This window comes from Salmo salar, unplaced genomic scaffold (assembly GCF_905237065.1).
Source record: "Salmo salar unplaced genomic scaffold, Ssal_v3.1, whole genome shotgun sequence".
Classification (NCBI taxonomy): domain Eukaryota; kingdom Metazoa; phylum Chordata; class Actinopteri; order Salmoniformes; family Salmonidae; genus Salmo; species Salmo salar.
In genome coordinates, this window is record NW_025547453.1 from 110943 (window position 1) to 183031 (window position 72089).

Below are 72089 nucleotides of genomic sequence, written 5' to 3' on the forward strand. Positions count from 1 at the left end.
GAGGGAGAGATGAGGAGAGGAGAGGAGAGACGAGGAGAGGGGGAGAAGGGGAGAAGACAGGGTGAGAAGAGGAGAGGGAGAGAAGAGGAGTAGAGAGGGGAGAGGAGGATAGGAGGAGAGGGGGAGAAGAGGAGAAGAGTAGAGGAGAGGGGAGGAGAGGAGAGGGGGAGAAGAGGGGAGAAGAGGAGGAGAGAGGGGAGAAGAGATTGAGAGAAAAGGAGAGGGGGAGAAGAGAGTGGTAGAAGATGGGTGGGAGAAGAGAGGGGGAGAAGAGAGGAGGAGAAGAGGAGAGGAGTGTGGGGAGAAGAGGAAAAGAGAGGGGGAAGAGAAGAGGAGAGGAGAGGGGGAGAAGAAAGGGGGAGAAGAGGAAAGAGAGGGGGAAGAGAAGGAGAGGGGGAGAAGAGGAGAGGGGAGAAATAGAGAAGAGAGGGTGAGAATAGAAGGAGAGGGGGAGATGAGGAGAAGAGAGGGGGAGAAAAGAGAGAAGATGAGAGGGGGAGAAGAGAGGAGAGAAGAGAAGTGGAGAGGGGGAGAAGAGGAAAAGAGAGGGGGAGAAGAGGGAGAGAATACGAGAGGGGGAGTAGAAGAGAGGGGAGAAGAGGAGAGGAGAGGGGGAAGGGGAGAAGAGGAGAAGAGAGGAGGGAAGAGGAGAGGGGGAGAAGAGGGGTTGGAAGAGAGGGGTGAAAAGAAGAGAGGAGAGGGGGGGAGAAGAGAGGGGAGAAGAAGTGGAGAAGAGAGGGGAGAAGAGAAGAGGAGAAGGGGAAAAGAGAGTTGGAGAAGAGGAGAGGAAGGATGGGAGGGGAAGAATAGGGAGAGGGGGGAGAATAGGAGAGGGGGATAAGAGAGGGAGTAGAAAGATAGAAGAGAGGGGGAGAAGAGGAGAGGGTGAGAGGGGGGAGAAGAGGGGGAGAAGAGGAGTGGAGAGGGGGAGAAGAGATTGAGAGAAAATGAGAGGGGGAGAAGAGAGGGGGAGAAGAGGGGTGGGAGAAGAGAGGGAGAGAAGAGGAAAAGAGGGGGGAAGAGAAGAGGAGAGGGGGAGAAGGAGAGAAGAGAGGGTGAGAATAGAAGGAGAGGGGGAGATGAGGAGAAGAGAGGGAGAGAAGAGAGAGGAGAAGAGAAGATGAGAGGGAGAATAGAAGAGGAGTGGGGGAGAAGAGGGATAGGAGAAGAAAAAGGGAGAAGAAAAGAGGAGAGGTGGGAAGGGGAGAAGAGGAGAAGAGAGGGAGGGAAGAGGAGAGGGGGAGAAGAAGGGGCTGAAGAGAGGGGTGAAAAGAGGAGAGTGGGAGAAGGGGAGAAGAGGAGAGAGGGGGAGAAGATGAGAAGAGAGGGGGAGAAGAGGAGAAGAGAGGGGGAGAGGAGAAGAGAGGGGGGAAGAGGAGAGGGGGAGAAGAGGAGAGGGGGAGAAGAGGAGAAGAGAGGGGAGAAGAGGAGAGGGGAGAGGTGGGGAAGAGAGGGGAGAAAAGTAGGGGGAGAGGGGGAGAAGAGGAGAGTGGCAGAAGGGGAGAAGAGTAGAGGAGATGGGGAGGAGAGGAGAGGGAGAGAAGCGGAGAGGAGGAGAAGAGGGTTGGGAGAAGAGGAGAGGGGGAGATGAGGAGAGGGGGAGAAGAGGAGAGGGAGAGAAGAGGAAGAGAGGGAGAGAAGAAGAGAGGGGGAGAAGAGGGATAGGAGAAGAAAGAGGAGAAGAAAAGAGGAGAGGGGGAAGGGGAGAAGAGGAGAAGAGAGGGAGGGAAGAGGAGAGGGGGAGAAGAGAGGGGGAGAAGAGGAGAGGGGAGAAGAGGGTGGGAGAAGAGAGGGGGAGAAGAGAGGGGGAGAAGAGGAGAGGGGAGAAGCGGAGAGGGAGAGAAGAGGAGAAGAGAGGGGGAGAAGAGGAGAGGGGAGAAGAGGAGTGGGAGAAGAGAGGGGGAGAAGAGAGGGGGAGAAGAGGAGAGGGAGAAGCGGAGAGGGAGAGAAGAGGAGAAGAGAGGGAGAGAAGAGGAGAGGGGGAGAAGAGAGGGGGAGAAGAAGTGGAGAAGGAGGGGAGGAGAGGAGAGGAGAGGAAGGATGGGAGGGGAAGAAAAGGAGAGGGGGGAGAAGAGAGGGAGTAGAAAGATAGAAGAGAGGGGGAGAAGTGGAGAAGAGAGGGGGAGAAGAGGAGAGGGGGAGAATGGGAGAAGAGGGGGAGAAGAGGAGAGGAGAGGGGGGAGAAGAGGAAAATAGAGGGGGAAGAGAAGCGGATAGGGGGAGAAGAGGAGAGTGGCAGAAGGGGAGAAGAGGGGTGAGAATAGAAGGAGAGGGGAGATGAGGAGAAGAGAGGGGAGAAGAGAGAGGACAAGAGAATATGGAGAGGGGGAGAAGAGAGGGGAGAAGAGGAGAGGGGAGAAGAGGAAAGAGAGGGGGAGAAGACGAAAAGAGAGGGAGAGAAGAAGAGAGGGGGAGAAGAGGGTAGGAGAAGAAAGGGGGAGAAGAGAAGAGGAGAGGGGGAAGGGGAGAAGAGGAGAAGAGAGGGAGGTAAGAGGTTAGGGAGAGAAGAAGGAAGAGGGGGAGAAGAGGAGAGTGGCAGAAGGGGAGGAGAGGAGAGGGAGAGAAGAGGAGAGGGGGAGAAGAGAGGCTGAGAAGAGGAGAGGAGAGGGAGAGAAGAGGAGAAGAGAGAGAGGGAGGGAGAGAAGTGGAGAGGAGGAGAAGGGGAGAAGAGAGGGTGAAAAGAGGAGAGGGGGAGAGGAGGAGAAGAGAGGTGGAGAAGAGGAGGGGAGAGGGGGAGAAGAGGAGAGTAGCAGAAGGGGAGAAGAGTAGACAGGGGGAGGAGAGGAGAGGGGAGAAGAGTAGACAGGGGAGGAGAGGAGAGGGAGAGAAGGGGGAAGAGGAGTGTAGAGGGGGAGAACAGGAGAGGGGGAAGGGGAGAAGAGTAGAGGAGAGGGGGGAGAAGAGATTGAGAGAAGAGGAGAGGGGGAGAAGAGAGGGGAGAAGAAGGGGAGAAGAGAGGGGAGAAGAGGAGAGGAGAGGGGAGAAGAGGAGAAGAGAGGGGGAGAAGAGGAGAGGGGGAGAGGGGGAGAAGAGGAGAGGAGAGGGAGAGAAGAGGAGAATAGAGGGGAGAAGAGGGGAGAGGGAGAGAAGAGGGGAGGGGGAGAAGAAGGTGAGAAGAGGAGAGGAGAGGGGAGAAGAGTGAGAGGAGAGGGGTAGAAGAGGAAAGGGGGAGAAGAAGAGAGGGAAGAAGGGGAGAAGAGTAGAGGAGAGGGGGAGAAGAGGAGAAGAGAGGGGAGAAGAGGAGAGGGGGAGAAGGGGAGAAGAGGGGGAGAAGGGGGAAGAGGAGTGGAGAGGGGAGAACAGGAGAGGGAGAAGGGGAGAAGGTAGAGGAGAGGGGGAGAAGAGATGAGAGAAGAGGAGAGGGGGAGAAGAGAGGGGAGAAGAAGGGGAGAAGAGAGGGGAGAAGAGGAGAGGAGAGGGGAGAAGAGGAGAGGAGAGGAGAGGGGGAGAAGAGGAGAGGAGAGGAAGAAGAGAGGGAAGAGAGGAGAAGAGAGGGAGAAGAGGAGAGGAGAGGGAGAGGAGAGGAAGGAGAAGAGAAGAGGAGAGGAGAGGAGAGGGGAGAAGAAGGGTGGAAGTAGAGAGGGGGAGAAGAGGGTGAGAAGAGGAGAGGAGAGGAGAGGAGGAGAGGAGAGGTGGAGAAGAGGAGAAGAGAGGGGGAGAAGAGGAGAGGAGCAGAAGTGGAGAAGAGTAGAGGAGAGGGGAGGAGAGGAGAGGGAGAGAAGAGGAGAGGGGGAGAATGGGAGAAGAGAGGGGGAGAAGAGGGGGAGAACAGTAGAGGGGCAGAAGGGGAGAAGAGTAGAGGAGAGGGGGAGGAGAGGAGAGGGAGAGAAGAGGACAGGAGAGGAGAGGGGGAGAAGAGGAGAGGAGAGGGAGAGAAGAAGAGAGGGGGAGAGGGGGAGAAGAGGAGAGGTGAGGGAGAGAAGAGGAGAATAGAGGGGGAGATGAGGGGGAGAGGGGAAGAAGAGGAGGGGAGAAGGGGAGAAGAGTAGAGGAGAAGGGTAGGAGAGGAGAGGGAGAGAAGAGGAGAGGGGGAGAAGATGGGTGGGAGTAGAGAGGGGGAGAAGAGGGTGAGAAGAGGAGAGGAGAGGAGAGGAGGAGAAGAGGAGAAGAGAGGTGGAGAAGAGGAGAGGAGAGGGGAGAAGAGTAGAGGAGAGAGGGGGAGAAGAGGAGAGGGGAGAAGGGGAGAAGAGAGGGGAGAAGACGGGGGAAGAGGAGGGAGAGGGGGAGAACAGGAGAGGGAGGAAAGGGAGAAGAGTAGAGGAGAGGGGGGGAAGAGATTGAGAGAAGAGGAGAGGGGAGAAGAGAGGGGAGAAGAAGGGGAGAAGAGAGGGGGAGAAGAGGAGAGAGAGGGGAGAAGAGAAGAGGAGAGGGAGAGAAGAAGAGAGGGGGAGGAGGGGAGAAGAGAGGGTGAGAAGAGGAGAGGAGAGGTGAGAGAGGGCGGAAGACGGGAGGGGAGAAGGGGAGAAGAGTAGAGGAGAAGGGTAGAAGAAGTGTTTGAGAAGAGAGGGGGAGAAGAGGGTGAGAAGAGGGGAGGAGAGGGGGAGAAGAGTAGAGGAGAGGGGTAGAAGTGGAAAGGGGGAGAAGAGGAGAGGGAAGAAGGGGAGAAGAGTAGAGGAGAGGGGGAGAAGAGGAGAAGAGAGGGGGAGAAGAGGAGAGGGGAGATGGGGAGAAGAGAGGGGGAGAAGAGGGGGAGGAGGAGGGAGAGGGGGAGAACAGGAGAGGGGCAGAAGGGGAGAAGGGAGAGGAGAGGAGGGAGAAGAGATTGAGAGAAGAGGAGAGGGGGAGAAAAGAGGGGAGAAGAAGGAGAAGAGGAGAGGAGAGGGGAGAAGAGGAGAGGAGAGGAGAGGGGGAGAAGAGGAGAGGAGAGGAGAGAAGAAGAGAGGGGAGAAGGGGAGAAGAGAGGAGAGGAGAGGAGAGGAGAAGGAGAAGAGAAGAGGAGAAGGGTAGGAGAGGAGAGGGAGAGAAGAGGAGAGGAGAAGAAGAGTGGGAGAAGAGAGGGGAGAAGAGGGTGAGAAGAGGAGAGGAGAGGTGGAGAAGAGAGAAGAGAGGGGGAGAAGAGGAGAGGGGAAGATGGGAGAAGAGAGAGGGGAGGGGAGGAGAGGAGAGGGAGAGAAGAGGAGAGGGGGAGAAGAAGGTGGGAGAAGAGAGGGGAGAAGAGGGTGAGAAGAGGAGAGGAGAGGGGAGAAGAGGAGAAGAGAGGGGGAGAAGAGGAGAGGAGGGGGAGAAGGAGGGGGAGAAGAGGAGAGGAGAGGGGAGAAGAGGAGAGGGGGAGAAGGGAGAAGATGAGAAGGAAGAGGAGAAGAGAGGGGGAGAAGAGGAGAGGGGAGCAGGAGAGAAGAGGGGAGAAGAGGGGATAAGAGGAGAGGGGAGAACAGGAGAGGGGAGAAGGGAGAAGAGTAGAGGAGAGGGGAAGGAGAGGAGAGGGAGGATGGGAGGGGGAGAAGGAGGGGAGAAGAAAGGGAGAAGAGAGGGGAGAAGAGGAGAGAGAGGAGAGGGGAGAAGAGGAGAGGAGAGGGAGAGAAGAGGAGAGGGGAGAAGGGGAGAAGAGGGGTGAGAAGGGAGAGAGAGGGGGAGAAGAGGAGAAGAGAGGGGAGAAGAGGAGGGGGAGAGGAGAGAAGAGGGGAGAAGAGGGAGAAGAGAGAGGGGAGAACAGGAGGCAGAAGGGGAGAAGAGAGAGGAGAGGTAGAAATAGAGAGGTAGAAACTAGAAGAGAGGGGAGAGAGGGGAGGAGAGGAGAGGGAGAGAAGAGAGGGGGATGAGAGGGGGAGAAGAGAGGGGAGAAAGGAGAGGGAGAAGAGAGGGGAGAAGAGAAGAGGAGAGGGGGAGAAGAGGAGAGGGGAGAAGGGAGATGAGAGGGGGAGAAGAGGAGAGGAGAGGAGAGGAAGGGGGAGAAGAGAGAAGGGGAGAAGAGGAGAAATGGAGAAGAGGAGAGGAGAGGGGAGAAGAGGGGAGAAGAGGAGAGGGGAGAAGGAGATGGGGAGAAGAGGAGAGGGAGAAGAGGAGAGGTGGAGAAGAGGAGAAGGGAGAAGAGGAGGGGAGAAGAGGAAAGGGGAGAAGGGGAAGAGAGGGGGAGATGGGGAGAAGAGAGGGGAGAAGAGGAGAGGAGAGGAGAAGAGGAGAGGAGAAGGGAGAAGACGAGAGTAGAGGGGGGAGAGAAGAGGAGAAGAGAGGGGGAGAAGAGAGGGGAGAAGAGGATAGGGGGTGAAGGGGAGAGAAGAGGAGAGGGGAGAAGAGAAGAGGAGATGGGAGGAGAGGAGAGTGAAAGAACAGAGAGGAGAGGAGAGGGGAAAAAGGAGAAGAGTAGAGGGGGAGAAGAGGAGAGGTAGAGAAGAGGACAGGAGAGGGTGAGAAGAGGAGAAATGGAGAAGAGGAGAGGAGAGGGGGAGAAGAGAGGGACAGAAGAGGAGAGGGAGAGAAGTGGGGAGTAGAGGGGGAGAAGAGGAGAGGGGGAGAATGGGAGAGGGGAGAAGAGGAGAGGAGAGGGGAGAAGAAGAGAGGGGGAGAAGGGGGAGAAGAGAGGGTGAGGAGAGGAGAGGAGAAGGGGAGAAGAGAAGAGGAGAAGGGTAGGAGAGGAGAGGGAGAGAAGAGGAGAGGGGGAGAAGAAGTGTGGGAGAAGAGAGGGGGAGAAGAGGGTGAGAAGAGGAGAGGAGAGGTGGAGAAGAGGAGAAGAGAGGGGGAGAAGAGGAGAGGGGCAGATGTGGAGAAGAGTAGAGGGAGGGGAGGAGAGGAGAGTGAGAGAAGAGGAGAGGGGAGAAGAAGTGTGGGAGAAGAGAGGGGAGAAGAGGGTGAGAAGAGGAGAGGAGAGGGGGAGAAGAGGAGAAGAGAGGGGAGAAGAGGAGAGGAGGGGGGAGAAGGAGGGGAGAAGAAAGGAGAAGAGAGGGGAGAAGAGGAGAGGAGAGGGGGAGAAGAGGAGAGGGGAGAAGGGGAGAAGAGTGGGCGAGAAGTGAAGAGGAGAAGAGAGGGGGAGAAGAGGAGAGGGGGAGCAGGAGAGAAGAGAGGGGAGAAGAGGGGGATAAGAGGAGAGGGGGAGAAGAGGAGAGGGCAGAAGGGAGAAGAGTAGAGGAGAGGGGAGGAGAGGAGAGGGAGGATGGGAGGGGAGAAGGAGGGGAGAAGAAAAGGAGAAGAGAGGGGAGAAGAGGAGAGGAGAGGAGAGGGGGGAGAAGAGGAGAGGAGAGGGAGAGAAGAGGAGAGGGGGAGAAGGGGAGAAGAGTGGGTGAGAAGTGGAGAGGAGAGGGGGAGAAGAGGAGAAGAGAGGGGGAGAAGAGGAGAGGGGGAGCAGGAGAGAAGCGAGGGGGAGAAGAGGGGAGAAGAGGAGAGGGGGAGAACAGGAGAGGGGCAGAAGGGGGAGAAGAGTAGAGGAGAGGTAGAGAATAGAGAGGTAGAAACTAGAAGAGAGGGGGAGGAGAGGAGAGGGAGAGAAGAGAGGGGGGGATGAGAGGGGAGAAGAGAGGGGAGAAGAGGAGAGGGGGAGAAGAGAGGGGGAGAAGAGAAGAGGAGAGGGGGAGAAGAGGAGAGGGGGGAGAAGGGGAGATGAGAGGGGAGAAGAGGAGAGGGGGAGAATAGGAGAAAGGAGAAGAGGAGAGGAGGGGGGAGAAGAGGAGAGGGGAGAAGAGGAAAAAAGGGGGAGAAGGGGAAGAGAGGGGAGATGGGGAGAAGAGAGGGGGAGAAGAGGAGAGGAGAGGGGGAAGAGGAGAGGAAAAGGAGAAGACGAGAGTAGAGCGGGAGAGAAGAGGAGAAGAGAGGGGAGAAGAGAGGGGAGAAGAGGATAGGGGGTGAAGGGGAGAGAAGAGGAGAGGGGGAGAAGAGAAGAGGAGATGGGAGGAGAGGAGAGGAAAGAACATGAGAGGAGAGGAGAGGGAAAGGGGAGAAGAGTAGAGGGGGAGAAGAGGAGAGGTAGAGAAGAGGAGAGGAGAGGGTGAGAAGAGGAGAAATGGAGAAGAGGAGAGGAGGAGGGAGAGGAGAGGGAGAGAAGAGGAGAGGAGAAAAGTGGAGTAGTAGAGAGGAGAAGAGGAGAGGGGAGAATGGGAGAGGGGAGAAGAGGAGAGGAGGGAGAAGAGGAGAGGCTGAGAAGAGGAGAAGAGATGGGGAGAAGAGGAGAGGAGAGGGGGAGAAGAGAAGAGAGGGGGAGAAGAGGAGAGGGTGAGAAGAGGAGAGGGGGAGGAGGGGAGAAGAGGAGAAGAGAGGGGGAGAAGAGGAGAGGAGAGGGAGGATGGGAGGAGAAGAAGAAGAGAGGGGGAGAAGGAGAGGAGAAGAAAGGAGAAGAGAGGGGAGAAGAGGAGAGGAGTTGGGGAGAAGAGGAGAGGGGGAGAAGGGGAGAAGAGGGTAAGAGAAGTGAAGAGGAGAAGAGAGGGGAGAAGAGGAGAGGGGAGCAGGAGAGAAGAGGGGAGAAGAGGGGAGAAGAGGAGAGGGGAGAACAGGAGAGGGGCAGAAGGGGAGAAGAGTAGAGGAGAGGGAAGGAGAGGAGAGAGAGGATGAGGGGGAGAAGAAAGGAGAAGAGGAGAGGAGAGGAGAGGAGAGGAGAGAAGAGGAGAGGGAGAGAAGAGGAGAGGGAGAGAAGGGGAGAAGAGGAGTGAGAAGTGGAGAGAGAGATGGAGAAGAGGAGAAGAGAGGGGAGAAGAGGAGAGGGGAGCAGGAGAGAAGCGAGGGGAGAAGAGGGGAGAAGAGGAGAGGGGGAGAACAGGAGAGGGGCAGAAGGGGAGAAGAGTAGAGGAGAGGGGAAGGAGAGGAGAGGGAGGATGGGAGGGGAAGAAAAGGAGAGGGGGAGAAGAGGAGAAGGGGAGAAGAGGAGAGGGGCAGAAGGGGAGAAGAGGAGAGGAGAGGTGAGAGAACAGAGAGGTAGAAAACTAGAAGAGAGGGGGAGAGGGGAGGAGAGGGAGAGAAGAGAGGGGAGAGGAGAGGGGAGAAGAGAGGGAGAAGAGGAGAGGGGGAGAAGAGGAGAGGGGAGAAGAGGAGAGAGAGGGGAGAAGAGGAGAGGAGAGGGGGAGAAGAGGAGAGGGGAGAAGAGGAGAGAGGGGAGAAGAGGAGAGGAGAGGGAGGATGGGAGGGGAAGAAAAGGAGAGGGGGAGAAGAGGAGAGGGGAGAAGAGAAGAAGAGAGAAGGAGAAGAGGAGAGGGGAGAAGAGGAGAGGAGGAAGGATGGGAGGGAAGAAAAGGAGAGGGGGAGAAGAGGAGAGGGGGAGAAGGGGAAGAGAGGGGGAGATGGGGAGAAGAGAGGGGGAGAAGAGGAGAGGAGAGGGGAGAAGAGGAGAGGGGAAAGAGAGGGGGAGATGGGGAGAATAGAGGGGAGAAGAGGAGAGGAGAGGGGAGAAGAGGAGAGGAAAGGAGAGGAGGAGAAGAGGAGAGGAGAGGAGAGGGGGGGAAGAGGAGAGGAGAGGAGAGGAGGAGAAGAGGAGAGGGGAGAGAGGAGAGATGGGGAGAAGAGAGGGAGAAGAGGAGAGGAGAGGGGAGAAGAGGAGAAGAGAGGAGGAGAGGAGAGGAGAAGGGGAGAGGGGGAGAAGGGAGGGGAGAAGAAAGGAGAAGAGAGGGGGAGAAGAGGAGAGGAGAGGAGAGGGGGAGAAGAGGAGAGGAGAGGGAGAGAAGAGGAGAGGGGAGAGGGAGAAGAGGAGAGAGAGGAGAGGAGAGGGGGAGAAGAGGAGAAGAGAGGGGAGAAGAGGAGAGGGGGAGCAGGAGAGAAGAGGGGAGAAGAGGGGGAGAAGAGGAGAGGGGGAGAACAGGAGAGGGAGAAGGGGAGAAGAGTAGAGGAGAGGAGAGAAGAGAGAGGAGAAACTAGAAGAGAGGGGAGGAGAGGAGAGGGAGAGAAGAGAGGGGGATGAGAAGGGGAGAAGAGAGGGGAGAAGAGGAGAGGGGGAGAAGAGAGGGGGAGAAGAGAAGAGGAGAGGGGGAGAAGAGGAGAGGGGAGAAGGGGAGATGAGAGGGGAGAAGAGGAGAGGGGGAGAATAGGAGAAACGGAGAAGAGGAGAGGAGAGGGGAGAAGAGGAAGGGAGAAGAGAAAGGGGAGAAGGGGAAGAGAGGGGAGATGGGGAGAAGAGAGGGGGAGAAGAGGAGAGGAGAGGGGGAAGAGGAGAGGAAAGGAGAAGACGAGAGGAGAGGGGAGAGAAGAGGAGAAGAGAGGGGGAGAAGAGAGGGGAGAAGAGGATAGGGGTGAGAAGGGGAGAGAAGAGGAGAGGGGGAGAAGAGAAAGAGGAGATGGGAGGAGAGGAGAGGAAAGAACAGAGGAGAGGAGAGGAGAGGGAGAAGAGGAGAGGGGAGAAGAGGAGAGGTAGAGAAGAGGAGAGGAGAGGGGAGAAGAGGAGAAATGGAGAAGAGGAGAGGAGAGGGGGAGAGGAGAGGGACAGAAGAGGAGAGGGAGAGAAGTTGGGAGTAGAGGGGAGAAGAGGAGAGGGGGAGAATGGGAGAGGGGGAGAAGAGGAGAGGAGAGGGGAGAAGAGGAGAGGTTGAGAAGAGGAGAAGAGATGGGGAGAAGAGGAGAGGAGAGGGGAGAAGAGAAGAGAGGGGGAGAAGAGGAGAGGGGGAGAGAAGAGGAGAGGGAGGAGGGGAGAAGAGGAGAAGAGAGGGGGAGAAGAGGAGAGGAGAGGAGGATGGGAGGAGAAGAAGAAGAGAGGGGAGAAGGAGGGGAGAAGAAAGGAGAAGAGAGGGGGAGAAGAGGAGAGGAGTGGGGGAGAAGAGGAGAGGGGAGAAGGGGAGAAGAGTGGGTGGAGAAGTGAAGAGGAGAAGAGAGGGGGGAGAAGAGGAGAGGGGGAGCAGGAGAGAAGCGAGGGGGAGAAGAGGGGGATAAGAGGAGAGGGGGAGAACAGGAGAGGGGCAGAAGGGGAGAAGAGTAGAGGAGAGGGGAAGGAGAGGAGAGGGAGGATGGGAGGGGAGAAGAAAGGAGAAGAGGAGAGGAGAGGAGAGAGGAGAGGAGAGGAGAGGGGAGAAGAGGAGAGGGAGAGAAGAGGAGAGGGGGAGAAGGGGAGAAGAGGGAGAGAGAGAGGAGAGGAGAGGAGAGAAGAGGAGAAAGAGGGGAGAAGAGGAGAGGAGAGGGGAGAAGAGGAGAGGAGAGGGGAGAAGAGGAGAGGGCAGAAGAGGAGAAGAGGAGAGGGGAGAGGAGAGGAGAGGAGAGGGAGGAGAGGAGAGGAGGAGGGGAGAAGAGGAGAGGGAGAAAGGAGAGGGGCAGAAGAGGAGAGAGGAGAGTAGAGGTAGAGAACAGAGAGGAACGAGAAATTAGAGGAGAGGGGAGAGGGGAGGAGAGGGAGAGAAGAGAGGGGGAAGAGAGGGGAGAAGAGAGGGAGAAGAGGAGAGGGGAGAAGAGGAGAGGGGAGAAGGGAGAGGAGAGGGGGAGAAGAGGAGAGGAGAGGGGGAGAAGAGGAGAGGGGGAGAAGAGGACAGGAGAGGGGAGAAGAGGAGAGGAGAGGGAGGAGAGGGAGAAAAGGAGAGGGGAGAAGAGGAGAGGGGAGAAGGGGAGAGAGGAGAAGAGGAGAAGGGGAGAAGGAGAGGGGAGAAGAGGAGAGGAGAGGGAGGATGGGAGGGGAAGAAAAGAGAGGGGGAGAAGAGGAGAGGGGAGAAGAGGAGAGGAGAAGAGGAGATGGAGAGAAGAGAGGGGAGAAGAGGAGAGGAGAGGGGGAGAAGAGGAGAGGGGGAAGAGAGGGGAGAAGGGGAGAAGAGAGGGGAGAAGAGGAGAGGAGAGGGGGAGAAGAGGAGGGAAGAGGAGAGGAGAGAAGAGGAGAGGAGAGGAGAGGGGAAAGAGGAGAGGAGAGGAGAGAGGAGAAGAGAGAGGGGGAGAGAGGGGAGAGGGGAGAAGAGAGGGGAGAAGAGGAGAGGAGAGGGGAGAAGAGGAGAGGAAAGGAGAAGACGAGAGGAGAGGAGAGAAGAGGAGAAGAGAGGGGGAGAAGAGAGGGGAGAAGAGGAGGGGGAGAAGGGGAGAGAAGAGGAGAGGGGAGAAGAGAAGAGGAGATGGGAGGAGAGGAGAGAGAAAGAAGAGAGGAGAGGAGAAGAGAAGAGGAGAGGGGGAGAAGAGGAGAGGAGAGAAGAGGAGAGGAGAGGAGAAGAGGAGAAATGGAGAAGAGGAGAGGAGAGGAGGAGAGGAGAGGGAGAGAAGAGGAGAGGGAGAGAAGGGGGAGAAGAGGAGAGAAGAGGAGAGGGGAGAAGGGAGAGGGGGAGAAGAGGAGAGGAGAGGGGGAGAAGAGGAGAGGTTGAGAAGAGGAGAAGAGATGGGGAGAAGAGGAGAGGAGAGGGGAGAAGAGAAGAGAGGGGAGAAGAGGAGAGGGTGAGAAGAGGAGAGGGAGGAGGGGAGAAGAGGAGAAGAGAGGGAGAGAGGAGAGGAGAAGGGAGAGAGGAGGAGAAGAGAGGGGAGAAGAAAGGGAGAAGAGAGGGGGAGAAGAGGAGAGGAGAGGGGGAGAAGAGGAGAGGGAGAGAGGGAGAAGAGTGGGAGAGAAGTGAAGAGGAGAAGAGAGGGGGAGAAGAGGAGAGGGGAGCAGGAGAGAAGCGAGGGGAAAAGAGGGGACAAGAGGAGAGGGGGAGAACAGGAGAGGGGCAGAAGGGAGAAGAGTGAGAGGAGAGGAAGGAGAGGAGAGGGAGGAGGGGAGGGGAGAAGGAGGGGAGAAGAAAGGAGAAGAGAGGGGGGAGAAGAGGAGAGGAGAGGAGAGGGGGAGAAGAGGAGAGGGAGAGAAGAGGAGAGGGGAGAAGGGGAGAAGAGAGTGAGAAGTGGAGAGGAGAGGGGGGAGAAGAGGAGAGGAGAGGGGAGAAGAGAAGGAGGGGAGAAGAGGGGATAAGAGGAGAGGGGGAGAACAGGAGAGGGCAGAAGAGGAGAAGAGTAGAGGAGAGGGGAAGGAGAGGAGAGGAGGAGGAGGGGAGAAGGAGGGGAGAAGAAAGGGAGAAGAGAGGGGAGAAGAGGAGAGGAGGGGGGAGAAGAGGAGAGGGAGAGAAGAGGAGAGAGAGGAGAAGGAGAGGGTGAGAAGTGAGAGGAGAGGGGGAGAAGAGGAGAGGAGAGAGGGAGAAGAGAAGAGAGGGGGAGAAGAGGAGAGGGTGAGAAGAGGAGAGGGGAGGAGGGGAGAAGAGGAGAAGAGAGGGGAGGAGAGGAGAGGAGAAGGGGAGAGGAGAGAAGAGGAGAGGAGGAGAAGAGGAGAGGAGAAGGAGAAGACGAGAGTAGAGGGGGAGAGAAGAGGAGAAGAGAGGGGAGAAGAGAGGGGGAGAAGAGGAGAAGAGGGGAGAAGAGAGGGGAGAAGAGAAGAGGAGATGGGAGGAGAGGAGAGTGAAAGGACAGGAGAGGAGAGGGAGGAGAAGAGAGAAGGGGAGAAGAGGAGAGGAGAGGGAGGATGGAGGAAGAAGAGGAGAGGGGGAGAAGAGGAGAGGAGGAGAGAGGAGAGAAGGAAGAGGGGAGAGGGGAGAAGAGAGGGGGAGAAGAGGAGATGCGCAGAAGGGGAGAAGAGGAGAGGAGAGGAGGAGAGGAGGGGGAGAGAAGAGAGCTAGTTTGGGGAGAAGAAGGGTGGGAGAAGAAAGGGTGAGAAGAGGAGAGGAGAAGAGAGGGGGAGAAGAAGGAGAAGAGGAGAAGAGGAGAGGAAAGGAGAGGGGAGAAGAGGAGAGGGGGAGAGGGGGAGAAGAGGAGAGGAGAGGGGAGAAGAGGAGAGGGGAGGGGAGAAGAGGAGAGGAGAGGGGGAGAAGAGGAGAGGGGGAGAAGAGGAGAGGAGAGGGAGGATGGGAGGTGAAGAAGAGGAGAGGGGGAGAAGGGAGGGGAGAAGAAAGGGAGAAGAGAGGGGAGAAGAGGAGAGGAGAGGAGAGGGGGAGAAGAGGAGAGGGGGAGAAGAGGAGAGGAGAGGGGGAGAAGAGGAGAGGTTGAGAAGAGGAGAAGAGATGGGGAGAAGAGGAGAGGAGAGGGGGAGAAGAGAAGAGAGGGTGAGAAGAGGAGAGGGGGAGGAGGGGGAGAAGAGGAGAAGAGAGGGAGGAGAGGAGAGGAGAAGGGGGGGGAGAAGAGAGGAGAGGGGAGAAGGGGAGAGTGGAGAAGGAGAAGACGAGAGAGAGAGGGAGAGAAGAGGAGAAGAGAGGGGGAGAAGAGAGGGGTGAAGAGGAGAAGAGAGGGGGAGAAGAGAGGGAGAAGAGAAGAGGAGATGGGAGGAGAGGAGAGTGAAAGGACATGAGAGGGGAGAAGAGGAGAGGGGGAGAAGAGGAGAAGGGAGAGGAGAGGGGAGAAGAGGAGAGCGGCAGAAGGAGAAGAGGAGAGGAGAGGAGGGGAGAGAAGAGGAGAGGGGGAGAAGAAGTGGGAGAAGAGAGGGGAGAAGAGGAGAGGAGAAGAGAGGGGGAGAAGAAGGAGAAGAGAGGGGGAGAAGAGGAGAGGGGAAGAGAAGAGGATAGGGGAGAAGAGGAGAGGGGGACAAGAGGAGAGGAGAGGAGAGGAGAAGAGAAGAAGAGAGGAGAGGGGAAGAGAGGGGAGAAGAGATGGGAGAAGGAAGAGAGGGGAGAAGGGGAGAAGAGAGGGAGAGAAGAGGAGAGGGGCAGAAGGGGAGAAGAGGAGAGGAGAGGAGAGGAGAGGAGGGGAGAGAAGAGGAGAGGGGGAGAAGAAGGTGAGAAGAGAGGGGGAGAAGAGAGGGGAGAAGAGGAGAAGAGAGGGGGAGAGGTGGAGAGGAGAAGAAGGGGGAGAATGCGGAGGGGGAGAAGAGGAGAGGAGAGAAGAGGAGAGGGGAGAAGGGGGAGAGAGGAGAGGGAGAAAAGAGAGGGAGGGAGAGGAGAGGAGAGGAGAGGAGAAGAGAGGGGAGAAGAGGAGAGGAGAGGGGGAGAAGAGGAGAAGAGAGGGGGAGAGGAGAGGGGAGAAGAGGAGAGGGGAGAAGAGGAGAGGAGAGGGGAGAAGAGGAGAGGGGGAGAAGAGGAGAGGGGAGAAGAGAGAGAGGAGGAGAAGAGAAGAGAGGGAGAGAAGAGGAGAGGGGAGAAGGGGAGAAGAGGAGAGGAGAGGGGAGGAGAGGAGGGGGAGAAGAGGAGAGGAGAGGAGGATGGGAGGGTAAGAAGAAGAGAGGGGGAGAAGAGGAGAAGCGAGGGGAGAAGAGGAGAGGAAGAGGGAGAAGAGGAGAGGGGGAGAAGAGGAGAGGGAAGGAGAGGAGAGGAGAGGGGAGAAGAGAAGAAGAGAGGGGGAAAAGAGGAGTGGTAGAAGAGATGGGAGAAGAGGAGAGGGGAGAAGGAGAAGAGAGGGGGAGAAGGAGAGAAGAGAGGGGAGAAGAGGAGAGGGGCAGAAGAGGAGAAGAGGAGAGGAGAGGAGAGAGAGGAGGGGAGAGAAGAGGAGAGAGGGGAGAAGAAGGTGAGAAGAGAGGGGGAGAAGAGAGGGGAGAAGATGAGAAGAGAGGGGGAGAGGTTGAGAGGAGAAGAAGGGGGAGAATGCGGGGGAGGGGAGAAGAGGAGAGGGAGAGAAGAGGAGAGGGGGAGAAGGGGGAGAGAGGAGAGGGGAGAAAAGGGAGGAGAGGGAGAGGAGAGGGGGAGGAGAGGAGAAGAGAGGGGAGAAGAGGAGAGGAGAGGGGGAGAAGGGGAGAAGAGAGGGGGCAGAGAGGAGAGGGGAGAAGAGAGGGGAAAGTCACTGAGCTCTTCATTAAGGCCATTCTACTGCCAATGTTTGTCTATGGAGATTGCATGGCTGAGTACTTGATTTATCCATCTGTCAGGAAGGGGAGTGGCTGAAATAGAATCCACTAATTTGAAGGGGTGTCCACATACTTTTGTATATATAGTGTATGTACACATGGGTGTTGTTGCACCATACCAACGATAAGCCTGTCTTCCCCATCACATCATGAAAGGTCATGTTGATGTTCATTTAACCTCTGTCTCTCTCTTCCTCTGACTCCTCCCTTTCTCCTTTGTTTCTCTCTATCTCTCTGTCTCTTTCTCTCTCTTTCTCCTCTGTCTCTCTCTTTCTCCTCAGATCTCCAGGCTCAAAGCGTCAGTCCACCAGGTAGGTAGAGTATAAATCTACAGTGATTATAGCAGTTCAATATTAGTCAACTTTATTATCCCACATGGAGAAATTCATGTGTCCATACAAACCATTGTAAACCCCAATAACAAGTAGTGTTTTATGGAACTACTAATACTTGTCAACCACAAAGCACTACTGCTGTTAGAATAACAGAATCACTGTCATCATCTGTCCTCACCACTGTGTTTTCCTCTCTGCTGTTTACAGCTGAACTCTCAGTCAGACTGGTGGATGGGACCACTTCCTGTTCTGGGACAGTGGAAGTCTTCTACAGAGGAGAGTGGTTAGGTCTATGTTCTAGGTGGTGGGGCATGAAAGAGATCAAGATTTTGTGTAGAGAGCTGGGATGTGGGAATGTTGTAGCTAAATCTAGAGGACCACCGTTTGAAGATGGAAGAAGAGGAATCAGCATATGGCTTTGTAGTGGAGATGAGTCTTCTATTACAGAGTGTAAAAAAAATAGAAGGAGGAGCTGGTGTCTGTAATGCTACATATGAGTATCATCTTCATGTGACCTGTTCAGGTAAGAGACTGGTCATATTGAGAGATTTATTTATACATTATACAATATTACCATGTATCATGTTTTATGTGTTTTTATTTCATTTAAATAGAGGGAGAGATGTCAGATGTATTTAAACATTATATTTGTGTTTGTCATATTGGTTTATGGGAGATGTTCATGGGCAGATCATTGTAGTTCAGATGGTACTGAAGTGAAGCTGCCTGATGGATGTCCAGCTGTTTATTTTCTATAAAGTGAAGTGAACTTATTCCTGTCTCCTGCCTGCATTATTCCCAACCCTATCCTGAGTGACTAAGAACCCATTTCTACCTCTTACAGTATCAAACATAGCAAACTACAATCTTTTATCCAACATATTTGTGTTTAGTCCTTGACAGTGTCATCAACAAAACTGATTGAATGTTCAACCAAGTCTTCTTCTCCAGAGTCTGTGCGGCTTGTGGATGGAGCTGGTCTCTGCTCTGGGAGAGTGGAGGTGAAGTCCAATCAGTCCTGGGCCTCAGTGTGTGAAGCTGACTTTGACCGGCAGGATGCAGAGGTAGTCTGTGGGGAGCTTGGCTGTGGGGCTCCTGCAGCTCTACAGGGGGGCTCTATGGAGAAGGTGAGGGTCAGACCTGGGATAAAGAGTTCCAGTGTAAAGGCAAAGAGTCCCTTCTCCTGGACTGTGACACCTCAGACAGAGAAAACAACACCTGTCTACCTGGTAATGCTGTTGGACTCACCTGCTCAGGTAAGAAACAGTTTGTCACTCAATCAACATTGTTTCTCACCTGGAGTGAAGAATATGAGAGACAATATAGGTGTGTTTTAGTGAGAAAATAGTAAGATTACAGTCTCTCTCTTTCTTTTCTCAGAGCCTGATGATGTGAGGCTGGTGGGAGGAGGCAGTCGCTGTGCTGGTGGAGTGGAGCGGTACTACCAGGGAGAGTGGAGAATTGTGGGAGCTTCCTGGGGAGACACATGGGAGTGCAACACAGGAGGAATTTAGCTGTAGTAGTGTGTAGACAGCTGGGTTGTGGCTCCACTGTTTCAGTACTACCTGGAAAACCACTGAGGGTTTGGAGTTCACTGTGATGAAGGTTTTGAGCCTTCACTGAGGGAGTGTTTGTCAATTTATGATCTCCTTCCTGGACTCACAGTGATCTGCTCAGGTAATAACAAGATATTATAATTATATTCAACTGATTTCCTTCATTCATACAACTTCCTCTGCACCTCTCATGATGACTGTTTAGCTTGTAAGTCTGCTTTACTAAATAGATCACTCAGTCAAGTAGGAATCAAATGCAACTTAAATATCCCAGAATGCTTTTGTATTTGAGTGTTATCTCAGTGAACGTCTCTACTCACTACCACTGTCACATGTCATGTTATTGTCATATCTAAATGAGGAAAGTAGTTGAGGAGCTACGTTTTCTTTTTCTCTCCTCTTGTTCCAGATGTCCTGCTGAAGCCTGATATCAACATATGTTGTCTCAGTGACTGTAGGCCCACTACTCATGTTGCCCTGTGAGGGAGGGTGGCTAGCACTGTTACATGCTGATGTTATTGTCATATCTATAGGAAACTAGTTGAAGAGGTTTTTCTTGTTCTCTTTTATTGTTACAGATCTCCTGGTCCAGCCTGATATCTCCCTGACTGACTCAATGGGAGGGGTCTCCAGGGGCCACCAGGGGCCTGAGGTGTTCAGGGGCTACAGCTTCACCATCACCTGCTCCACTCAGCCACAGTACCCAGGAGGCTTCTTCCTCCTCACGTTCACCGGCTCCAACAGAACCCAGACCCAGCCAGCTCTCAATCACTCTGCTGCCTTCCTCTTCCCTGCTGCAGATGACTCCCACCAAGGGAACTACAGCTGTGTTTATGACAATCATGTTTTCTCTCATGACTTCTCCTCTGAGAGTGAGCTCCTCTCCCTCACCATCACAGGTAACTGAACATGAACCAGACTTATAACTTTGTCATTGACAGATTTCCCACAGATCTATGTGATGATGATCAGTCCCCTCATCAAAGGTGTTTCTGTTTGCAGCCTCTCCTCTGCCAGCCTTCGTCATCAGACACGTTGTAGTGCTGCTGATCCTACTGACAGGCATCACCACCTCCTACCTGTACTACAAGGTAAAGACATTTACTCAGACGTTACAGGTCATTTAAACTAGAGGGAGAGGGTGAGGGGGAGAGGGAGGGAGAGAGAATGGAGATACTAGAGAGTAAATGTCTGACTGTTGGTGCTGTGTCTCCCTAGCCCACCAGGAGGCAGAAGAGAGTGAACAGGGTGAGCAGCATGGATCTTTATGTCAATGCCATGGAGATGGTCTCTCTGAGCTCCAGAGCTGAAGCTGGACCGGGAGAGGAGAGAGCAGCCCAGGGGACGGAGTAGGAGTAGAATGAAGCTGACCCTACATGCTGATCTTAGGTCAGTTTTGTGTTTTAAATGGATGGTCAGCAGTGGACTGGTGTTTAAAATGTGGTGACAAACCTGAAGTGGTTCTAATTTTAATAACAAGTTCAGAATTAGTTTATCTTTCTAGAACCTTGGAAGAAATCTAAAAGGAGTGACTGTAACCACCATTATTCCTTTTAGTTTGGTTTTTACCACCAGAGAAACATGGGGTTCTGGGTAACATGGGGTTCTGGGTAACATGGGGTTCTGGGTAACATGTGGTTTTGGGTAACATGGGGTTCTGGGTAACATGGGGGTTTGGGTAACATGGGGGTTTGGGTAACATGGGGTTCTGGGTAACATGGGGTTCTGGGTAACATGGGGTTCTGGGTAACATGGGGTTCTGGGTAACATGGGGTTCTGGGTAACATGGGGTTCTGGGTAACATGGGGTTCTGGGTAACATGGGGTTTGGTTAACATGGGTTCTGGGTAACATGGGGTTCTGGGGGTAACATGGGGTTCTGGGGGTAACATGGGGTTCTGGGGGTAACATGGGGGTTTGGGTAACATGGGGGTTTGGGTAACATGGGGTTCTGGGTAACATGGGTTTTGGTAACATGGGTTTGGTAACATGGGGTTCTGGGTAACATGGGTTTTGGTAACATGGGTTTGGTAACATGGGGGTTCTGGGTAACATGGGGTTCTGGGTAACATGGGGGTTTGGGTAACATGGGGGTACATGGGGGTTTGGGTAACATGGGGTTCTGGGTAACATGGGGGTTTGGGTAACATGGGGTTTTGGTAACATGGGTTCTGGGTAACATGGGGTTTTGGTAACATGGGGTTTTGGTAACATGGGGTTTTGGGTAACATGGGGTTTTGGGTAACATGGGGTTTTGGTAACATGGGGTTCTGGGTAACATGGGGTTTAGATTATTTTAGAGAGTTGCTCAATTACATCTGTTTTGTGTTCCAGAATGTATTGCTTTTAGCTTTTGTCTTCATGTCTTTATATTATTTAGTGTCTCTTAGATTCTTTATCTTATTTAGTGTCTCTTAGATTCTTTATCTTATTTAGTGTCTCTTAGATTCTTTATCTTATTTAGTGTCTTAGATTCTTTATCTTATTTAGTGTCTCTTAGATTCTTTATCTTATTTAGTGTCTCTTAGATTCTTTATCTTATTTAGTGTCTCTTAGATTCTTTATCTTATTTAGTGTCTCTTAGATTCTTTATCTTATTTAGTCTCTTAGATTCTTTATCTTATTTAGTGTCTCTTAGATTCTTTATCTTATTTAGTGTCTCTTAGATTCTTTATCTTATTTAGTGTCTCTTAGATTCTTTATCTTATTTAGTGTCTCTTAGATTCTTTATCTTATTTAGTGTCTCTTAGATTCTTTATCTTATTTAGTGTCTCTTAGATTCTTTATCTTATTTAGTGTCTCTTAGATTCTTTATCTTATTTAGTGTCTCTTAGATTCTTTATCTTATTTAGTGTCTCTTAGATTCTTTATCTTATTTAGTGTCTCTTAGATTCTTTATCTTATTTAGTGTCTCTTAGATTCTTTATCTTATTTAGTGTCTCTTAGATTCTTTATCTTATTTAGTGTCTCTTAGATTCTTTATCTTATTTAGTGTCTCTTAGATTCTTTATCTTATTTAGTGTCTCTTAGATTCTTTATCTTATTTAGTGTCTCTTAGATTCTTTATCTTATTTAGTGTCTCTTAGATTCTTTATCTTATTTAGTGTCTCTTAGATTCTTTATCTTATTTAGTGTCTCTTAGATTCTTTATCTTTAAGTGTTTCAATTATTAGTCCATGTATTATTATAATCATCTATAAACGTGATGATATTGATTATAAATGTTATGATATTGATTATTGATTATGATATATCATTGTTATGATGTTAGTAGTATAGAGATAATGATGTTATTTTCTTATGAAGGTGTTCCTAATGATTTGTCCACTCAGTGTATAGTTGATGTGAGTTCAGATGATGTAGCTGTCATGTTATTTACTATTTCCAGATAAAGACCTGTTGTTCTCTAAACTGCCATGTAATCACTGAATGCTTTTAATAAACTCCCAGGCTGTGTCTTGTGTGATTTCCCCTCCAGTTTTTTATTTCCCAGTGGTCAAGGAGTTATTGATCATTAATGATTCCATCAGTGACACCAGACATCAGCTCAGCACCTTGACCCTTAGTGACCTCTCCCCCAGACAGACAGACAGACAGACAGACAGACAGACGCAGAATTCTGCATCTTCATATCACAATAACAGCTTTCTACTGCAACTGGAGGTGTTCTGAATATCACTACACAGGACAACAACTCCCATTGTTAGAGACATATACATGAGCATCTTGTCACTATATACAGATCTCTGGGTGGGTGGCCACACTTTTCCACCTGCTACGTTAGGTTAGATACACACAGACCACATGACAGAGGAATGTATACAACACAACTACGAGAGGGACGGAGACAGTTGATGAAAGTTTACCTTATCTACTGTGAAGAACTAGTAAAATGATTAGGTCCGACAGGTCTGCAGTATATTTATACAGGCTACCTAAATAGGATGACTATAGACAGTACAGGATGGATGGGGAACTATCTAAACAGAATTACTAAAGACAGTACAGGATGGGGAACTATCTAAATAGGATGACTATAGACAGTACAGGATGGATGGGGAACTATCTAAATAGGATGACTATAGACAGTACAGGATGGGGAACTATCTAAATAGGATGACTATAGACAGTACAGGATGGATGGGGAACTATCTAAACAGAATTACTAAAGACAGTACAGGATGGGGAACTATCTAAATAGGATGACTATAGACAGTACAGGATGGATGGGGAACTATCTAAATAGGATGACTATAGACAGTACAGGATGGATGGGGAACTATCTAAACAGAATTACTAAAGACAGTACAGGATGGGGAACTATCTAAACAGGATGACTATAGACAGTACAGGATGGGGAACTATCTAAACAGGATGACTATAGACAGTACAGGATGGGGAACTATCTAAACAGAATTACTAAAGACAGTACAGGATGGGGAACTATCTAAACAGAATTACTAAAGACAGTACAGGATGGGGAACTATCTAAACAGGATGACTATAGACAGTACAGGATGGGGAACTATCTAAACAGGATGACTATAGACAGTACAGGATGGGGAACTATCTAAACAGAATTACTAAAGACAGTACAGGATGGGGAACTATCTAAACAGAATTACTAAAGACAGTACAGGATGGGGAACTATCTAAACAGAATTACTAAAGACAGTACAGGATGGGGAACTATCTAAACAGAATTACTAAAGACAGTACAGGATGGGGAACTATCTAAACAGGATGACTATAGACAGTACAGGATGGGGAACTATCTAAACAGAATTACTAAAGACAGTACAGGATGGGGAACTATCTAAACAGAATTACTAAAGACAGTACAGGATGGGGAACTATCTAAACAGAATTACTAAAGACAGTACAGGATGGGGAACTATCTAAACAGGATGACTATAGACAGTACAGGATGGGGAACTATCTAAACAGGATGACTATAGACAGTACAGGATGGGGAACTATCTAAACAGAATTACTAAAGACAGTACAGGATGGATGGGGAACTATCTAAACAGGATGACTATAGACAGTACAGGATGGATGGGGAACTATCTAAACAGAATTACTAAAGACAGTACAGGATGGGGAACTATCTAAACAGGATGACTATAGACAGTACAGGATGGGGAACTATCTAAACAGGATGACTATAGACAGTACAGGATGGGGAACTATCTAAACAGAATTACTAAAGACAGTACAGGATGGGGAACTATCTAAACAGAATTACTAAAGACAGTACAGGATGGATGGGGAACTATCTAAACAGGATGACTATAGACAGTACAGGATGGATGGGGAACTATCTAAACAGAATTACTAAAGACAGTACAGGATGGGGAACTATCTAAACAGAATTACTAAAGACAGTACAGGATGGGGAACTATCTAAACAGGATGACTAAAGACAGTACAGGATGGGGAACTATCTAAACAGGATGACTAAAGACAGTACAGGATGGGGAACTATCTAAACAGGATGACTAAAGACAGTACAGGATGGGGAACTATCTAAACAGGATGACTAAAGACAGTACAGGATGGGGAACTATCTAAACAGAATTACTATAGACAGTACAGGATGGGGAACTATCTAAACAGAATGACTAAAGACAGTACAGGATGGGGAACTATCTAAACAGGATGACTATAGACAGTACAGGATGGGGAACTATCTAAACAGGATGACTAAAGACAGTACAGGATGGGGAACTATCTAAACAGGATGACTAAAGACAGTACAGGATGGGGAACTATCTAAACAGGATGACTAAAGACAGTACAGGATGGGGAACTATCTAAACAGGATGACTATAGACAGTACAGGATGGGGAACTATCTAAACAGGATGACTATAGACAGTACAGGATGGGGAACTATCTAAACAGGATGACTAAAGACAGTACAGGATGGATGGGGAACTATCTAAACAGAATTACTAAAGACAGTACAGGATGGATGGGGAACTATCTAAACAGAATTACTAAAGACAGTACAGGATGGATGGGGAACTATCTAAACAGAATTACTATAGACAGTACAGGATGGATGGGGAACTATCTAAACAGGATGACTATAGACAGTACAGGATGGGGGGGGAACTATCTAAACAGGATGACTATAGACAGTACAGGATGGGGAACTATCTAAACAGGATGACTATAGACAGTACAGGATGGGGGGGGAACTATCTAAACAGGATGACTAAAGACAGTACAGGATGGGGAACTATCTAAACAGGATGACTATAGACAGTACAGGATGGGGAACTATCTAAACAGGATGACTAAAGACAGTACAGGATGGGGAACTATCTAAACAGGATGCATATAGACAGTACAGGATGGATGGGGAACTATCTAAACAGGATGACTAAAGACAGTACAGGATGGATGGGGAACTATCTAAACAGGATGACTAAAGACAGTACAGGATGGATGGGGAACTATCTAAATAGGATGACTATAGACAGTACAGGATGGGGAACTATCTAAACAGAATGACTAAAGACAGTACAGGATGGGGAACTATCTAAACAGGATGACTAAAGACAGTACAGGATGGATGGGGAGAACTATCTAAACAGGATGACTATAGACAGTACAGGATGGATGGGGAGAACTATCTAAACAGGATGACTATAGACAGTACAGGATGGATGGGGAACTATCTAAACAGGATGACTAAAGACAGTACAGGATGGGGGGGGAACTATCTAAACAGGATGACTATAGACAGTACAGGATGGGGAACTATCTAAACAGAATGACTAAAGACAGTACAGGATGGGGAACTATCTAAACAGGATGACTATAGACAGTACAGGATGGATGGGGAACTATCTAAACAGGATGACTATAGACAGTACAGGATGGATGGGGAACTATCTAAACAGGATGACTATAGACAGTACAGGATGGATGGGGAACTATCTAAACAGGATGACTATAGACAATACAGGATGGGGAACTATCTAAACAGAATTACTAAAGACAGTACAGGATGGGGAACTATCTAAACAGGATGACTATAGACAGTACAGGATGGGGAACTATCTAAACAGGATGACTAAAGACAGTACAGGATGGGGGGGGGGGGACTATCTAAACAGGATGACTATAGACAGTACAGGATGGGGGGGGGAACTATCTAAACAGGATGACTATAGACAGTACAGTATGGGGGCGGGGACTATCTAAACAGGATGACTAAAGACAGTACAGGATGGGGGGGGAACTATCTAAACAGGATGACTATAGACAGTACAGGATGGATGGGGGGGACTATCTAAACAGGATGACTAAAGACAGTACAGGATGGGGGGGGGGAACTATCTAAACAGGATGACTAAAGACAGTACAGGATGGGGAACTATCTAAACAGGATGACTAAAGACAGTACAGGATGGGGGGGGAACTATCTAAACAGGATGACTATAGACAGTACAGGATGGGGGGGGAACTATCTAAACAGGATGACTATAGACAGTACAGGATGGGGGGGAACTATCTAAACAGGATGACTAAAGACAGTACAGGATGGGGAACTATCTAAACAGGATGACTATAGACAGTACAGGATGGGGAACTATCTAAACAGGATGACTAAAGACAGTACAGGATGGGGAACTATCTAAACAGGATGCATATAGACAGTACAGGATGGGGAACTATCTAAACAGGATGACTAAAGACAGTACAGGATGGATGGGGAACTATCTAAACAGGATGACTAAAGACAGTACAGGATGGATGGGGAACTATCTAAACAGGATGACTAAAGACAGTACAGGATGGATGGGGAACTATCTAAATAGGATGACTAAAGACAGTACAGGATGGATGGGGAGAACTATCTAAACAGGATGACTATAGACAGTACAGGATGGATGGGGAACTATCTAAACAGGATGACTAAAGACAGTACAGGATGGGGGGGGAACTATCTAAACAGGATGACTATAGACAGTACAGGATGGGGAACTATCTAAACAGAATGACTAAAGACAGTACAGGATGGGGAACTATCTAAACAGGATGACTAAAGACAGTACAGGATGGGGAACTATCTAAATAGGATTACTATAGACAGTACAGGATGGGGAACTATCTAAATAGGATGACTATAGACAGTACAGGATGGATGGGGAACTATCTAAACAGGATGACTATAGACAGTACAGGATGGATGGGGAACTATCTAAACAGGATGACTAAAGACAGTACAGGATGGGGGGGGAACTATCTAAACAGGATGACTATAGACAGTACAGGATGGGGAACTATCTAAACAGAATGACTAAAGACAGTACAGGATGGGGAACTATCTAAACAGGATGACTAAAGACAGTACAGGATGGGGAACTATCTAAACAGAATTACTAAAGACAGTACAGGATGGGGAACTATCTAAATAGGATGACTATAGACAGTACAGGATGGATGGGGAACTATCTAAACAGGATGACTATAGACAATACAGGATGGGGAACTATCTAAACAGGATGACTATAGACAGTACAGGATGGGGAACTATCTAAACAGGATGACTATAGACAGTACAGGATGGGGAACTATCTAAACAGGATGACTATAGACAGTACAGGATGGGGGGGGAACTATCTAAACAGGATGACTATAGACAGTACAGGATGGGGGGGGGAACTATCTAAACAGGATGACTATAGACAGTACAGGATGGGGGGGGGAACTATCTAAACAGGATGACTATAGACAGTACAGGATGGGGGGGGAACTATCTAAACAGGATGACTAAAGACAGTACAGGATGGGGAACTATCTAAACAGGATGACTATAGACAGTACAGGATGGGGAACTATCTAAACAGGATGACTAAAGACAGTACAGGATGGGGAACTATCTAAACAGGATGCATATAGACAGTACAGGATGGATGGGGAACTATCTAAACAGGATGACTAAAGACAGTACAGGATGGATGGGGAACTATCTAAACAGGATGACTAAAGACAGTACAGGATGGATGGGGAACTATCTAAACAGGATGACTAAAGACAGTACAGGATGGATGGGGAACTATCTAAATAGGATGACTAAAGACAGTACAGGATGGATGGGGAGAACTATCTAAACAGGATGACTATAGACAGTACAGGATGGATGGGGAACTATCTAAACAGGATGACTAAAGACAGTACAGGATGGGGGGGGAACTATCTAAACAGGATGACTATAGACAGTACAGGATGGGGAACTATCTAAACAGAATGACTAAAGACAGTACAGGATGGGGAACTATCTAAACAGGATGACTAAAGACAGTACAGGATGGGGAACTATCTAAATAGGATGACTATAGACAGTACAGGATGGATGGGGAACTATCTAAACAGGATGACTATAGACAGTACAGGTGGATGGGGAACTATCTAAACAGGATGACTATAGACAGTACAGGATGGATGGGGAACTATCTAAACAGGATGACTATAGACAGTACAGGATGGATGGGGAACTATCTAAACAGGATGACTATAGACAGTACAGGATGGGGGGAACTATCTAAACAGGATGACTAAAGACAGTACAGGATGGGGAACTATCTAAACAGGATGACTAAAGACAGTACAGGATGGGGAACTATCTAAACAGGATGACTAAAGACAGTACAGGATGGGGGAACTATCTAAACAGAATTACTAAAGACAGTACAGGATGGGGAACTATCTAAACAGGATGACTAAAGACAGTACAGGATGGGGGAACTATCTAAACAGGATGACTAAAGACAGTACAGGATGGAGGGGAACTATCTAAACAGGATGACTATAGACAGTACAGGATGGGGGGAACTATCTAAACAGGATGACTATAGACAGTACAGGATGGGGAACTATCTAAACAGGATGACTATAGACAGTACAGGATGGGGAACTATCTAAACAGAATTACTAAAGACAGTACAGGATGGGGAACTATCTAAACAGGATGACTATAGACAGTACAGGATGGGGGGGGAACTATCTAAACAGGATGACTATAGACAGTACAGGATGGGGGGGGAACTATCTAAACAGGATGACTATAGACAGTACAGGATGGGGGGGGAACTATCTAAACAGGATGACTAAAGACAGTACAGGATGGGGGGGACTATCTAAACAGGATGACTATAGACAGTACAGGATGGGGGGGAACTATCTAAACAGGATGACTATAGACAGTACAGGATGGGGGGGGGGAACTATCTAAACAGGATGACTATAGACAGTACAGGATGGGGGGGGAACTATCTAAACAGGATGACTAAAGACAGTACAGGATGGGGAAAACAAACACAACTGAAATATTTCATTATTTCATAGTCATTTCCTATTTTTCTATTGAGCACTACCCAATGTGGACCTGACATAGACAATGGAATATTTGACATGTTTTCGTAGTTGAATGTTCACTATTTCTGTCTTTGGATTTTCCATTAAAAATCTCTAAAATCATTGTAACACCAGCAGTAAATCACACAGAGACACCTTTTGATTGTCTTTTCAAAATAAAGGTTTGTTTTTAAATTAAAGACAGATAAGATGTTGTGGGTCATGAATTTTCATCTATACCAATGACATTAGTTCCTGTATTTATCTGTACAGTGACCTTGGTTTAGTCCCAAATGACCCTGGTTAAAGAGCCCCATGGACCCTGGTCAAAAGTAGTGGTGAACTATATAGGGAACAGGGCACCATGGAGTATAGGGGGGAAGTTTTACCTAGACGCTGATCTTGGGTCAGTTTTTTATTTCACTCAATAATGGTTCATGTTAGGATTGGGGAGGAGAAGCTGATCCTAGATCTGTACCTAGTGGAAACTTCACCCAGAGCCTACAGTCTTCACTGCAGTTACACCATGAACCAGACACTCTGGGAGAATCTCAGATAGTTACACCATGAACCAGACACTCTGGGAGAACATCACTTCCATTTCCTTGATTCCTCATTTCCTCTCTCCTTGTCTCCTTTTCAAATCCCATTGGAGGAGAAGGTTTGAGTGGATGGACCTCCTGATGTTGTTTTCCGATAGTGTGTAGGTTAGGTTGAACCCCAAATTACACAATATTCTCTTTAAATTGCATACCTACCCTAAATATAATTGTATTTGTCACATTGTTTGAATACAACTGGTGCAGACTATACTGTTTCACTATACTGTGATATGCTTGATTATGAGCCTCTTTCCAACAACGAAGAGTTAAACAAATTATAATAATAGTAACAGAAGAGGAATAAAATAACACACACAACAATAGAGATACATACATGGAGTACCAGATCAATGTACAGCTATATACAGGAAGTACCAGATCAATGTAGAGCTATATACAGGAAGTACCAGATCAATGTACAGCTATATACAGGAAGTACCAGATCAATGTGGAGCTATATACAGGGAGTACCAGATCAATGTAGAGCTATATACAGGAAGTACCAGATCAATGTGGAGCTATATACAGGAAGTACCAGATCAATGTACAGCTATATACAGGAAGTACCAGATCAATGTGGAGCTATATACAGGAAGTACCAGATCAATGTAGAGCTATATACAGGAAGTACCAGATCAATGTGGAGCTATATACAGGAAGTACCAGATCAATGTGGAGCTATATACAGGAAGTACCAGATCAATGTAGAGCTATATACAGGAAGTACCAGATCAATGTAGAGCTATATACAGGAAGTACCAGATCAATGTAGAGCTATATACAGGAAGTACCAGATCAATGTGGAGCTATATACAGGAAGTACCAGATCAATGTACAGCTATATACAGGAAGTACCAGATCAATGTAGAGCTATATACAGGAAGTACCAGATCAATGTGGAGCTATATACAGGAAGTACCAGATCAATGTACAGCTATATACAGGAAGTACCAGATCAATGTGGAGCTATATACAGGAAGTACCAGATCAATGTGGAGCTATATACATGGAGTACCAGATCAATGTGGAGCTATATACATGGAGTACCAGATCAATGTGGAGCTATATACATGTAGTACCAGATCAATGTAGAGCTATATATGTACATGTAGTACCAGATCAATGTGGAGCTATATACAGGAAGTACCAGATTGATGTGGAGCTATATACAGGAAGTACCAGATCAATGTGGAGCTGTATACAGGGAATACCAGATCAATGTGGAGCTATATACAGGAAGTACCAGATCAATGTGGGCTATATACATGTAGTACCAGATCAATGTGGAGCTATATACATGGAGTACCAGATCAATGTGGAGCTATATACATGTAGTACCAGATTAATGTGGAGTTATATACAGGGAGTACCAGTACCAGATCAATGTGGAGCTATATACAGGGAGTACCAGATCGATTTGTAGCTATATACAGGGAGTACCAGATCAATGTGGAGCTATATACAGGGAGAACCAGTACCAGATCAATATGAAGCTATATGCAGGTAATACTTGATTAATATGGCGATATAAACATGGAGAAGAATATCAATGTGGAGGTATAAACAGGGAGTATCAGTACCAGATCCATATGGAACTAAATACAGGGAGTACCTGATCAATGTGGAGCTATATACAGGTGAGGAATCAGCCCAGAACTACACGGGAGGATCTTGTCAATGATCTCAAGGCAGCTGGGACCATAGTCACCAAGAAAACAATTGGTAACACACTACGCCATGAAGGACTGAAAATCCTGCAGCGCCCGCAAGGTCCCCCTGCTCAAGAATACATATACATGCCCGTCTGAAGTTTGCCAATGAACATCTGAATGATTCAGAGGACAACTGGTGAAAGTGTTGTGGTCAGATGAGACCAAAATGGAGCTCTTTGACATCAACTCAACTCGCCGTGTTTGGAAGAGGAGGAATGCCGCCTATGACCCCAAGAACACCATCTCCACCGTCAAACATGGAGGTGGAAACATTAGGCTTTGGGGGTGTTTTTCTGCTAAGGGGACAGGACAACTTCACCGCATCAAAGGATGGGGCCATGTACCGTCAAATCTTGGGTGAGGAGTGGGACAAAATCCCTCCTGAGATGTGTGCAAACCTGATGGCCAACTACAAGAAACGTCTGACCTCTGTGATTGCCAACAAGGGTTTTGCCACCAAGTACTAAGTCATGTTTTGCAGAGGGGTCAAATACTTATTTCCCTCATTAAAATAGGAATCATTTTCTAACATATTTGACATGCTTTTTTCTGGATTTTTTTGTTGTTATTCTGTCTCTCACTGTTAAAATAAACCTACTATTAAAATTATAGACTGATCATTTCTTTGTAAGTGGGCAAATGTACAAAATCAGCAGGGGATCAATGTGGAGCTATATACAGGGAGTACCAGATCAATGTGGAGCTATATACAGGGAGTAGCAGATCAATGTGGAGCTATATACAGGGAGTAGCAGTACCATATCAATTTGGAGCTTTATGCAGGGAGTACCAGTACCTGATCAATGTGGAGCTAAATGTATATACAGAGAGTATCAGATCAATGTGGAGCTTTATACAGGGAGTACCAGTACCTGATCAATGTGGAGCTTTATACAGGGAGTACCAGTACCTGATCAATGTGGAGCTAAATGTATATACAGAGAGTACCAGATGAATTGGCAGTTATGGGGTTGGGGGGGATCGGATGGATGGCCAAATGAAGAAAAGTAATGGAAAATCTGATAGAAATGAAAGATCTGGTGTTCCTGAATAATGGCTGAGGAACCAGGATTGATTTAGCCATAGGGAAAGAGTCTGCCTTGGACCTCACTCTGGTATGTAGTGCCACAGGGAAAGAGTCTGCCTTGGACCTCACTCTGGTATGTAGTGCCATAGGGAAAGAGTCTGCCTTGGACCTCACTCTGGTATGTAGTGCCACAGGGAAAGAGTCTGCCTTGGACCTCACTCTGGTATGTAGTGCCACAGGGAAAGAGTCTGCCTTGGACCTCACTCTGGTATGTAGTGCCACAGGGAAAGAGTCTGCCTTGGACCTCACTCTGGTATGTAGTGCCACAGGGAAAGAGTCTGCCTTGGACCTCACTCTGGTATGTAGTGCCATAGGGAAAGAGTCTGCCTTGGCCCTCACTCTGGTATGTAGTGCCACAGGGAAAGAGTCTGCCTTGGACCTCACTCTGGTATGTAGTGCCATAGGGAAAGAGTCTGCCTTGGACCTCACTCTGGTATGTAGTGCCATAGGGAAAGAGTCTGCCTTGGACCTCACTCTGGTATGTAGTGCCACAGGGAAAGAGTCTGCCTTGGACCTCACTCTGGTATGTAGTGCCACAGGGAAAGAGTCTGCCTTGGACCTCACTCTGGTATGTAGTGCCACAGGGAAAGAGTCTGCCTTGGACCTCACTCTGGTATGTAGTGCCACAGGGAAAGAGTCTGCCTTGGCCCTCACTCTGGTATGTAGTGCCACAGGGAAAGAGTCTGCCTTGGACCTCACTCTGGTATGTAGTGCCACAGGGAAAGAGTCTGCCTTGGACCTCACTCTGGTATGTAGTGCCACAGGGAAAGAGTCTGCCTTGGCCCTCACTCTGGTATGTAGTGCCACAGGGAAAGAGTCTGCCTTGGACCTCACTCTGGTATGTAGTGCCACAGGGAAAGAGTCTGCCTTGGACCTCACTCTGGTATGTAGTGCCATAGGGAAAGAGTCTGCCTTGGACCTCACTCTGGTATGTAGTGCCATAGGGAAAGAGTCTGCCTTGGACCTCACTCTGGTATGTAGTGCCATAGGGAAAGAGTCTGCCTTGGACCTCACTCTGGTATGTAGTGCCACAGGGAAAGAGTCTGCCTTGGACCTCACTCTGGTATGTAGTGCCACAGGGAAAGAGTCTGCCTTGGACCTCACTCTGGTATGTAGTGCCACAGGGAAAGAGTCTGCCTTGGACCTCACTCTGGTATGTAGTGCCACAGGGAAAGAGTCTGCCTTGGACCTCACTCTGGTATGTAGTGCCACAGGGAAAGAGTCTGCCTTGGACCTCACTCTGGTATCTAGTGTGACGACAGGAATCTGTGAGTGGGAGGTATGTGAGGAGTTGACAGTAGGGAGTGATAATTACCCAATAGTTTGCACAGTAGGCCTGAGGAAGGGGGAGGTGTCAGTGGATGGAGTAGGCAGGTGGGAGTTTGGAAGGGCAAAGTGGGATCGGTTTTATGAGCTGAGTGAACAGGTGATGGCTCGGGTGGATATGAGAGGGGATGTGGATAGTATGAATAACTGGGTGAGAACAGAGTTAGTGGGGGCAGCTAGAGGTTACACCTAAGAGTTCAGGGAGGAGGAGGAGGAAAGCAGTCCCATGGTGGACGGAGGAGTGTGGGGCAATGGTGAGGAGTAGGAACAGAGCATTTAGAGTACTGAAAAGGAACAGGGCATTTACAGTACTGAAAAGGAACAGGGCATTTAGAGTACTGACAAGGAACAGGGCATTTAGAGTTCTGTAAAGGAACAGGCCATTCCGTGTACTATTAATGAACAGGGCATTTAGAGTTCTGTAAAGGAGCAGGCCATTTAGAGATCTGTAAAGGAACAAGGTATTAAGAGTAGTGAAAAGGAACACAGCATTTAGAATAGTGTAAAATAACAGGGCATTTAGTGTCTTGTAAAGGACATTAATTATGTTGAATGCACCATTTACCACGGCAGAGGTGAAAAGGGCAATAGGTAAGGCTGGGTTAACTTCACCTGGGAAAGATGAGGTATGCTATGTTATGTTGGCACATCCTAGTGATAAGGCACTGGATAAGGCATTGGTGTTGTACAACATAGTGTGGGAGGAGGGCAAACTACCAGGCAGCTGGAAGGAGGCAGTAGTGGTACCAATCAACTACCAGGCAGCTGGAAGGAGGCAGTAGTGGCACCAATCAAATACCAGGCAGCTGGAAGGAGGCAGTAGTGGTACCAATCAACTACCAGGCAGCTGGATGTAGACAGTAGTGGTACCAATCAGCTACCAGGCAACTGGAATGAGGCAGTAGTGGTACCAATCAACTACCAGGCAGCTGGAAGGAGGCAGTAGTGGTACCAATCAAATACCAGGCAGCTGGATGTAGACAGTAGTGGTACCAATCAGCTACCAGGCAACTGGAATGAGGCAGTAGTGGTACCAATCAACTACCAGGCAACTGGAATGATGCAGTAGTGGTACCAATCAACTACCAGGCAACTGGAATGATGCAGTAGTGGTACCAATCAACTACCAGGCAGCTGGAAGGAGGCAGTAGTGGTACCAATCAGCTACCAAGCAGATGGAAGGAGACAGTAGTGGTACCAATCAATACCAGACAGCTGAAAGGAGGCAGTAGTGGTACCAATCAATACCAGACAGCTGAAAGGAGGCAGTAGTGGTACCAATCAATACCAGACAGCTGAAAGGAGACAGTAGTGGTACCAATCAACTACCAGGCAGCTGGAAGGAGGCAGTAGTGGTACCAATCAACTATCAGGCAGCTGGAATGAGGCAGTAGTGGTACCAATCAACTACCAGGCAGCTGGAATGAGGCAGTAGTGGTACCAATCAAATACCAGGCAGCTGGAATGAGGCAGTAGTGGTACCAATCAACTACCAGACAGCTGGAAGGAGGCAGTAGTGGTACCAATCAACTACCAGGCAGCTGGAATGAGGCAGTAGTGGTACCAATCAAATACCAGGCAGCTGGAATGAGGCAGTAGTGGTACCAATCAACTACCAGACAGCTGGAAGGAGGCAGTAGTGGTACCAATCAAATACCAGGCAGCTGGAATGAGGCAGTAGTGGTACCAATCAACTACCAGACAGCTGGAAGGAGGCAGTAGTGGTACCAATCAACTACCAGGCAGCTGGAATGAGGCAGTAGTGGTACCAATCAAATACCAGGCAGCTGGAATGAGGCAGTAGTGGTACCAATCAACTACCAGACAGCTGGAAGGAGGCAGTAGTGGTACCAATCAACTACCAGGCAGCTGGAATGAGGCAGTAGTGGTACCAATCAACTATCAGGCAGCTGGAATGAGGCAGTAGTGGTACCAATCAACTACCAGACAGCTGGAAGGAGACAGTAGTGGTACCAATCAACTATCAGACAGCTGGAAGGAGACAGTAGTGGTACCAATCAGGACGACAGGGAAGGACACAACGAGGCCAACAAGCATTTTGCCAATAGCTTTAACATCAAATGTATGTAAGATTATGGAACGTATGATTAAGGAGAGGCTAACTAACTTCCTGGAGAGCAGGGGGCTAGTATCACCACGTCAGAGTGGGTTCAAGAAGGGTAGGGTAACTGTGGACCCAGTGCTCTGCTTAGAAACAGAGGGCAGGAAGGCTCAGCTGAACAAGGAGACTATTGTAGCTGTATTTTTGATTTGGATAAAGTGTATGATATGATGTGGAAGGAGGGGTTGTTAATCAAGCTTGATAATATGGGGGTAGGAGGAAGAACGTACAACTGGATATAAAGCATTTCCTGTTTGGAAGGTCTATCCAGGTGAGGGTGAGGAAGTCTCTATCAGGCAGCTACCTGGTGGATAGTGGTACACCACTGTGGAGCGTGATTAGTCCTCTGTTGTTCTCAATCACGATCAATGATGTTTACAAGATATGGCTGAACATTGGGAGGTCGTTATTTGCAGAGGATGGGGCCTTGTGGAATAGGGGAAGAAATGTACCATAAATACTCAGGAAGGTACAGGAAGCAATTGATGAGGTAGAGTGGTGGGCATTAAAGTGGCGCTTCAGATTCTCTGTAGTGAACTCAGACAGTGTGGAGGAAGGTGGGAGGTTTTAATGGGAGAAACTTGGAGAGCGTGGGGGCCTTCAGGTTCCTTGGGGTATTCTTTGACACTAGACTGACCTGGGCAGAACACATTGAGAGAGAGGTGGGGGCCTTCAGGTTCCTTGGGGTATACTTTGACACTAGACTGACCTGGGCAGAACACATTGAGAGAGAGGTGGGGGCCTTCAGGTTCCTTGGGGTATACTTTGACACTAGACTGACCTGGGCAGAACACATTGAGAGAGTGGCGGGGGCCTTCAGGTTCCTTGGGGTATACTTTGACACTAGACTGACCTGGGCAGAACACATTGAGAGAGACGTGGGGGCCTTCAGGTTCCTTGGGGTATACTTTGACACTAGACTGACCTGGGCAGAACACATTGAGAGAGTGGCGGGGGCCTTCAGGTTCCTTGGGGTATTCTTTGACAGTAGACTGACCTGGGCAGAACACATTGAGAGAGTGGCGGGGGCCTTCAGATTTCTTGGGGTATTCTTTGACACTAGACTGACCTGGGCAGAACACATTGAGAGAGAGGTGGGGGCCTTCAGGTTCCTTGGGGTATACTTTGACACTAGACTGACCTGGGCAGAACACATTGAGAGAGAGGTGGGGGCCTTCAGGTTCCTTGGGGTATACTTTGACACTAGACTGACCTGGGCAGAACACATTGAGAGAGTGGCGGGGGCCTTCAGGTTCCTTGGGGTATACTTTGACACTAGACTGACCTGGGCAGAACACATTGAGAGAGACGTGGGGGCCTTCAGGTTCCTTGGGGTATACTTTGACACTAGACTGACCTGGGCAGAACACATTGAGAGAGTGGCGGGGGCCTTCAGGTTCCTTGGGGTATTCTTTGACAGTAGACTGACCTGGGCAGAACACATTGAGAGAGTGGCGGGGGCCTTCAGATTTCTTGGGGTATTCTTTGACACTAGACTGACCTGGGCAGAACACATTGAGAGAGTGGCGGGGGCCTTCAGATTTCTTGGGGTATACTTTGACACTAGACTGACCTGGGCAGAACACATTGAGAGAGAGGTGGGAAAGTGTAAGAAGGTACTAAATGTGATGCGCTGTCTGTCAGGGAAGGAGTGTGGGGGCTGGGCGTTCCTCAATGAGGACCATGTACAGTGGGGCAAAAAAAAAATTGTCAGCCACCAATTGTGCAAGTTCTCCCACTTAAAAAGATGAGAGAGGCCTGTCATTTTAATCATAGGTACACGTCAACTATGACAGACAAAATGAGAAAAAAAATCCATAAACTCACATTGTAGGATTTTTTATGAATTTATTTGCAAATTATGGTGGAAAATAAGTATTTGGTCACCTACAAACAAGCAAGATTTCTGGCTCTCACAGACCTGTAACTTCTTCTTTAACCTGTTAGGGCTAGGGGGCAGTATTTACACGGCCGGATAAAAAACGTACCCGATTTAATCTGGTTATTACTACTGCCCAGAAACTAGAATATGCATATAAGTATTGGCTTTGGATAGAAAACCCCCTAAAGTTTCTAAAACTGTTTGAATGGTGTCTGTGAGTATAACAGAACTCATATGTCAGGCAAAAACCTGAGAAGATTCCTTACAGGAAGTGGCCTGTCTGACAAGTTCTTGTTCTTCTTGACTCTCTTTATTGAAAACTGAGGATCTTTGCTGTAACGTGACACTTCCTACGGCTCCCATAGGCTCTCAGAACCCGGGAAAAAGCTGAATGATGTAATTCCAGCCCCTGGCTGAAAAACATTAGCGCCTTTGGTAAGTGGTCTATCAGAGGACAATAAGACTGAGGCGCATGCACGAGGGGATCCCATGTTTTTATTTAATCTCTCTTTGTACTAAAACACAGATTCCCGGTCGGAATATTATCGCTTTTTTTAGAAGAAAAATGGCATAAACATTGATTTTAAACAGCGGTTGACATGCTTCGAAGTACGGTAATGGAATATTTAGATTTTTTTTTGTCACAAATGCGTCGGGCGCGTCACCCTTATTTACCCTTCGGATAGTGTCTTGAACGCACGAACAAAACACCGCTATTTGGATATAACTATGGATTATTTTGAACCAAACCAACATTTGTCATTTAAGTAGAAATCCTGGGAGTGCATTCTGACCAAGAACAGCAAAGGTAATAACATTTTTCTTATAGTAAATCTGACTTTGGTGAGGGCTAAACTTGGTGGGTGTCTAAATAGCTAGCCCTGTGATATCGGGCTATCTACTTAGAATATTGCAAAATGTGCTTTCACCAAAAAGCTATTTTAAAATCGGACATATCGAGTGCATAGAGGAGTTCTGTATCTATAATTCTTAAAATAATTGTTATGCTTTTTGTGAACGTTTATCGTGAGTAATTTAGTAAATTGTTAGTAAATTCCCCGGAAGTTTGCGGGGGGTATGATAGTTCTGAACGTCACATGCTAATGTAAAAGCTGTTTTTTGATATAAATATGAACTTGATTGAACAAAACATGCATGTATTGTATAACATAATGTCCTAGGGTTGTCATCTGATGAAGATCATCAAAGGTTAGTGCTGCATTTAGCTGTCTTCTGGGTTTTTGTGACATTATATGCTAGCTTGAAAAATGGGTGTCTGATTATTTCTGGCTTGGTACTCTGCTGACATAATCTAATGTTTTGCTTTCGTTGTAAAGCCTTTTTGAAATCGGACAGTGTGGTTAGATTAACGAGAGTCTTGTCTTTAAATAGCTGTAAAATAGTCATATGTTTGAGAAATTGAAGTAATAGGATTTAAGGTATTTGAAAATCGCGCCACTGGATTACACTGGCTGTTGCGTAGGTGGGACGAATTCGTCCCGCCTAGCCCAGAGAGGTTAACTTCATCAGAAGGCACTTCCAGGGATCCCAGGTCCCCAACAAATGTAGTTTTGTTCGAAAAAAGTTAATAATTTATGTCCCAATAGCTTCTTCTTGTTAGCGCGTTCCGAAGGCACCTCAAAATGTTCCGTCGTGCGCGGGACTTCTCCTCACGAAAGCCCCCCCCCCCAAATATTTAAGTTCGTTCAAACATGTCAAACGTTGTATAACATAAATCTTTAGGGCCTTTTTCAACCAGAGCTTCAATAATATTCCATGGGGACGGTTGCATTGTCTTTCAAAACGTTTCGAAAGGGGAGGGTAGCAAGGGGCGCCCGCATCATAATGGTGATGGCCCTCCCCATGTGACCAAGATCAACAGCCACTCATTCGGTCAGTTTTCACAGTAGAAGACTCAAACCTCTTTGTAAAGACTGGGGACATCTAGTGGAAGCCATAGGAAGTGCTCAATGAATCCTAACTCACGGTGTGATTTATAGGCAAAGTGCTGAAGTTGAGTCCGCAAATCAGATTTCCACATCCTGTTAGAAACTGTCTCGGGGTTTTGACTGCCATGGGCTAGGCGGGACGAATTCGTCCCACCTACGTAACAGCCACTTGAAGCCTGTGGCGCGATTTTCAAAACCTTAAAAATCATATTACTTCAATTTCTCAAACATATGACTATTTTACAGCTATTTAAAGACAAGACTCTCGTTAACCTGTTAGGGCTAGGGGGCAGTATTTGCACGGCTGGATAAAAAAATGTACCCGATTTAATCTGGTTACTAATCCTACCCAGTAACTAGAATATGCATATACTTATTATATATGGATAGAAAACACCCTAAAGTTTCTAAAACTGTTTGAATGGTGTCTGTGAGTATAACAGAACTCATTTGGCAGGCAAAACCCTGAGACAGATTCTGACAGGAAGTGGATATCTGATGTGTTGTATTACCTTTAAACCTATGCCATTGAAAAACACAGGGGCTGAGGAATATTTTGGCACTTCCTATTGCTTCCACTAGATGTCACCAGCCTTTACAAAGTGTTTTGAGTCTTCTGGAGGGAGATCTGACCGAACAAGAGCCATGGAACGATGATGGCCCATTAGACACCTGGCGCGCGAGTTCATGTTGGGTACCCTCGTTCCAATACGTTATAAAAGAGAATGCATTCGTCCACCTTGAATATTATTCATGTTCTGGTTAAAAAAGGCCCTAATGATTTATGCTATACAACGTTTGACATGTTTGAACGAACGTAAATATATTTTTTCCCCTCGTTCATGAAGTGAAGTCCGGCGGGCTTAGATCATGTGCTAACAAGACGGAGATTTTTGGACATAAATGATGAGCTTTTTTGAACAAAACTACATTCGTTATGGACCTGTGATAGCTGGAAGTGACATCTGATGAAGAGAATCAAAGGTAATGGATTATTTACATAGTATTTTCGATTTTAGATCTCCCCAACATGGCGGCTAGTCTGTATCGCAACGCGTATTTTTCTGGGCGCAGTGCTCAGATTATTGCAAAGTGTGATTTCCCAGTAAGGTTATTTTTAAATCTGGCAAGTTGATTGCGTTCAAGAGATGTAAATCTATAATTCTTTAAATGACAATATAATATTTTACCAATGTTTTCTAATTTTAATTATTTAATTTGTGGTGCTGACTTGAATGCCGGTTATTGGAGGGAAACGATTTCCTGAACATCAACGCCACAGTAAAACGTTGTTTTTGGATATAAATATGAACTTGATAGAACTAAAAATGCATGCATTGTCTAACACAATGTCCTAGGAGTGTCATCTGTTGGAGATTGTAAAAGGTTAGTGCATAATTTCAGCTGATTTTATGTTTTTGGTGACGCCTGTCTTTGAATTGGCACAACATTACACACAACTCTTGTAAATGTACTGTCCTAACATACTCTAAATTTATGCTTTCGCCGTAAAACCTTTTTGAAATCGTAAAACGTGGTTAGATTAAGGAGATGTTTATCTTTCAAAGGGTGTAAAATAGTTGTATGTTTGAAAAATGTGAATTTTGACATTTATTTGGATTCAAATTTGCCGCTCTTGAAATGCACCTGCTGTTGATGGAGTGCACCACGGGTGGGACGCTTGCGTCCCACCTAGCCCATAGAGGTTCATCTAACCACACTGTCCGATTTCAAAAAGGCTTTACAACGAAAGCAAAACATTAGATTATGTCAGCAGAGTACCAAGCCAGAAATAATCAGACACCCATTTTTCAAGCTAGCATATAATGTCACAAAAACCCAGAAGACAGCTAAATGCAGTACTAACCTTTGATGATCTTCATCAGATGACAACCCTAGGACATTATGTTATACAATACATGCATGTTTTGTTCAATCAAGTTCATATTTATATCAAAAACCAGCTTTTTACATTAGCATGTGACGTTCAGAACTAGCATACCCCCCGCAAACTTCCGGAGGAATTCGCTAACATTTTACTAAATTACTCACGATAAACGTTCACAAAAAGCATAACAATTATTTTAAGAATTATAGATACAGACCTCCTCTATGCACTCGATATGTCCGATTTTAAAATAGCTTTTTGGTGAAAGCACATTTTGCAATATTCTAAGTACATAGCCCAGGCATCACGGGCTAGCTATTTAGACACCCGGCAAGTTTAGCACTCACCATAATCATATTTACTATTATAAAAGTTTGATTACCTTTTGTTGTCTTCGTCAGAATGCACTCCGAGGACTGCTACTTCAATAACAAATGTTGGTTTGGTCCAAAATAATCCATCGTTATATCCGAATAGCGGCGTTTTGTTCGTGCGTCCCAGACACTATCTGAAATGGTAAATCAGTGTCGCGCGCATGGCGCAATTCGTGACAAAAAAAATCTAAATATTCCATTACCGTACTTCGAAGCATGTCAACCGCTGTTTAAAATCCATTTTTATGCCATTTTTCTCGTACAAAAGCGATAATATTCCGACCGGGAATGTCCATTTAGCTAAACTGAGGAAAGTAAACAAAGCTTTCGGTCGACGCGGGCACGAGCCTGAGTCTCACAGTACTGTAACCAGCCACTACCCAAACGCGCTACTTTTTTTCAGCCAGAGCCTGCAAAGCCACGATTCAGCTTTTTGCCGCCTTCTGAGACCCTATGGCAGGCGTAGGAAGTATCACGGGACAGCTAAGATCCTCACTCTTCAATAAACAGAGACAAGAAGAACGACACCTTGTCAGACAGGCCACTTCCTGCCTGAAACCTTGTCAGGTTTTTGCCTGCCAAATGAGTTCTGTTATGCTCACAGACACCATTCAAACAGTTTTAGAAACTTTAGGGTGTTTTCTATCCATATGTAATAAGTATATGCATATTCTAGTTACTGGGTAGGAGTGGTAACCAGATTAAATCGGGTACGTTTTTTTATCCAGCCGTGTCAATACTGCCCCCTATCCTAAACAGGTTAAACTCACAGACACCATTCAAACAGTTTTAGAAACTTTAGGGTGTTTTCTATCCACATCTATTAATTATATGCATATCCTAGCTTCTGAGTTTGAGTAGGAGGCCGTTGAAAATGGGCACGTATTTTTTTCAAAAATCGCTGTAGCGCCCCCTATCCTGGGCGTGCGTCAAGAGGTTAATGGATTATCAGAAATGTACACTAGAGTTTTTCCAGTATGTGCCATTACGGGTGTTATGATTAAGAAAGTTCCCTGGTGCAAGTCTACTGTTGAACAGGATGTTGGATCTGTCTGAGATGTGTATGTGTGGTCCGGATTTCTGTAAAACTATTGAGATGATCTCTCCTTTAAAAACCCAAAGGTGAGTGAGTTTGTAGGACCACTGATGGACAAGAGGGCCCCTACAGTTGATGTCTAAAGATGTTTGTAGGACCACTGATGGACGAAAGGGCCCCTACAGTTTATGTCTAAAGATGTTTGTAGGACCACTGATGAAAGAGAGGGCCCCTACAGTTGATGTCTAAAGATGTTTGTAGGACCACTGATGGAAGAGAGGGCCTCTACAGTTGATGTCTAAAGCTGTTTGTAGGACGGCTGATGGAAGAGAGGACCTCTACAGTTGTTGTCTAAAGATGTTTTCCTCTCCCCTCTTATTGGTCTCGTCCAGAGAAGAAGACTTTGTGGGATACTTTGACAGCGATGGTGTTCTGATTTTCACGGCAGTAATTCTGTTCTGTTTCTTCTGGGCAAGACGATTGGCCCAGTGTATCTTCAAATGTGGTTCCACTTACAGTTCAACAAGATACTGAGGTTGGCTCACGATGGTAGTATGACAGGCCATCTTGGGGTCAACAAGACGTACGACTGTATCTTGTGTAACTTCTTCTGGCCTCCTCTGAACAGGATGTTGTGGCTTACTGTCAATCCTTTCACGTTTGCCAGCGGATGGTTAAACCGAACCAAACAGTGCCCAAAGCAAAGAATGGTAACTAGTTTCTCTTAAACATCAGGTGCGCTGCCACTCATTTCCCTGAGGCCAGAAGAAGTTACACTCTGGAAAATCACTAGAGTACAGTCCAATCAAATCAAATTTAAAGTAACACAAGAAATGTACATAACAATAACGAGGATATATACATGGGGTACCGGTAGCAGCAGTGGGGGAGGGGTGGGGGGTCAATGTAAATAGTACAGGTGGCCATATGATTAGTTTAGCTTTTAAGCAGTCTTATTGCTTGGGGGTAGAAGCTGTTAATGAGCCTTTTGGTCATAGACTTGGCACTCTGGTACCGCTTGCCGTGCGGGAGCAGAGAAACAGTCTATGACATGGGTGACTGGAGGCTTTGACAATTTTTTGGGCCTTCCTCTGGCACCGCCTAGTATATAGGTGCTGGATTTGAGGAAGCTTGGCCCCAGTATTGGTCCGTACGCATTACCCTCTGTAGCGCCTTACGGTCAGATGCTGAGCAGTTGCCATACCAAGCAGTAATGCAACCGGTCAGGATGCTCTCGATGGTGCAGCTGTATACGTTTTTGAGGATCTGGGGACCCATGCCAAATCCTTTCAGTCTCCTGACGGGGAAATGGGTTGTCGTGCCCTCTTCAGGACTGTCTTGGTGTGTTTGGACCATGATAGTTTGTTGGTGATGTGGACACCAAGGAACTTAAAACTCTCAACCCGCTCCACTTCAGTCCTCCTCCCTATAGGCTGTCTCATCGTTGTCGGTGATCAGGCCTACCACTGTTTTGTCATCAGCAAACTTAATGATGGTGTTGGACTTGTACTTGGCTGCGCAGTTGTTTGTGAACAGGGAATACAGGAGGGGACTAAACACGCACCCTTGAGGGGCCTCAGTGTTGAGGATCAGCGTGGCGGATGTGTTGTTACCTACCCTTACCACCTGGGGGCGGCCCATCAGGAATTCCAGGATCCAGTTGCAGAGGGGGGTGTTTAGTCCCAAGGTCCTCAGCTTAGTGATGAGCTTTGAGGGCACTATGGTGTTGAACGCTGAGCTGTTGTCAATGAACAGCATTCTCACATAGGGGTTAATTTTATCCAGGTGGGAAAGGGCTGTGTGATTGAGATTGCATCATCTTTGGATCTGTTGGGGCGGTATGTGATTTGGAGTGGGTCTAGTGTTTCAGGCATGATGGTGTTGATGTGAGCCATGACCAGCCTTTCAAAGCACTTCACGGCTACAGAGGTGAGTGCTACGGGTTGGTATTCACTTAGGCACAGAGACTATGGTGGTGTGTTTGAAACATGTAGGTATTACAGACTCGGCCAGGGAGAGGTTAAAAATGTCAGTGAAGACACTTGCCAGTTGGTCAGCGCATGCTTTGTGTACACATCCTGTTAATCCTTCTGGCCCCTCTGCTTTGTGAATGTTGACTTGTTTAAAGGTCTTGCTCACATCGGCTTCGGAGAGCGGGATCAAACATGTCCGTGGTAAGGACAACTTGGTTTATGATTGTCTTTCAAGGTTGGGCAGTCATGTGTTAGCCAGTGTGTGGCCCTGGCACACATTTTGTTTTAACTGCATGTTTTTCCGTATTGAAGATGAGTTTTCTTTTAGTTGGGCTCGTCCCAAGAGGATGAGTTACAGAAATGTACAAAGATTTTTCAATTTACCTTGGTTTTTCCAAAACTTCAGAGTTTTAGGTAACTATAAGAAAGAAAAGCTAAGACAACTTTTAAGAGAATATATATATATATATATTCTCTTAAAAGTTGTCTTAATAAACAAAAACAGTTGAATAAATAAACAAAAACAGTTGTTTTGTCTTATGAGAGAACACAAGTCTCCCAACATTACTGGACAAAAACAAAGTGGACTGGGTTCAACTGAGTTCAACTCAATAACTGCCAGTAAAACTGTCATGGCCCTGATCCAACCAGTTCCCATCAACATGACTGTCTGGGTGCGCCCACAATGGAGCCCTATTCCTTATATAAGTCACTGTTTCTAGAAGTAGTGCACTATGTAGGGAATAGAGTGCCATGTTGACCAGAGATTCAGTTTACTTAACTTGACCCTGTTCCTGCACCCCACTCACTCCTCACTCTCAGTTAAACAAATAGAGACGTCCGTTCACTATCAGTTCATTGGTAAACACCACCATGAGTGTCCTCAGCTACGTGTCCAGAAATACATATTCAGAACTTTGTTATTCCTCCTCCTCAGACCCCTCCCCTTATTCTGGACCACTCCTTGGTCTGAACTGGTTATGATCATGTGTGTCGTCCCAGTGATTGAGAAGTGAACAGGAGTTTTATTTACCCAAAGATCCTGATGAAATGTGGGATGATTCATTAAGTGGGAAGCAACCAAGTGGTGAGGGGTGAGGAGGAGGAGTGAGGCTTGACTAGGTTACTGTTGCAACATGACTAGGGGGATGGGTGATTTCTGAATCAGTGTGTATATAAGAGTAAGCAATATTCAAACCTCCAGTTCCATTAGCAAGCTGTGATTGTGATATGAAGATGCAGAAGTCTGTCTCTGTCGTTCCTCTGCTGTTGCTCCTCTGTCTGTCTGGGGTAGGGGTCACCAAAGGTCAAGGTGTAGAGGTCACTAAAGCTAAAGCTGTAGATTTCAAGACAGAATTCGAGGTCAAAACACCAGCAGACGGAAAGACAGATGGACAGAGAGACTCTGAGCCGGACCTCTGGGCTGAGCTGAGAGCGCTGAGAGACATGGTGGTGGAACAGAGAGTGGAAAAAAGAGTGGAAAAGAGTGAGGCTGTCACGCAAAGTCAACTGGAGGAGGTGAAGACACAGAATTCAGGTAATAAGAGTTGCCACAATGCAAAAAAAATTACATATTTCCTAGAGTTACAAAGTTAAAATGACTTGTTTTGAGTCACTCTCACTTACCCAGAAAACATATTTACTTGTATTGAGTCACTTTCACTTACCCAGAAAACATATTTACTTGTTTTGAGTCATTCTCACTTACCCAGAAAACATATTTACTTGTTTTGAGTCACTCTCACTTACCCAGAAAACGTATTTACTTGTTTTTAGTTGTCTGGGCTTTCAGAAGGATCGGACCAATACGCAGCATGATCGTAGTTCCACATCTTTTATTTCATCGTGAAAATAAATGCCATATACAATAAACTTGAAAATACGAAAACAATAAAGCCGTGACGCAGAGCAGGCATTCACTACTCACAAAATTAACAACCCACGGCATACAATTGGAAAACCCCCTACATAAATATGGTCTCCAATCAGAAGCAATAAGAAGCAGCTGCCTCCAATTGGAGATCAACCCAAACAAAACCCGACATAGAAACAGAAAACCTAGAACCCAAAACATAGAAATAACAACCCAGACTGTCAACCAAACACCCCCTGGCACGCCCTGACCCCTCTACTATAGAAAATGACCTCTTACACTGGTCAGGACGTGACATTAGTTAATTTTTCTTACCCAGAAAACGTATTTACTTGTTTTTAGTTCATTTTTCTTACCCAGAAAATCAAGTTGATTTGTTTTAAACAAACACCGTTGTAAATCAGTTTTCGCTCTCCTGCGCCAGACTTCTCTGCCGCCAGTACGCACCATGCTACACAGCAGACTGATCTGTTTTGAAAAACTCAGGAAACTGCTCAAAGGGCAGCAACGCTTCACATAATGTGTCCTATAATAAAAGGGTATATTAGACAACTTTAATAATGTCTGGATGCCTTATATGGAATACTGTGCAACAAAAGGAGTCTCTATTTAAAACATGCCCACTTCATGTTTTCAATAGCTGTTGGGTTGTTCAGTCCTGCCCTGGTGGTCTGCTGTCCTGTGGATTGTCCCTCTGGCCTTGACCTAACACACCTGAAACCAATAATGAATGCTTCACTAAAACCCTAAAGCTGAGTGGGATGTGTTGGGTTGGGGTACGGCAGGGCAGTGGACACATAGGGACAGGACAGGGAGACCCAGCTATATTGTGTGGAAGTTAAGAGCTCTACAGTACTACTAGGTCATATGAGATTAATTGTGTTGTTTGTGTTAATGTATGTGTAGGTGTTTCCAAACCTTTCTCTTGGGATAAAAACATCAATAAAAGGTGGGAAGGAAATTGTGTTGGAGAGAGAATTGAGTTATGTTCTAGACTGGTGGGGGTCAGGGAGAGAGTTGAGTTAAGACTCGTGCAGCAGTGGAGAAAGTACTCAATTGTCATACTTCAGTAAAAGTAAAGATACCTTAATAGAAAATGACACAGTAAAATATTACTTGATTTAAAGTCTAAAAGTATTTGGATTTAAATATACTTATTAAGTATCAAAAGTAAATGGAATTGTTAAAATGAACTTAAGTATCAAATGTAAAAGTATAAACCATTTCAAAATCTTAATTTTAAGCAAAGCAGACGTCACAATTTTCTAGTTAAAAAGAAATTTGACAGCCCGGTGCAAGCTCCAACACTCAGACATAATTTACAAATTAAGCATTTGTGTTTAGTGAGTGTTTGTGTTCTGCCAGATCAGAGGCATAAGGGATGACCAGAGATGTTATCTTGATAAGTGTGTGAATTAGACCATTTTCCTTTAAAAATGTAACGAATACTTTTGGCAGTCAAGAAAAATGTATGGAGTAAAAAGTACTTCAGGAAGGTAGTGAAGTAAAAGTAAAAGTTGGCAAAAATATGCATAGTAAAGTACAGATACCCCAAAAAACGACTTAAGAAGTACTTTAAATTAATTTTACTTAAGTACTTTACACCACTGGACTGGTGGAGGTTGGGGAGTGAGTTGAGTTATGTACTAGACTGGTAGGGGTCGGGGAGTGAGTTGAGTTATGTACTAGACTGGTGGGGGTCAGGGAGAGAGTTGAGTTATGTACTAGACTGGTAGGGGTCGGGGAGTGAGTTGAGTTATGTACTAGACTGGTGGGGGTCAGGGAGAGAGTTGAGTTATGTACTAGACTGGTGGAGGTCGGGAGAGAGTTGAGTTATGTACTGGACTGGTGGGGGTCAGGAGAGAGTTGAGTTATGTACTAGACTGGTGGGGGTCAGGAGAGAGTTGAGTTATGTACTAGACTGGTGGGGGGTCAGGGAGAGAGTTGAGTTATGTACTAGACTGGTGGGGGTCGGGGAGTGAGTTGAGTTATGTACTAGACTGGTGGGGGTCAGGGAGTGAGATGAGTTATGTACTAGACTGCTACGGGTTGGACAGTGAGTTGAGTTATGTACTAGACTGGTAGGGGTCGGGGAGTGAGTTGAGTTATGTACTAGACTGGTAGGGGTCGGGAGTGAGTTGAGTATGTAAGACATGGGGTCGGGGAGTGAGTTGAGTTATGTACTAGACTGGTAGGGGTCGGGGAGTGAGTTGAGTTATATACTAGACTGGTAGGGGTCGGGGAGTGAGTTGAGTTATGTACTAGACTGGTAGGGGTCGGGGAGAGAGTTGAGTTATATACTAGACTGGTAGGGGTCAGGGAGTGAGTTGAGTTATGTACTAGACTGGTGGGGGTCTGTCGTCCAGGCGGCCCTGTTAGCAGTAGTGGGTTCTGGGTAAAATCTCTGGGGAAGCCAATCCAGAAAAAAATGTATTGTGATAATTGCGTTGTTTGCTCTATAACCTGTTAGTTTATATGCCTTGCGAAGGTGATATATAAGCCTAAAGGCCGAGACAGTAAGAAGACACTGCGGCAGAAGAAATTTGTCACCATTGTTTCATCACAAAACCAGAGAGCAACATCTGTCCTGTGAAGTCCACACAACATATTACATGTAACAAACAGTTACATGACCTACAGCATGGGGTAATGCAAGGTAATGTTTCTGACATTTTCTGACTACTAAACAACTATTGATTTAGAACCACAGAGATACCGCAAGTCACAAAGAAAACAGGATCTGCCTCCACTATTCCAGCACCATTTACACTTTAACATTTCAACATCATCAAATCACCTCTGCTTAGTCTAATACAGTGACAACTAAACAGTTCCGAAAATGATTTAGTCCAATGCCATCCAATGCCATCCTCTTTCATGTGTCATACACGGTCTATGACTCTATCATACAGTACACGATTTTAGTTGTTGTTGTCCTAGGCTATCTAAAATGCTTTCTCGCTAGCCCAACTTCCTTTCATGGGCTAGTTAACATTAGCATACTACATCTATCTACATGTTGAACTTCCATCCTCTCAGCCAATTGATGAATTTATGGTTGGATCAGAATCGCTGTTATAATCATTGGCCTGTATGGAGAATTAAGTAAAACTCAAGTCCAAATCCCTATCTCCATCTATGGCTAATTTAGTAAAGGGACGATATTAGCTCGCTAGACAACAACACAACAAGATGCATTCATTAATGATGTTTTGGCTTGTGATGTGATTGGTCTGAAGCCAAATCCAAACTTGCTTCCCTTGACACTTTTTTTGTTGTTGAGCCAGGACCATTCACAGCTGAGCTCACTCAGTTTAGCTCAACGCTGATTGGCTATTAATTTATTAATTTTTTATAAAGGGAGGCCAAATGCTCGTTGGCTTCTCTTGCATTCAATGCTATGGTCGACAACAATGTCATACTCTTTCTGACCAGACAGCATCAGATCGATACGCTACACAAACTGAGAGTGGCGCTGTTTTGTTCGCTCAGATGCTTTTTCCGGTGAGATACATCCAGCATCTTTAGAATTGAAGGACATTTTTGAAACACAGAGTAACAAAATATAAAATAAATAAAAAATCTTTCCTCTGCATCCTGTTCTGGATTTAATTTGACACAGAGGATGTCTTAATAAAGACAATCAAAAGTTCAAGGGATACTTCTGGATTTTGGTGATAAGGCCCTTTTGCTACTTCCCAGAGTCAGATGAACTTGTGGATATCATTTCTATGTCCCTGTGTCCAGTATCAAGGTAGTTTAGATAAAGGGCCTCATTGCCAACATCCTGAAGTATTCCTTTAAGTCTTTGTCCTATATTTGTAAGAGTTGTTCATTTGTTAGACTACTGGTTAAAGATGCAACGCAATATTGATTATTGAATTACCCTTTGATCTAGTTCAGTCTTATCAATCACTTAAACATAAAGTATGTAATAATGATCTCTTACATAGCTTGATGACTGTGGGCATTTTAGCTTATTTTTTGTTGTTCTATGTGCTAGAAGGGTCATGGGTCATTAGATTGTTGTTCTATGTAGAGACGCCTAGAAGGATCATGGGTCATATTAGATTGTTGTTATATATAGAGATGGCTAGAAGGGTCATGGGTCATATTAGATTGTTGTTATATGTAGAGATGGCTAGAAGGATCATGGGTCATATTAGATTGTTGTTATATATAGAGATGGCTAGAAGGGTCATAGGTCATATTAGATTGTTGTTATATATAGAGACGGCTAGAAGGGTCATATTAGATTGTTGTTCTATATCGAGATGGCCAGAAGGGTCATAGGTCATATTAGATTGTTGTTCTGTATAGAGACGGCTAGAAGGGTCATGGGTCATATTAGATTGTTGTTGTAAATAGAGACTGCTAGAAGGGTCATAGGTCATATTAGATTGTTTGGAAATGTAGGAAATGAGCTTTCAATTCCCCAAAACATTCTAAGGTTATGTAAAACCAAAGTTGCTCCCCTGGATGGAGGCATACACTAGTGCACCCCTTGGGGTCCCGAGGACCAAGTTTGGGAATCCTTGTTCTAGTCATGCGTCTGTGACACAAGTTTACCACCTAGTGGCCATACGAGGAACAGTCCTGTCAGTGTGTTTTTACTGCTGGCTCAAAACAACACGTGACCTGCATACATGATATGATTAATGTGTGATCATTTTGCAGATAATTTTGCTTATTTTAGCCTAAAGACTCGATACAATTGGGGTAAGATAAATTAATAAGATGTCTAACCAAGACAAATTGTCTAGTGCACTGGCAAATAATGGCAGATCATGTTGCTGACTTTAACATAAAAAGGCTTGAAACAGGTCAGAATATCATAATGACACGGCTGGATAAAATCTGATTTTGGTGAAGGCTAAACTTGCCGGGTGTCTAAATAGCTAGCCCGTGATGGCTGGGCTATGTACTTAGAATATTGCAAAATGTGCTTTCACCAAAAAGGTATTTTAAAATCGGACATATCGAGTGCATAGAGGAGTTCTGTATCTATAATTCTTAAAATAATTGTTATGCTTTTTGTGAACGTTTATCGTGAGTAATTTAGTAAATTGTTAGTGAATTCGCCGGAAGTTTGCGGGGGGTATGCTAGTTCTGAACGTCACATGCTAATGTAAAAAGCTGTTTTTTGATATAAATATGAACTTGATTGAACAAAACATGCATGTATTGTATAACATAATGTCCTAGGGTTGTCATCTGATGAAGATCATCAAAGGTTAGTGCTGCATTTAGCTGTCTTCTGGGTTTTTGTGACATTATATGCTAGCTTGAAAAATGGGTGTCTGATTATTTCTGGCTGGGTACTCTGCTGACATAATCTAATGTTTTGCTTTCGTTGTAAAGCCTTTTTGAAATCGGACAGTGTGGTTAGATTAACGAGAGTCTTGTCTTTAAATAGCTGTAAAATAGTCATATGTTTGAGAAATTGAAGTAATAGGATTTTTAAGGTATTTGAAAATCGCGCCACTGGATTACACTGGCTGTTACGTAGGTGGGACGATTACGTCCCGCCTAGCCCATAGAGGTTTTAAACAGCGGTTGACATGCTTCGAAGTACGGTAATGGAATATTTAGAATTTTTTTGTCACGAAACGCGTCGGGCGCGTCACCCTTCTTTACCCTTCGGATAGTGTCTTGAACGCACGAACAAAACAGAGGATATTTGAACATAACTATGGATTATTTTGAACCAAACCAACATTTGTTATTGAAGTAGAAGTCCTGGGAATGCATTCTGACGAAGAACAACAAAGGTAATCCAATTTTTCTTATAGTAAATCTGACTTTGGTGAGGGCTAAACTTGGTGGGTGTCTAAATAGCTAGCCCGTGATGGCTGGGCTATCTACTCAGAATATTGCAAAATGTGCTTTCACCGAAAAGCTATTTTAAAATCGGACATAAGCGATTGCATAAAGGAGTTCTGTATCTATAATTCTTAAAATAATTATGTTTTTTGTGAACGTTTATCGTGAGTAATTTAGTAAATTCACCGGAAGTTTGCGGTGGGTATGCTAGTTCTGAACGTCACATGCTAATGTAAAAAGATGGTTTTTGATATAAATATGAACTTGATTGAACAAAACATGCATGTATTGTATAACATAATGTCCTAGGATTGTCATCTAATGAAGATCATCAAAGGTTAGTGCTGCATTTAGCTGTGGTTTGGGTTGATGTGACATTATATGCTAGCTTGAAAAATGGGTGTCTGATTATTTCTGGCTGGGTACTCTGCTGACATAATCTAATGTTTTGCTTTTGTTGTAAAGCCTTTTTGAAATCGGACAGTGTGGTTAGATTAACGAGAGTCTTGTCTTTAAAATGGTGTAAAATAGTCATATGTTTGAAAAATTGAAGTTTTCGGATTTTAACCTCTATGGGAGTTTTCGGATATTACCCTCTATGGGCTCAACAGCCAGTGTAATCCCGTGGCGCGATATTCAAATACCTCAAAAATGCAAAACTTCAAATAATAATAATAATAATAATAATAATCAGACACCCATTTTTCAAGCTAGCATATAATGTCACATAAACCCAAACCACAGCTAAATGCAGCACTAACCTTTGATGATCTTCATCAGATGACAACCCTAGGACATTATGTTATACAATAAATGCATGTTTTGTTCAATCAAGTTCATATTTATATCAAAAACCAGCTTTTTACATTAGCATGTGACTAGCATGTGACTAGCATTCCCACCGAACACTGCCGGTGAATTTACTAAATTACTCATGATAAACGTTCACAAAAAACATAACAATTATTTTAAGAATTATAGATACAGAACTCCTCTATGCACTCGATATGTCCGATTTTAAAATAGCTTTTCGGTGAAAGCACATTTTGCAATATTCTCAGTAGATAGCCCAGCATCACAGGGCTAGCTATTTAGACACCCAGCAAGTTTAGCACTCACCAAAGTCAGATTTACTATAAGAAAAATGTTATTACCTTTGCTGTTCTTCGTCAGAATGCACTCCCAGGACTTCTACTTCAATAACAAATGTTGGTTTGGTCCCAAATAATCCATTGTTATATCCAAATAGCGGCGTTTTGTTCGTGCGTTCAAGACACTATCCGAAAGGGTAAATAAGGGTGACGAGCATGGCGCATTTCGCGACAAAAAAATTCTAAATATTCCATTACCGTACTTCGAAGCATGTCAACCGCTGTTTAAAATCAATTTTTATGCCATTTTTCTCGTAAAAAAGCGATAATATTCTGACCGGGAAATCGTTTTTTAGTACAAAGAGAGTGAAAGTAAAAGCATGCTATCCCCTCATGCACGAGCCTCAGTCTAATGGCCCTCTGATAGAGCACTTGCCAAACGCGCTAATGTGTTTCAGCCTGGGGATGGAATTACATCGTTCAGCTTTTTCACGCCTTCTGGGAGCCCATGGGAGCCGTAGGAAGTGTCACGTCATGCCAGAGATCCCCTGTATTTGTTAGAGATGATCAAGGAGGGAAAGAAATTGTCAGACAGGCCACTTCCTGTAAGGAATCTTCTCAGGTTTTGGCCTGCCAAATGAGTTCTGTTATACTCACAGACACCATTCAAACAGTTTTAGAAACTTTAGGGTGCTTTCTATCCAAAGCCAATAATTATATGCATATTCTAGTTACTGGGCAGGAGTAGTAACCAGATTAAATCGGGTACGTTTTTTATCCGGCCGTGCAAATACTGCCCCCTAGCCCCAACAGGTTAAATCGGGTACGTTTTTTATCCGGCCGTGAAAATACGGCCTCCTATCCATAACAAGTTAAGTTAGCACAGTTGAAAACTGTTGTTCTGATTAAAGAAGCAATAAAACTGGCCATCTTTAGACTTGTTGAGTATCTGGAGCGTCAGCATTTGTGGGTTCGATTACAGGCTCAAAATGGCAAAAAACAAAGAACTTTCTTCTGAAACTCATCAGTCTATTCTTGTTCTGAGAAATGAAGGCTATTCCATGCGAGAAATTGCCAAGAAACTGAAGATCTCGTACAACGCTGTGTACTACTCCCTTCACAGAACAGCGCAAACTGTCTCTATCCAGAACCGATAGAGGAGTGGGAGGCCCCGGTGCACAACCGAGCAAGAGGACAAGTACATTAGAGTGTCTAGTTTGAGAAACAGACACCTCACAAGTCCTCAACTGACAGCTTCATTAAATAGTACCCCCAAAACACCAGTCTCAACGTCAACAGTGAAGAGGCGACTCCGGGATGCTGGCCATCTAGGCAGAGTTGCAAAGAAAAATACATACCTCAGACTGGCCAATTAAAAGAAAAGATTAAGATGGGCAAAAGAACACAGACACTGGACAGAGAAACTCTGCCCAGAAGGCCATCATCCTTGAGTCGCCTTTTCACTGTTGACGTTGAGACTGGTGTTTTGTGGGTACTATTTCATGAAGCTGCCAGTTGATGACTTGTGAGGCGTCTGTTCTTGTTGACCATTCATGCTAATGTTGGGTGTTTGAGCTAGTGCCCAATAGACTCCCATTCAATCCTTGAAAGAGTGCTCTCCTTGTCCCAGAATCACCCAGAATGCACAATGCGGCCCATGGATGTTTTACAGGCACCGTTTCCCATCTCCTCAAAACTATATCTGCAGTTGCGAATGTTAGAATCCACTCTGTGAGGCACATCAATCTGTAGGTTGAATATGGTGAGATTGTGGACTCCTAAATTGATAGTGCAGTTCGTTTAGGTGATTTAACAGCTAGTTAGCTACTTCACATGCTGATATTGTCTTTGGTATTATTGTGTGTAGATACGTTTAGCTACCAGCCAGCCAGCCCATACAGAGAGCATTGCATTGTGGATTTTGTAGTCGACTTGAGCTGCAACAGATTTCCTCAACGATTTTCCATCTTGCTACCAACCTTATAACGCCAAAATGAAAAATTTGTTTACAAAAAGTATTGTTCTCACATACTAGCATTATTTAACAATATCAAGTAAAGGAATGATTGGTGTAGATTTTCATCTTGTATTTCATGACTATCTTTATTCTTAGGTTGAGTCAGTTTGTCGTTATGCGTCCTTGTCGATTGATGGCCTAATTAATTATTTTGATGCCTTTTATTTCAATACATATACAGGATTTATCTGGCATAGTTTACATTCACATTCAGCTGTTTTATGCTCCGGTGTCTTTCACATTGATGTGGGTATTTGAAGTCGGCCTTTGAAGTGTGTATTATACATCTATTTCATTGTACTGTTCCAACAGTAGACTAAATGTGTCAATGTAGCCTATATATGATGAGGTTGAGTAGTACATTCTACACTCCATTCCACAGACCTTTAAACCTAATATAAACCTAATATTGCAGTGATAATGTCTGGGGGCATTTTTGTTAATTTTGCATTTCTCCAAATAGTATTGTAGAGTTTTTAAGTACAGTAAATTATCTGGTGTGGGAATTTCTACACACCCCATTTAGCAATACCCTAGGTTGAGCAGTATTTCTACACACCCCATTTAGCCATACCCTAGGTTTATCTGTATTTCTACACACCCCATTTAGCCATACCCTAGGTTTAGCTGTATTTATACACACCCCATTTAGCCATACCCTAGGTTTAGCTGTATTTCTACACACCCCATTTAGCCATACCCTAGGTTTAGCTGTATTTCTACACACCCCATTTAGCCATACCCTAGGTTTAGCTGTATTTATACACACCCCATTTAGCCATACCCTAGGTTTAGCTGTATATCTACACACCCCATTTAGCCATACCCTAGGTTTAGCTGTATTTCTACACACCCCATTTAGCCATACCCTAGGTTTAGCTGTATTTCTACACACCCCATTTAGCCATACCCTAGGTTTAGCTGTATTTATACACACCCCATTTAGCCATACCCTAGGTTTAGCTGTATTTCTACACACCCAAACAACTTCAAGTGGCTATGGGACACAGAAGAAGAGGGAAGAAGAGTGAGAGAGAAGGGGAGGAGAGAGAGGGAGATGTTAACAGAGAGAGTGCTGACAGACTAACATGCTGTGATCTGAATATCTTTTCAGAACTGACTTCTCACCAGTGATGTCATCATAACCTGTAACCTTTTCCACTCTTGGTTCGGCTCAGCTTGACACTGACCTCTGAAACTAATGATTGAAAAACAGACGAAATCAAATGTATTAAATGATATATAAACCAATCTGCAAAGAGAGGTTCACCTTTCCATGGAACGGGAATGTGTGTACACATGGGTGTTGTTGCACCATACCAACGATAAGCCTGTCTTCCCCATCACATCATGAAAGGTCATGTTGATGTTCATTTAACCTCTGTCTCTCTCTTCCTCTGACTCATCCCTTTCTCCTTTGTTTCTCTCTATCTCTCTGTCTCTTTCTCTCTCTTTCTCCTCTTTCTCTCTCTTTCTCCTCAGATCTCCAGGCTCAAAGCGTCAGTCCACCAGGTAGGTAGAGTATAAATTTACCGGGATTATAGCAGTTCAATATTAGTCAACTTTATTATCCCACATGGAAAAATTCATGTTTCCATACAAACCATTCTAAACCCCAATAACAAGTACTGTTTTATGGAACTACTAATACTTGTCAACCACAAAGCACTACTGCTGTTAGAATAACAGAATCACTGTCATCATCTGTCCTCACCACTGTGTTTTCCTCTCTGCTGTTTACAGCTGAACTCTCAGTCAGACTGGTGAATGGGACCACTTCCTGTTCTGGGACAGTGGAAGTCTTCTACAGAGGAGAGTGGTCAGGTGTATGTACTGGGTGGTGGAGCATGAGAGATGTTATGGTTGTGTGTAGAGAGCTGCACTGTGGGGATGCTGTAGCTGTATCTACAGGAGGTCTGGTTGAAGACGGAAGACGAGGAGTCTCCATAAAGAGTTGCAGGGGACATGAGTCTACTATTACAGAGTGTGGCTTCAGAGAAGGAGGACCTGGTTACTGTGATGGTAGAAATTATCATTATGTGATCTGTTCAGGTAAGAGACATGTATTATTCAAGAAACATTTGTACATTATTTTGCATGTAGAATGTTTTATCCTTTTCAAAAGAGAGTGGGCTGACAGACTAACATGCAGTTAACTGAATATCTGACTTCTCATCAGGGATGTCATCATAACCAGTAACCTTTTCCACTCTTCCACTTTTGGTTCAGCTCAGCTCAGCTTGACCCTGACCTCTGAAATTAAGAAAAAAAAAAACAGACAAAACCAAATGTATTAATTAAAAATAAACTAATCTGCAAAGAGTTGGAAGGGGAATGTGTGTACACATGGGTGTTGTTGCACCATACCAACGATAAGCCTGTCTTCTCCATCACATCATGAAAGGTCATGTTGATGTTCATTTAACCTCTGTCTCTCTCTTCCTCTGACTCATCCCTTTCTCCTTTGTTTCTCTCTATCTCTCTGTCTCTTTCTCTCTCTTTCTCCTCAGATCTCCAGGCTCAAAGCGTCAGTCCACCAGGTAGGTAGAGTATAAATCTACAGTGGTTATAGCAGTTCAATATTAGTCAACTTTATTATCCCACATGGAGAGATTCATGTTTCCATACAAACCATTGTAAACCCCAATAACAAGTAGTGTTTTATGGAACTACTAATACTTGTCAACCACAAAGCACTACTGCTGTTAGAATAACAGAATCACTGTCATCATCTGTCCTCACCACTGTGTTTTCCTCTCTGCTGTTTACAGCTGAAGACTCAGTCAGACTGGTGAATGGGACCACTTCCTGTTCTGGGACAGTGGAAGTCTTCTCCAGAGGAGAGTGGTTCGGTCTATGTCCTGGGTGGTGGGGCATGAAAGAGGCTAAGGTTGTGTGTAGAGAGCTGGACTGTGGGAATTTTGTAGATGTATCTAGAGGACCTCTGGTCGAAGATGGAAGAACAATATATGTCAGCTGCAGTTTATATGGAGATGAGTCTATTGGACAATGTTACAAAAATGAAGGAAGTAAAAACTGTAATGGTGGATATTATCATCATGTGACCTGTTCAGGTAAGAGACTGGTCATATTGAGAGATTTATTTATACATTATACAATATTACCATGTATCATGTTTTATGTGTTTTTATTTCATTTAAATAGAGGGAGAGATGTCAGATGTATTTAAACATTATATTTGTGTTTGTCATATTGGTTTATGGGAGATGTTCATGGGCAGATCATTGTAGTTCAGATGGTACTGAAGTGAAGCTGCCTGATGGATGTCCAGCTGTTTATTTTCTATAAAGTGAAGTGAACTTATTCCTGTCTCCTGCCTGCATTATTCCCAACCCTATCCTGAGTGACTAAGAACCCATTTCTACCTCTTACAGTATCAAACATAGCAAACTACAATATTTTATCCAACATATTTGTGTTTGTCCTTGACAGTGTCATCAACAAAACTGATTGAATGTTCAACCAACTCTTTTTCTCCAGAGTCTGTGCGGCTTGTGGGTGGAGCTGGTCTCTGCTCTGGGAGAGTGGAGGTGAAGTCCAATCAGTCCTGGGCCTCAGTGTGTGAAGCTGACTTTGACTGGCGAGATGCAGAGGTAGTCTGTGGGGAGCTTGGCTGTGGGGCTCCTGCAGCTCTACAGGGGGGGCTCTATGGAGAAGGTAAGGGTCAGACCTGGGATAAAGAGTTCCAGTGTAAAGGCAAAGAGTCCCTTCTCCTGGACTGTGACACCTCAGACAGAGAAAACAACACCTGTCTACCTGGTAATGCTGTTGGACTCACCTGCTCAGGTAAGAAACAGTTTTTCTCTCAATCAACTTTGTTTCTCACCTGGAGTGAAGAATATGAGAGACAATATAGGTGTGTTTTAGTGAGAAAATAGTAAGATTACTGTCTCTCTCTTTTCTTTTCTCAGAGCCTGATGATGTGAGGCTGGTGGGAGGAGGCAGTCGCTATGCTGGTGGAGTGGAGCGGTACGACCAGGGAGAGTGGAAGATTGTGGGAGCTGAAGACTGGAACCAGGAGGCTACAGCTGCAGTAGTGTGTAGACAGCTGGGTTGTGGCTCCACTGTTTCAGTTCTACCTGGAAACACCACTGGAGTGTATGGAGTTTCCTGTTATGGGTCAGAGTCTGCGCTGAGGGAGTGTTCCAGAACGTCTGGTCGCCTTTCTGGATTCACAGTGATCTGCTCAGGTAATTACAAGGTACACTACATGGCCAAAAGTATGTGGGCAGTGGTGGATTTGGCTATTTCAGCACAGCTGTTGCTGACAGGTATATTAAATCAAGCACACAGCGGTACAATCTCCATAGATTGGCAGTAGAATGGCCTTACTGAAGAGCTCAGTGACTTTCAACGTGGCGCATCGAGGAGGAACAGCGATTCAGCCGCAAAATGGAAGGCCACACAAGCACATGGAACAGAACCAGCAAGTGCTGAAGCGCGTAGAGCGTAAGAATCATGTGTCCTCTTTTGAAAAACTCACTACAGATACCCACATTCTTTTGGCCTTGTATTATATCTCCTTCCTGGACTCACAGGGATCTGCTCAGGAAATATCAAGATATTATAATTATATTGAACTGATTTCCTTCATTCATACAACTTCCTCTGCACCTCTCATAATGACTGTTTAGCTTTTCAGTCTGCTTTGCAAAATAGATCACTCAGTCAAATAGGAATCAAATACAACTTAAATATCCCAGAATGCTTTTGTATTTGAGTGTTATCTCAGTGAACGTCTCTACTCAATACCACTGTTACATGTCATGTTATTGTCATATCTACAGTAAATGAGGCAAGTAGATAAGTAGCTACGTTTTATGTTCCCTCATAACTTCTCCTCTGAGAGTGAGTTCCTCTCACCGTCACAGGTAACTGAACCTGGGGTGAGACATTCTCACTAATCTGCTAGAGAACCAGTACGGATTTGAATATAACTTTTGTATGACTGAAGCCTTTAGTGAGAGGTCTAACGCTTTAATAGTTAATCATTTCTGCCCTCTGAATTCATATTCATTATATAAATAGGCTTGTTAAATTTTGTCTGGCTTGCCATTACAAATCAAATGGAATATTATTTTCTCATTTAATTTAAAAAACAGGTCGCCACGTGTAGGCAAGACCATAAGCAAATAGGTAAACTGGGATATGACTAAAGAGTTAATCAGGGTAAACTGGGATATGACTAAAGAGTTAATCAGGGTAAACTGGGATATGACTAAAGAGTTAATCAGGGTAAACTGGGATATGACTGAAGAGTTCATCAGGGTAAACTGGGATATGACTAAAGAGTTAATCAGGGTGATTTTTCCACAAATATACAGGTCGTTTCCTTTCCATGGTAGCAAGATCTTATCTATTTTTGCTAAATATCTATTAAAATGTATTAGAGTGAGTTCATTTGTTTCTTTCTGGATATGTATACCGAGTATGTCAACATCACCCTCAGACCATTTTATTGGTAAACTACACGGTAATGTAAAAGTTGTATTCTTATCATCATTTGGTTGTAATCCAGAGAGGTTATAAAAAGTATCTAGATCCTCTATGATGATGTGGAGGGATCCAAAATGTGGATTTAAAGGAACATGAATCATCTGTGTACAATGACACCTTTGTTTTTAAGCCCTGGATTTCTAACCCCTTGATATTTTTATTGGATCTGGTTTTAATAGCTAACATTTTGATGGCCACAATAAATAGATTTGCCGATATTGGACAACCTTGTTTTACTCCTCCTGACAGTTTAATAATACTTTCTGAGAAGTAGCCATTATTTACTATTTTACACCTAGGGTTACCATACATAACTTTAACCTGTTGTATAAGTATTCTCCAAAATGTAAATATTCCAGGCATTTATATATAAATTCCAGTCGTACTTTATCAAAAGCCTTTTCAAAGTCAGCTATGAATCCCAGGCCTGGTTTCCCAGATTCTTCATAGCTTTCTATTGTTTCCAGTACTTGTCTTATATTATCTCCAATGTATCGTCCATGAAAAAAACCTGTCTGATTAGGATGAATAATATCCGACAAAACCTTTTTAATTCTCTGCGCTACACATTTTGCTAGAATCTTTTTCCATCACAGCACTGAAGTGTAAGAGGCCTCCAATTTTTTAAATGGACTGGATCTTTATATTTACCACTTGGATCCTGTTTCAGTAATAATGAAATCAGACCTTCTTGTTGCGTGTCTGATAATCTACCATTTATATAGGAGTGGTTAAAACATGCTAATAACGGTCCTCTGAGTAGATCTAAAAAGGTTTGTTATAACCTCCACTGGTATGGCCTCCAGCCCTGGAGTTTTCCTGGACTTAAAGGCTTTATATGTATCAAGAAGTTCCTCCTCTGTACTTTGGCCTTCATTAAATTATTTTTGGTAGGATTCTATGGTGAAGCTTTTTATAATATGTTACACTGGATCTTTCTTGAATAAGTTCCTCCATTTCTTTTTGTTTTTCCTCTTAACTTACTCTGAGCCTCTACGGGACAGTTCTTATTGCTACCTAACTGTACTGTTAGTCCTGCCATTTTCTTTGTTAATATGGACTATTTTGACCTAAATTGCTTTTGTTTTAGAGATTACTGAATTGCATTGCCTCTGAAGGCACATTTAAAAGTGTCCCATACAATAAGGGGATCTGCTGTACCTATGTTATGTCTGAAAAAGTAGGTTATAAATGATTCTGTTCTAGTTAAAAACAAGTTATCATCCAATAGGCTTTGATAAAATTTCCAATATCCTCACCCACGTGGAAATTCTGTAAGAGTAATATATATGCCAATATATGTCCCCTATCAACACTATTTTATCTTTTGGTGCCAGAGAGAACGACATAAGAAAGTAGTAAAGACGACTAGCTTGATTAAGTCTCCTCCATGTATATCTCACTAGGTCAGGATATTAAACCTCCTCCATGTGTATCTCACTAGGGCAGGATATTAAACCTCCTCCATGTATATCTCACTAGGTCAGGATATTAAACCTCCTCCATGTATATCTCACTAGGTCAGGGTATTAAACTTCCTCCATGTATATCTTACTAGGTCAGGATATTAAACCTCCTCCGTGTATATCTCACTAGGTCAGGATATTAAACCTCCTCCATGTATATCTCACTAGGTCAGGATATTAAACCTCCTCCATGTATATCTCACTAGGTCAGGATAATAAACCTCCATGTATATCTCACTAGGTCAGGATATTAAACCTCCTCCATGTATATCTCACTAGGTCAGGATATTAAACCTCCTCCATGTATATCTCACTAGGTCAGGATATTAAACCTCCTCCATGTATATCTCACTAGGTCAGGATAATAAACCTCCATGTATATCTCACTAGGTCAGGATATTAAACCTCCTCCATGTATATCTCACTAGGTCAGGATATTAAACCTCCTCCATGTATATCTCACTAGGTCAGGATATTAAACCTCCTCCATGTATATCTCACTAGGTCAGGATATTAAACCTCCTCCATGTATATCTCACTAGGTCAGGATATTAAACCTCCTCCATGTGTATCTCACTAGGTCAGGATATTAAACCTCCTCCATGTATATCTCACTAGGTCAGGATATTAAACCTCCTCCATGTATATCTCACTAGGTCAGGATATTAAACCTCCATATATCCTCTAGTTCCAATATATAGTTTGTAGTGTGATTTCCTTTAGTGAATGAGGGTGATAGTTTGTAGTGTGATTTCCTTTAGTGAATGAGGGTGATAGTTTGTAGTGTGATTTCCTTTAGTGAATGAGGGTGATAGTTTGTAGTGTGATTTCCTTTAGTGAATGAGGGTGATAGTTTGTAGTGTGATTTCCTTTAGTGAATGAGGGTGATAGTTTGTAGTGTGATTTCCTTTAGTGAATGAGGGTGATAGTTTGTAGTGTGATTTCCTTTAGTGAATGAGGGTAATAGTTTGCAGTGTGATTTCCTTTAGTGAATGAGGGTGATAGTTTGCAGTGTGATTTCCTTTAGTGAATGAGTGTGATAGTTTGCAGTGTGATTTCCTTTAGTGAATGAGGGTGATAGTTTGTAGTGTGATTTCCTTTAGTGAATGAGGGTAATAGTTTGCAGTGTGATTTCCTTTAGTGAATGAGGGTGATAGTTTGCAGTGTGATTTCCTTTAGTGAATGAGTGTGATAGTTTGCAGTGTGATTTCCTTAACGTTCCATAGAGATATTTAAAACCGGATTATAATCTGACACCATAATAATAGAGTCTTGTGTTGCTTGTACGGTTGATAAATGATTCTATATATTTTCAAAGAAGCCTGGATCATCATTATTTGGACTATATAGGTTACAGTTTCTCAGTCGCTTTGGTGCATTTTTCACATCATCCCTAACATGTGCAAAATAATAAGTGCATTTCTCAGAACAATTTGTACAAACTGCAATATACAATAGATGTGTTTCTAAAGCTAGTCAGTCACTAAAAATCCTTAGTACATCTCTCAAAAGTAAATATTCATGCCAATGATCATGTCAGTGTCATCAGAATGATAAGTCATTGAGTCATTGTTCACGAACAAGGTCGTCAAAATGTTTAGGCATGTTGTCAATGGAACTGTGTACTTTGACAGTATTACCTGATGTAAACTTAGGCTACAGTTTGGATGACAGTTACTGTATTGAAAATGCACAAGGCTGCACTTCTATGGCATATATCAATTTCAACCGTACTATTTACATATTACTGTATGTGGGTTATTGATTGAAAGAGACTGGACAACCCAAGGGGCACAAAGGGAAAAAAACGAAATTAGAAAGAAACACTTTGCCCGCAGCGCTGTTCTAGTGCTGTCTCTACACATCCAGACGTTCCTGTCTGTCGGCCCACATATTCTCATCCACATCACACCGGATATTTTACCTTCCAATGCAACGTGGAAAGAATCTTTTGGAATGCCTTATCCATCCTCTGCAGGCGTCTACTGTGATGTCCTCACATGCTGCATCCATTGCAGCCAGCAGGGTCATCTGTGTGTGTGGCTGACGATCGTACACCTTCCACCTCTATGCTGAAAAGAACTCCTCAATTGGGTTAAGGAATGGTGAATAAGGTGGGAGGAATTCTATGAGCGTCCTCGGGTGGGTCACAAACCATTGCCTTATGATGTTTGATCGATGGAAACTCACATTATCACAAATGACCACATACTTTGGCAAATCCTGTCTAAACAGACCCCTCTCATCATCAGGGATGAGAGCCCTGTAGAGAGTCTCTAAAAAGTTGAGTAGATGCTGGGTGTTGTATGGCCCTATAAGGGGGATATGGGTTAGGACACCATGCTCCGAAATAGCAGCACACATGGTGATATTTCCTCTCCGTTGGCCTGGCAAATCCACAGTAGCTCTGTTACCGATGATATTCCGACCCCGCCTTCTGCATCTGGTCAGGTTGAAGCCAGCCTCATCCACGTAGACAAAGTTGTGAGAGGGTTCACTTGATTCCAACTCCATTATACGCTATATCCCAGAACACACAGTTGAATTTGTTTTGGTAAGGAAGAGTGACATAAAATGTACATATATTGCATGTTCCTTCCACAGCAATGGAAATGTGTGCAGTTTATGCTTACTGTACTATGTATCACTATAAAATGTTGCTGTAAAGTAGTTACATAGATATATGTTTTACCTGTACATACTGGTACCGTAGCTCCTTAACTCTGTCCTCATTCCTTTGGAATGGTACACGGTACAGCTGTTTCATACTCGTCTGGTTTCTATGCAGCACCCGGTCGATGGTTGAGATGCTAACCGTATGGATGTTTTCAAAGACATCGTTGTCTTCTATAATGGTCCTTTGTATTTCCCTGAGTCTCATGGCATTGTTTGCTTGGCTGTTGACCCTGTTCGTTTCCTGGTCCATCCATTATTGGAAAATTGCAACTCTGTGTTGTGGTCTGTCTATATATGCTTGCCAATTGATTCTTCATGAGATGCACCTTTGAGCAATTTAGACAACTGGTTGATTGTTGGTTGAACTAACACTTTACATTCCTTCATGAGTGAGGGTCAATTTCACCTGCACCATTCATCAATTCACGTTTTTGTACAAAAGGTCTAATAGAAATGTGTAAAACTATGCTTGACAGTTTATGACAAATAGTTCAACAATTGTGCATGTAATGGCTTATGCAAGGAACTAATGCCTAGATGTTTTGAGGGGTAAGACTATTCAACAGAGAACCATCTACTATATTTTGATCAACATGACATGAGTAATTGAAAATGTGGAAAAAAGCTGACACTTGTACATTATCAATTGCAATATGTACAAAAGCAATTGCAATTTGTTCAAAGGAATAAGAAATTGCTTTAATGATGTGCACAAGTGACTAGATGATTTGGAATTTGTACAAGTAGTATCAAGAATGGCACTTTTGATCTAAGAAATGCACCAAAGCGACTGAGAAAACTGTAATAAGCCCTGTTGTTTATGTCCCAATAACATATAAAAAATGATCCATCTACCTTCATCCATCTACCAAAATGACTGTAAATTAATATCACCTCTTTGGAATTTCTTTGCCTATGGGAGAAATATATTTCACCCCCCCCAGTCCTTTTCCCACGCAACTTCATCTTAAACGGTTGAATGAGTTTCCTGTAAATAATAGATGTTATATTCCTTCTCTTTCAACCAGGTAAATACAGATCGTCTTTTCTTATTATCAGCTAAGCCATTACAATTATAACTGGCTATACTTATTTCACCATTTACCATAATGAGACACAACTTTCAATTATATTTATCAAAATATGTTTGTAAACTCACTGTTAAAAAGTACCATAGTGATTGAGTGTTCATATAGCTGTACCATGATATTTGCATTGCTACTAAGTAACCCTCCAATTGTTCTCCACTATTCCATCCTCTAAAGCCCCTCCCCATCCCAAGTAGGGTTGTCATCCCAGTGACCGGCAGACCCCCCCGTCCCCCCGGATCCCAGGGCCCCTGAGAGACTGGGACCCATCCTTTGAAAAGACCCCACTGTGAAACACACAGAACAGAAGCAGATCAGCAGACAAAAGCATTTCCATCACCCTCACATCGATTAGCATTATTCTACAGCTATAAAAAATATATATAAATAAAATGTCCTGCTTATCTTAATTTCCATAATTAACAAATAATATGCGTAATAATGTAGGCAGTTCCTGCCATGTTATGTTGTCAGTAATATATAGATAATGATGTTATTGATTATAAATGTTATGCTATTGATTATGATGTAGATTGTTATGTTGTTAGTAGTATATAGATAATGATGTTATTGATTATAAATGTTATGATATTGATTATGATGTAGATTGTTATGTTGTTAGTAGTATATAGATAATGATGTTATTGATTATAAATGTTATGCTATTGATTATGATGTAGATTGTTATGTTGTTAGTAGAATATAGATAATGATGTTATTGATTATAAATGTTATGCTATTGATTATGATGTAGATTGTTATGTTGTTAGTAGTATATAGATAATGATGTTATTGATTATAAATGTTATGATATTGATTATGATGTAGATTGTTATGTTGTTAGTAGAATATAGATAATGATGTTATTGATTATAAATGTTATGATATTGATTATGATGTAGATTATTGTTATGATGTTGTTAGTAGAATATAGATAATGATGTTATTGATTATAAATGTTATGCTATTGATTATGATGTAGATTGTTATGTTGTTAGTAGAATATAGATAATGATGTTATTGATTATAAATGTTATGATATTGATTATGATGTAGATTATTGTTATGATGTTGTTAGTAGAATATAGATAATGATGTTATTGATTATAAATGTTATGATATTGATTATTATGTAGATTATTGTTATGATGTTGTTAGTAGTATATAGATAATGATGTTATTGATTATAAATGTTGTAATATTGATTATGATGCAGATTGTTATGATGTTAGTAGTATATAGAACATGATGCTATTCTCTTATGATCTGTGTGTTACAGAGAAAGTATAGTATTTAGTGCAGGTCTGATATACATTAGATTGTGTGGATATGTTCCAGATAAAGACCTGTTGTTCTCTAAACTGCCATGTAATCAACTGAATGCTTTTAATAAACTCCCAGGCTGTCAGTCTTGTGTGATTTCCCCTCCAGTTTTTTATTTCCCAGTGGTCAAGGAGTTATTGATCATTAATGATTCCATCAGTGACACCAGACATCAGCTCAGCCCAGAGGTCCAGCTCAGCACCTTGACCCTTAGTGACCTCTCGACAGACAGACAGACAGACAGACAGACAGACAGACAGACAGACAGCACCATTGTTACAACACTACACACACACACACTGCCATTGTTACAACACTACACACACACACACACTGCCATTGTTACAACACTACACACACACACACTGCCATTGTTACAACACTACACACACACACACACACACTGCCATTGTTACAACACTACACACACACACACCCATTGTTACAACACTACACACACAAACACACCCATTGTTACAACACTACACACACACACACACACACACACTCCCATTGATACAACACTACACACACACACACTCCCATTGTTACAACACTACACACACACACTCCCATTGATACAACACTACACACACACACACACACACACAGACATTGTTACAACACTACACACACACACACACATACACACACACACTCCCATTGTTACAACACTACACACACACACACTCCCATTGTTACAACACTACACACACACACACACACTCCCATTGTTACAACACTACACACACACACACACACACTCCCATTGTTACAACACTACACACACACACACACACTGCCATTGTTACAACACTCCCACACACACACACACACACACTCCCATTGTTACACCACTACACACACACACACACACACACACTCCCATTGTTACAACACTACACACACACACTCTGCCATTGTTACAACACTACACACACACACTCCCATTGTTACAACACTACACACACACACACACCCTCCCATTTTTACAACACTACAAACAAAGAATACAGAATACATGTTAGGAATATACTGTATATACTAGACCTATATAGTGCACCACCAGAACCCTGTGAGGCCTGGTCAAAAGTAGTGCACTACAATGGGCCCAGCGTCTTCCGGGTTTGGCCGGTGTAGGCCGTCATTGTAAATAAGATTTTGTTCTTAACTGACTCGCCTACTTAAATAAAGGTTAAATAAAATACAATTAAATGGAAATAGGGTTCCATTTGTGACATATTTTGTCTTCCTGTCATACAGTTAAATGGCCACTAGATGTCAGTGTTCAGCCAGTCTGGACCAGGGTGGCAGCAGAGAACTAACACTGATGAACCAGGCCTACGATGTAAAACTGTCCTTTATCAAGGTTATGATCCATTCATATCTAGTTCTGTATTCATGAAGAGTTTCAGAGTAGGAGTGCTGATCTAGGACCAGTTCAGTCTGTTAGATCATAATGAATAAGAGAGGAGGGCTGATCTAGGACCAGTTCAGTCTGTTAGATCATAATGAATAAGAGAGGAGGGCTGATCTAGGACCAGTTCAGTCTGTTAGATCATAATGAATAAGAGAGGAGGGCTGATCTAGGACCAGTTTAGTCTGGTAGATCATAATGAATAAGAGAGGAGTGCTGATCTAGGACCAGTTCAGTCTGTTAGATCATAATGAATAAGAGAGGAGTGCTGATCTAGGACCAGTTCAGTCTGTTAGATCATAATGAATAACAGAGGAGTGCTGATCTAGGACCAGTTCAGTCTGTTAGATCATTATGAATAAAGAGAGGAGTGCTGATCTAGGACCAGTTCAGTCTGTTAGATCATAATGAATAAGAGAGGAGTGCTGATCTAGGACCAGTTCAGTCTGTTAGATCATAATGAATAAGATGCATTGACAGGGGAGGGAACTGACCCCAGATCAGCACTCTGATGCTTGTTGAACACAGGGCACTGACTCTATATCAGTGGAGGAAACTTCTCCCTATTTCATACTGAAAGTTATGTGATGCTCAATGTGAGTTGTTCATTGAATGCAGATTTTTACATCTTAATAGATGCCATTTAACAGACACTTCAGCCAAAGCAACTAAGAGTCATGCATTTTACCTTCAGGTTGGTATCAGGAACTGAACCCACAATCCTGGCATTGTAAGCACCATGCAGTACCATCTGAGATACAGAGAACCAGCTATACACTGTTACACAATACACACATTAGTTTATACCATCTGAGATACAGAGAACCAGCTATACACTGTTACACAATACACACATTAGTTTATACCATCTGAGATACAGAGAACCAGCTATACACTGTTACACAATACACACATTAGTTTATACCATCTGAGATACAGAGAACCAGCTATACGCTGTTACACAATACACACATTAGTTTATACCATCTGAGATACAGAGAACCAGCTATACACTGTTACACAATACACACATTAGTTTATACCATCTGAGATACAGAGAACCAGCTATAAACTGTTACACAATACACACATTAGTTTATACCATCTGAGATACAGAGAACCAGCTATACACTGTTACACAATACACACATTAGTTTATACCATCTGAGATACAGAGAACCAGCTATACACTGTTACACAATACACACATTAGTTTATACCATCTGAGATACAGAGAACCAGCTATAAACTGTTACACAATACACACATTAGTTTATACCATCTGAGATACAGAGAACCAGCTATACACTGTTACACAATACACACATTAGTTTATACCATCTGAGATACAGAGAACCAGCTATACACTGTTACACAATACACACATTAGTTTATACCATCTGAGATACAGAGAACCAGCTATAAACTGTTACACAATACACACATTAGTTTATACCATCTGAGATACAGAGAACCAGCTATACACTGTTACACAATACACACATTAGTTTATACCATCTGAGATACAGAGAACCAGCTATACACTGTTACACAATACACACATTAGTTTATACCATCTGAGATACAGAGAACCAGCTATAAACTGTTACACAATACACACATTAGTTTATACCATCTGAGATACAGAGAACCAGCTATACACTGTTACACAATACACACATTAGTTTATACCATCTGAGATACAGAGAACCAGCTATACACTGTTACACAATACACACATTAGTTTATACCATCTGAGATACAGAGAACCAGCTATAAACTGTTACACAATACACACATTAGTTTATACCATCTGAGATACAGAGAACCAGCTATAAACTGTTACACAATACACACATTAGTTTATACCATCTGAGATACAGAGAACCAGCTATAAACTGTTACACAATACACACATTAGTTTATACCATCTGAGATACAGAGAACCAGCTATAAACTGTTACACAATACACACATTAGTTTATACCATCTGAGATACAGAGAACCAGCTATAAACTGTTACACAATACACACATTAGTTTATACCATCTGAGATACAGAGAACCAGCTATAAACTGTTACACAATACACACATTAGTTTATACCATCTGAGATACAGAGAACCAGCTATAAACTGTTACACAATACACACATTAGTTTATACCATCTGAGATACAGAGAACCAGCTATAAACTGTTACACAATACACACATTAGTTTATACCATCTGAGATACAGAGAACCAGCTATACACTGTTACACAATACACACATTAGTTTATACCATCTGAGATACAGAGAACCAGCTATAAACTGTTACACAATACACACATTAGTTTATACCATCTGAGATACAGAGAACCAGCTATACACTGTTACACAATACACACATTAGTTTATACCATCTGAGATACAGAGAACCAGCTATACACTGTTACACAATACACACATTAGTTTATACCATCTGAGATACAGAGAACCAGCTATACACTGTTACACAATACACACATTAGTTTATACCATCTGAGATACAGAGAACCAGCTATACACTGTTACACAATACACACATTAGTTTATACCATCTGAGATACAGAGAACCAGCTATACACTGTTACACAATACACACATTAGTTTATACCATCTGAGATACAGAGAACCAGCTATACACTGTTACACAATACACACATTAGTTTATACCATCTGAGATACAGAGAACCAGCTATAAACTGTTACACAATACACACATTAGTTTATACCATCTGAGATACAGAGAACCAGCTATAAACTGTTACACAATACACACATTAGTTTATACCATCTGAGATACAGAGAACCAGCTATACACTGTTACACAATACACACATTAGTTTATACCATCTGAGATACAGAGAACCAGCTATACACTGTTACACAATACACACATTAGTTTATACCATCTGAGATACAGAGAACCAGCTATAAACTGTTACACAATACACACATTAGTTTATACCATCTGAGATACAGAGAACCAGCTATACACTGTTACACAATACACACATTAGTTTATACCATCTGAGATACAGAGAACCAGCTATACACTGTTACACAATACACACATTAGTTTATACCATCTGAGATACAGAGAACCAGCTATAAACTGTTACACAATACACACATTAGTTTATACCATCTGAGATACAGAGAACCAGCTATACACTGTTACACAATACACACATTAGTTTATACCATCTGAGATACAGAGAACCAGCTATAAACTGTTACACAATACACACATTAGTTTATACCATCTGAGATACAGAGAACCAGCTATAAACTGTTACACAATACACACATTAGTTTATACCATCTGAGATACAGAGAACCAGCTATAAACTGTTACACAATACACACATTAGTTTATACCATCTGAGATACAGAGAACCAGCTATAAACTGTTACACAATACACACATTAGTTTATACCATCTGAGATACAGAGAACCAGCTATAAACTGTTACACAATACACACATTAGTTTATACCATCTGAGATACAGAGAACCAGCTATAAACTGTTACACAATACACACATTAGTTTATACCATCTGAGATACAGAGAACCAGCTATACACTGTTACACAATACACACATTAGTTTATACCATCTGAGATACAGAGAACCAGCTATACGCTGTTACACAATACACACATTAGTTTATACCATCTGAGATACAGAGAACCAGCTATACACTGTTACACAATACACACATTAGTTTATACCATCTGAGATACAGAGAACCAGCTATAAACTGTTACACAATACACACATTAGTTTATACCATCTGAGATACAGAGAACCAGCTATAAACTGTTACACAATACACACATTAGTTTATACCATCTGAGATACAGAGAACCAGCTATAAACTGTTACACAATACACACATTAGTTTATACCATCTGAGATACAGAGAACCAGCTATAAACTGTTACACAATACACACATTAGTTTTAC

At 44.5% G+C, this 72089-nt stretch overlaps 2 protein-coding genes across 4 annotated transcripts; both read left to right on the forward strand.

The window, feature by feature from the left end:
- The first annotated feature begins 15859 nt into the window (after nt 1–15859).
- Nucleotides 15860–17404, forward strand: LOC123731866 (deleted in malignant brain tumors 1 protein-like). Of its 2 annotated transcripts, XM_045711256.1 has the most exons (4): nt 15860–15903; nt 16135–16450; nt 16879–17183; nt 17308–17404. In XM_045711256.1, the coding sequence occupies exons 2-4, from the start codon at nt 16318–16320 to the stop codon at nt 17320–17322; spliced, it is 453 nt and encodes a 150-aa protein (XP_045567212.1). In that variant the 5' UTR covers nt 15860–15903; nt 16135–16317; the 3' UTR covers nt 17323–17404. The 2 variants fall into 2 exon arrangements, with proteins under 2 accessions (XP_045567212.1, XP_045567213.1); XM_045711257.1 differs by lacking the exon at nt 15860–15903 and having other exon boundaries at nt 16024–16450.
- Nucleotides 17405–44902: 27498 nt separating this feature from the next.
- Nucleotides 44903–66765, forward strand: LOC106570622 (scavenger receptor cysteine-rich type 1 protein M130). Of its 2 annotated transcripts, XM_014143087.2 has the most exons (8): nt 44903–45343; nt 56093–56122; nt 56354–56662; nt 57121–57150; nt 57382–57684; nt 58112–58417; nt 58543–58821; nt 65535–66765. In XM_014143087.2, the coding sequence occupies exons 1-8, from the start codon at nt 45037–45039 to the stop codon at nt 65552–65554; spliced, it is 1584 nt and encodes a 527-aa protein (XP_013998562.2). In that variant the 5' UTR covers nt 44903–45036; the 3' UTR covers nt 65555–66765. The 2 variants fall into 2 exon arrangements, with proteins under 2 accessions (XP_013998562.2, XP_013998564.2); XM_014143089.2 differs by lacking the exons at nt 56354–56662; nt 57121–57150 and having other exon boundaries at nt 44949–45343.
- Nucleotides 66766–72089: the final 5324 nt, after the last annotated feature.

Excerpts from the sequence above, each read along its gene's own strand:
- LOC123731866 (XM_045711256.1), top strand. The coding sequence starts at position 16,318 with ATGGAAGAAGAGGAATCAGCATATGGCTTTGTAGTGGAGATGAGTCTT. Across the intron at positions 16,451-16,878 it reads TCTTCATGTGACCTGTTCAG|AGTCTGTGCGGCTTGTGGAT; the intron begins GTAAGAGACTGG and ends CTTCTTCTCCAG.
- LOC106570622 (XM_014143087.2), top strand. The coding sequence starts at position 45,037 with ATGAAGATGCAGAAGTCTGTCTCTGTCGTTCCTCTGCTGTTGCTCCTC. Across the intron at positions 56,123-56,353 it reads TCAAAGCGTCAGTCCACCAG|CTGAACTCTCAGTCAGACTG; the intron begins GTAGGTAGAGTA and ends TGCTGTTTACAG. Across the intron at positions 58,822-65,534 it reads ATTCACAGTGATCTGCTCAG|CCCCTCCCCATCCCAAGTAG; the intron begins GTAATTACAAGG and ends CATCCTCTAAAG.